Raw genomic sequence first — 70,544 nt, forward strand, 5'->3', positions numbered from 1 at the left:
CGAACTTTGACCACTGATGTCAGCTCAGACCCTCACACACGAGGTCCTTGCCTGACCCCCCCCTTTCCGAGCCTGTAACAGGCCCAGCTTTTCTTTGTTCTCCGAGGTCGGTCTTTCCGCCCGCTGTCTGCTCAGGTATATTAAGTCCTGTGCCTCACTGCCTTCACAGAAGCCTGTCGGGTGGTCTCTGACTCACGTCATTGATTACATCGGTGGCTGGTGCTGGACACTGTGACTGCGGAAGCGAAAACCTCTGTTCAGCAAGACAATCAAATCTGAATGATCGCGGCCCTTGTAACGCCTTCCCCAATAGACATGATCGCGGTTGGATAACGACCCACAGGCCTAGGAGTGGTGGCGGCGGATTCGCGAGGACGGCGCCGGCCGGGGTAGCAGGCAGCACCCACAGTGGGGCCTGGGAACCTGCCGCTAGGGCTCTGGGCGACAGGCGTGGGAACGGCACCAGGGGCAAGAGGCTGGAAGGCAGCGGACCACGGCAGGCGAAGGGGAGCGGCCAAGAGAGGCGCATGCTGCGTCCCCGGAGCTGAGGTGCATCGTTGGAGGCCTGAGGCGTCACTCAATGTGGCGTGTCACTCCCACTACCAGATCCCGACGGCCCACCTAGAGCGAAGATATTCACGGTTGTAAACCGCGCACTTTCCCGTCCGAGATGCGGGTCCTACCACGCTGGCAGGCGGAGGTCTTACGTCAATGACTGACTCCGCCTCCATGGTGAAAGAATTTGGGTGTCTATAGAAAGCCTGTCGCACAACGAGTTAGCAGTACAGGACAGACCTTTGAAAGCGGAAGGAGTGTCTCTCTCAACCTTCTGCGCTCTTTGGTCTTTCCTTTTTGGGCATCTTTCCAGCCTCATAGCGTGGATCCACTCCCTATTTTTGTTCAGGCAGGATCTTGGGCAACCCCAGGCCACGGCGAGGGGCGGGGCGACTCTGGGTGGGGCGGGGTCCTAGATAGGCGGCGTCGCGTCGCGTCGCGCTCGGGGCCCGCGCCGGGTAGCGCTTCTCTGCAGTGCCCGAGGCGGCTCTGATCTCGAGAGCCTTCACTAGCTCCACGGGGACCTCTGTGCACGGATGGACCCGCCCGGACCTGGCGGGAAGCGGCCTGGCAGGCGGCGGCCGCGGCGATACCAGCAGAGCCAGGACAGGGCCGAAGCCGCGGGCCCCTGAGGTGTGCGTAGCCAGTGGGCCCGGCGAGACCATGATGCCGGGCGAGACCCACTCAGCGGCGCCCGGGACGGCTGCGGACCTCGCGCGGTGCCAGGGCTGCGCCTCGCTGCAGCAGGTGCGACGCCTCCCCGGGCGAGGGCGCGGACTACCTAGCGGGGCCCCTTTTCTGCTGCGTTTGGGGACCTTCTGTGGATTCTGTTTAGGCTCAGAACCTAGAGTTCACCCACAGGGGTGCGATCGTGGCGGGGCACGGAGTGAGCGGGACGCCCCCCGCCCCAGGGCAGATTTGGGAGCTGCGATCGTGGCAGAGTGAGATGCCCCCCGTTCCAGGCTCCCAAGGGCTGATTTGGGGGCTGTTGAATGACAGTTGAAGTGCTGAGCGAGGCTGCCTCTGGGAGGCCTTTTGATCGTCTGGCTCATTCAAAGTAAGGCGTTTGTGCCTCGGAGGCATGATCTTCTGTGACACGTGGGTTGTCTGGGTCATTCTTCAAGGTTTGCGGAATGCATTTCAGTTCATATCAGATGTACCGCCTCGAGGTTAATTTTTAAAGAAAATCAAGCAATTTGTCGAGTCATATAACCTGTCAGTTTGATTAATCTGGTAAAGGAGTGCAGAGATTGGAAATTTCAAACATCTGCGTGGGTTGTTTATTCTGTATACTAAATTGCTACAGTATGGCTCAGGTCTTATGGAAATCCTGAAAATAATGCCAGGTATTCATTTCTAGCCACCCTTCTAGCTGCCTGATAATCAGTCTGAATTAACCTCGTACTGTCAGTGTCTAGTGGTAGGATGGAACCCATCTGAGCCATAGCTCCCTCGTGCAATTGTGATACACTGCTTAGAGTTCTAGGCATTCTGGATAATGTGGTGAAGCAGGTGGGTACAGTCTACTCACAAGTAAGGTGCATACGTGTGACAGACTTCACAAGCCTTTACCTATTGGAAAGGAAAATTGTAAAGTGGTAAAGTCTTTTCACTGGGATGGTCAGGTGGGGTGCTGTGGGGGGCAACAGGAAGAGATTAGAACAAAGGAGTAAATAGCTGGAGAGGGGTCCTGGGAGCCGTCTGAGGGGAGCAGTTAACAGGTGGAAAGATGCCTGTGCATCTTTCATAGAGCACTGTCTCATAGGCATGATCATGGTGCAGAGAGGAGATCGTTGAAGATGAGACCAAAAAGTGGATGCAGGCTTGCTAGGCTATGATGAGAAGCGTGCCTTTTCTTTGAAGTGTGGTGTTTATGAATTGATTCCACACATTTTAAATGCTGGGACCAGTAGAGGGAGGAAATGTGCTACTGGCACAAATAGGGCAGTCTTGTTTTTTGTACCAGGGTTCGAACTCACAACCTCACGCTTGCCAGCCAGGTGCTTGCGCCACTGAGCTAAAAACCTGGCCCCTTGGCGCACATAGAAAGGAAACTGAGTCAAATTCCTATGGGTGTGAAGTGGGAGCCTGGTTGGTGTGCTAGAGTAGAGCTCGAAGGCTGGGCTGGCGGAGGCAGACTGAATGTTCCAGGTCTGATGAGGTCAGAGCGGTGGGAGGAGGGCTAACCGAGTTAGGGCTGGAGTTTTCTGAGTGAGCCTATGAGTCATCGGAGGTGTTCGATCAGGCCAGTTGGTGCCACTGCTTTCCAGTCAAGGGTCTGGACTTTCCTCACCAGTGTGGCCACTCACGGTGGTCTCCATCTTGAGAGTAGCCACTGTTCTTCAGTTGTTTAGGCCGGAAACTAGATGCCGTCCTCGGTGCCTCAGTTTCCACTCACAGCATGAAGCCTTCAGCTGGGTCCTTGGCTGTGTCTGCCATGGCTGCCTTCTCTTCCCATCTTCCCGCTTCCACCTTGTGAGGAAACACCTTGATCTGAGACAGCGCGTCAAGTTCCCGAGGAGTTGCCTTCCTTCATGCCGCGCCGCGCCGCGCCACATTCCCACTGTTGTTCTGATGGAAATGAAAGTAGCCCTGTTAATTCCCTCCACCTAACGGTCTGTAAACTTCCGTAGGCAGCAAGTTCATAAAATTAGGCTTTGAGAACTTGTTTACTTGCTCAGCTCTGCCCTTGAGGTATGAAAACAAATATGTAAAAAAATGAGTGTGGCTTAGTTTGCAGACTGCCTTTGGATCAGAATACACCATTGCATTTGGATTCCTCTTGCCTAGCATTGGAATGCCTTTTGGGAGGGGCAGGACTCGAGGACTGGTTAGCTGGGAGCAGTCTCTGTGGGATGTTTATTTAGTTTTCTGAAATGAAGCTAGGAAAGAAAAGATAGGATCCCTGCAGATCATAGAGAACCTTCAGTGGTGCTGACCATGAGGTTCTGGGTTTGTTTCTGCTGTGTTAAAGGGTGGTGGAGTTTTGCACAGTTAACACACCAGAGCTGTACTTGTGAATTGGGAGGGTACAGCTGAGTAAATTAAATTACTTTATTGATGCTAGTGATAATGAAAAGCCTTAATTAATTAACCTTTTTCTGAGTCGAGAATGGAGAAGATAAAGATTCTGCATGTGGGAAGATATTCTCAAGTAGGGAAAATGGCAGGTCCAGAGAGAGATGAAAAACTTGAGAAAGCATGGACATTGTGATGGAGGCAGGAGACCCAGCAGGCCGGGAGGGGAGGGCACGAGAAGTGCGGGCTGGACTTTGCAGTGACAGCGGGATGGGCTTTTCAGCCCTTTGCACATTTGTTTGTGGAGCGCGCTGCCTCTGCCACCTCCTTGCAGACTTCCACAGAAGCAGCAAGGCCTGGGTGCCTGAGCACAGAGTTCACAGTAAGGATTTTATGGGGAAGGGGTGGGATGGAGAGATAAGGGAAGGCTGTTCTGTTACTTAAAAGAAACTTTAAAGCAGCTGGAGATGGCGAGGTAAGACCAGCTGGCTGAGCATGTCCTTTGATGAGCCGAGCTTGGAGTGGTGAGAAAGAAGTGAACAGGGGTGTGTTACAGGGAATCAAGAGTGGAGACCGGGCGGAGGAAGAGCAGCCGCGGTGGGCAGTGGGTGGGTAACGAGTCGCCCTTAGGACTGACATTTGTGCGCTCACTGTTACTACCTCAGCATGAATTCAGCCTTCACATGAGCCCAAAACTCAAGAGGCTGTGTGCGGAGAGAGGATGCCCTGCTCACAGCGTCCCGCGCTGAGTTGGTTTACCAGGAGAGTGTGGGGGGCCTGTGCTAGGGAAGGCGCCCGTGTGAGTGCCAGGACTTCACTCTGTCTAACTGGCCGCGTTACGCTGACGAGTCTGTGTACTGAGTGGAGCAGCCTTTGACTTGCACTAAAAACTTCTCTGTCACGTCTTCCTCCCTTCTTTGCCCGGTAGTATAAGACATGCAGTGGTTGAGCAGGCAGAGATGCAGACGATCTTTTGAACAGTCATTGCTCTGTGAAGAAGCGTACAACCTGACGCTTTTCATCCACCCCTCCATGGTCTCATAGAGCACCTCGGCCTCTTTTCTCACCCTCACTGATTTCTGTGTTTTGTCACCCATCTGTAGCCCCGTGTCCTCGTGTTCAGTGGTCATATAAACCGAACCACCGTGATATGTAAATTAAGCAAGTCTTACGTTGTGTGGCTTTAAGTCAAGCTAGTTAGCTCAAGTAAGTCGTTTTATTTTGGGGGGCCCCTTTTGCTTGCCTTCACTGCAGAACACAGTAACTGTACTCTTGAGAATCCAGGTGGCAGTTTGAAACTGTCCATCCTGTGTGTCTACATTAGATTTGGTCAGTTTGCTGCTTGGCTGCCCTAGGGACAGGTTTCAGTTTATTATTTATAAAAACTTTTGCTGGATTCCCACTGATAGTTGCCACAAGTTTGAACTTTGTTGTTTCTAACTTGAAAAATATTTTCTCTCAGACATGTTTACGGTTGCTCTGTACAGGAATGCTTGTGAAACTGTAATTCCTTCACTGTCCAGTCATTCGTGTGTTTATCAACGGCATGTGGTTTGGCATACAGCCAGTAGAAGAGGCATGGGAGCTCGTTCTAGTTAGGGTTGTAGTCACGAGCAGAAGCAGCCTTCCTGTAAGTGTAATGTAATAAATTTTGGTGGGGGAGATCCCACAGTGCAAGAAGGTCAACTTTGAGGGGCTTGTGTGACCCCTGAAGGTGACAGAAGTGAATCTCAGTTCAAGTCTGGAAAATGACTTGAGAGAAAGGCGGTGGCGAGAGCAGTGATGTAGGCAGGGGACGCAAGTTGTGCAGAGGCTTGGAGGAGGGAGGTGGTGTGTGTTAGAGGAAGCCCAAGGTAGAGAGAGCTGTGTTTCCTAGCAGGAGGAGCACTTTCTGACACCTCCGTGTGAACATCTCTCCCACCCAAGTCCCCTTCAGGTTTCTCTCCTGCCTGAGAACAGTGTCTTCCCCTCCTGCTGGACTCCTGGCAGGACTGTGTGTGTGCTGTTGTCTGTCCTGACCCTTCAGCTGCCATCATTTAGGCCTCATTTATTACTTAGTCTCTGTCATTTCTATGTGCTCGTTGAAAGAGTAGCGCTTTGCATTCCTCAGGGAGCATGGAGCGAAGCCTGAGACGTCTTTGGTGACCACACTGAGGTGGGAACGTGAGACCAGGCCTGCTTTCCATGGTTGGCCAGCAGGGTTCCTGCACTCAGGGTGCAGGTAACTCAGGAGTGCGGTTATTATAGAGAAAGGGGGTAGAGCAAAATGAGGTGTGGAAAGCAGGTCTGAGCTTCCAGGCTGTTAGCGGAGTTGCACACATCGCGATTTCCCCAGCCATGTGCTGTGGCGGCACGTGTGAAGTGTTGTCTTCCGAGGACTTTATTGGGGTGTGTTGTCTAGGCACCCTCTGCCCACCACGTGCCCGAATTCCAGGCTCCTAGCAGGAAGGCCTGTGTTTAACATAAATCTCATTGCAGTTTGGGCTCAGCAGCCCCCTTGTATCACCAGGAATTGGGGAAGGAGCCTTTCAGAAATGTGGGTTTCTGGATGCCAACCGAAGGCTGCCCTGGTCAGCAGGCCTTTCTAAGGGATGAACTAAAGGCTGCTTGTTAACTCTGCTGTGTGCACACTTCGGCTGTGAGGGCCGTGGCCAGCTTGCAGAGATCGGGGTACTCCGGGAGCCCTGTCTTCCAGCCCAGAATGTCAGCAGTTGATCGAGAAACTCTCCTTCATATGTCCCCGAGTTTCTGCAGAAGATTGGTTCCCAGGCCCTCCTGGATACCAGGATCCAGTCTCCCCAGCCCCTCGCAAAATGGCATAGTACGGAATGGCATAAGCTGTGCACGCTCCTTCCTGTATTTAAGGCATGCCTTTTGGAGTGCTTTCAGTACCGAACACAGTATGAATGGTAAGTGAGTAATTGTCATGTCGTGTGGGAAATGATGAGAAAAGAGAGCAGATTCACGGCGCAGTGTTTCCCTAAGTATTTCCTCTCTCTAGTTGGTTGAATCCACAGACTGTGTTGTTTGTTCAAGCAATCTGTTTGTCCTCTTGTCCTCTATATTACTTGCTGCTTTTGCTAATGTGGTTAGGGAACCATTGCAGTAACTCTGCTGGCCATCTTTTATGTCCACCTGCTTTACCCCTAAACCTTGCTTCTCTCCATGCTATCTGGCCAGCCCCCGGCTCCTAGTGTATTTGTAGCTGTATTGATTTCACCTTCTGAAGGGAGGGATCGTGGGCAGGAAGGTTCAGGTGACGTTCAGGAGGGTGTTGGTGTGTGTGTGTGTGTGTGTGAGTGTGTGTGTGTGTGTGTGGGTGTGTTGGTTTGAGACAGGACCTCACCGTACAGTTCAGGTTGGCCTTAAACTCATTGTGTAGCCCAGGCTGGCCTTGAACTCGTGGTCTTCTGAGAGCGCTGACATTCCAGGCATGTACCACAGGCCAACAGGAGGCCACTGGGTAGATAAAATGAAAACAGTCTGTTACAAGCAAAGAGTAACTGGAGAAGAAAAAAGTCTTGAATAAGAGAGTAGGCTGTTCTGGAAATTGTGTCCATAAATTAATTAAGGCTGGAACTTGAGAAAAATCATCCAAAAGACAGAAAACAAAGCAAAAAAAAGTTGGCAGGGGTGGGGTGAGAAAGAGAAAAGGTCTGAGAATGAAGAAGAAATCACTTTTCTGGTAGATTACATAATACTGCTTGACCATCCATAATCTTAAGATGCAGTCTGCATTCTGGACTTGAGAGCTTTTCAGCTTAAGGGTGCTGAACCTGTAAATTCTATAAAAATTCCAAAATCAGAAAAGTTCTCGGATCTGAAACAGTTCTGGTCCCAGTCATGTCTGATAAGGGATGGTCAGTTGCAGAAGGGTCAGAAGTGGAGAGCAGAAATACAGAGGGAAAAGCAGTTCGCAAAGAAGCAGCGCCGCCACATGGCCAGGACGGGAAGAGCGCCTGGACCCTTCCTCCTCCGGGAACCTGGCCTTGGTGCGTTGGCCCTGAAGTGCGGGGAGGTACGAGGGGCAGGCGGATCCTGTGGACCCTTCTCCCGCCTCACCCTGCTAGGCTTGGGCTCCGAGGCTCATTGCTAGGGTCAAACGGTAGTTAACCCTGATTGGAAGAGTGGAGAGGGGCGCTGGTGAGGCTGGTGTACAGAGTACCCCGTATCTGACCAGATCTGAAGCGGCACGCAGCCGGGCCTTGGGAACCGTGTCAGCTGAGCATGGGAATGCAGCAGGTTGCTGTCTTTTCCCCCCTTTATAGTGCTGTTTTGTGATTTTAGGTTTTCATTTTATGAGAGCTCTATGGGAACGTAATTCGGGGAGACAACTGGACATACAGAATCTATAAAGACAGTCTGCAGCCCCAGCACCACCTGGGTCCCCTTTCAAGGACCCATTTTTGGTCGGTTGCACTTTGTGTGTTTAGTAAAGGACTTTCTCTGGCTGGGGAGTAGACTGGTATTGAACCAGGTGTTATCACTTTGAGGCCTCATTGTTCGATTGCTGTCTTTGGAAGGTGAGGATGGAGCCTTTCGGCCCCACGCTGTGCCACACCTGTGCTGTACCCCTCCCCTCCTCCTTGGTGTGCTTCGGATTTCAGCTAGATGAGTGTTTGGGCTTAACACTGGAGCTGCATATTAATTTAGAGCTAAACTCTGGTGTACATTATTTTTCCTCCTGGCATGTTTTTTCGTATCCCTTAGTTAGTAATTATAGTCTTAATCCAGTTTTTATCCTAAAAAAATTGATGCTTTGTGTGAGGGACTAGATTTAACACTTTGTGTGACCGTCCTGTTTAATACTAATAGCATGCCAGCTGTGTAACCTCTGTACGATTCAGTTTTCCCATCTGTGAAACTGGAAATTGTATTGAGGTTTGTGGCCACTCAGTAAAAAGTGGTGGTGGGACAGAAATTTGAAGCAGGTGTTTATGACTCTAAGAGTCTGAGGTCTCTTTGGTTTCTGGCATAGTGTTTGAACTTGTGGAATGACGTCTGCAAGAAAGGTGGGAAAGCTAAAACACAACAGTAAGAGCTTGGAAGAGTGGGAAGGAGAGGCGGTCATTTTTGTAATGCATCTCTCAGCGGCACCCACATCCACATCACGGGCAGCTCTGGGCCAGTGTAATGTAAGTCGGATCTCGCAATGCTCCCATCGCAGCGGGAGTGTGTGTCACCGTGTTCTGGGGAGACTCCCTCCTGCTCTGCTCTCCCCGGGTTCTGTTCACCTCTGTCCTGTCTTGCATCAGCTGTTCTCATGGTTTCCGTCACTCTTTTGGCAGAGCATGTTCTTATCTTGCAGTGCCTCCCTGAGAAAAAATGTCCGCAGGAAGGAGGTTTGTAGAAACGCTGAGGATTTGCAAATGTTTATTGTGTAGAATTTTTATTACTCCTTCAAAAGTTGGGAGACTTTGCTTTCTGGGTGTCTGGTTTACAGTGCTGATATTGAATAATTCCAGATTCTTTGTGTATGACTTGTTTCATTTTATGTTTCTTTGGGGATTTACAGATTTTTTTGCTTTTATCTTTAGTATTCTGAAATTTTGTGTTGATATTTCATGGTTTGGATCCTGTCTTGACTGCATATGGTTGATCTTTTCTTTTTAGTTTGAAAACGAGTTTCAGCTGTAGGACTTTTTCTTGAATATCAGTGTTTCTTTGGTGTCTCTGTCTTTTCCATATTGTCTTTCTGGGACTCTTAATATTGGGTCTGTGGTGTCACTTTCACTGACACCAAAAATGGTTGGGTTTTGTTCTTGCTCATGTCTGTGCCTATTTTCGCATAACTTCTGTCCAATTTCATGTTAAAAGTTTCTGAGTTTGATTCTGCTTTTCTATTCTAATTTAGCTGTAACAACATTACTCATATGTAATTTCCTATCATAAAACCCACACTTTCAATTGCCACGGCCAGTGGTTGTGAGTATATTCATAGGGTTGTGCAGTCATCACCACTCTCTTGACTGTAAAGCATTTTCATCTATCCTTTTAGAAAACTAGGGAGAACCAGCAGGCATAACCCGTCTTCTCCTCTCAGGTCCCCCTTGTGGTGGGCAGCTTGTGACACTCAGCTGAAATCCATCCGTGTGGTGCTGGATGTCGACAGCACCTGAGGATAGTTGCCAACAACGTAAACAGGAGAACTGGAGCATCAGCACACTTCTGCCTCTCCTGTGCTCACTGTTCTCCTTGTAGAGTTTGTCAAACTTCTTTCCTGAGATGAACTCGGCTATTCTCATCATCAGAGGACCTTGGGCCCTTGTTGCTGAGAATGGCTGTGGTTCACTTTGGGGGAGCTCCGGTCCTTACATGTGAGCATCACTTGCTGGCTCCCGAGGAGGAGGTGATGTGCTGTTCAATCTCCTGCAGAGCTTGTCACGTTAGCTTCCTGATATGAAATGTGCTGGTCTTATCATCAGAGGAGCTTGGGACTTCATGCTGTGTACTTTTTGGGGGAGCCCAGGTCCTTCCTTTGAGTGTCACTTCCTGGCTTCAGTGCAGATCCCTCAGTTATATTCTGCTGATGGGAATGTAAAATAGTGCAGCTGCTATCGACACTAGTTTGGCAGTTCCTCAAAATGTTAAACAGCTACCAATGATCAGTCACACTCCTAGGTAAGTACCCAAGAGAACTGAAAACAATATGCCTGCGTCTAAGTTATAAACTCATGTTTATAGCAGCAATATTCACACCAGCCAAGAAGTGAACCTAGTGGCCATCAAGGGATGAATGGATAGATGGGGTGCTACAGAGTCATACAGTATCCTTAGAAAATAGTAAGGAGTGAGTTACCTGTTACACTATGAATGAACTTGTAAGGTACTGTGCCAAATGAAAGATGCACTGGCCATAATAGACAAAGGGACAAAAACATGAGTGTTTACACATTGTGGACTACTTTTCTCTTCTTGGTGAGGCAAAATACCTGATGCCCAAAAGTAGGGCAAGAAAGGTTTATTTAGCTCACCTTTGTGGAGGTTTCAGTCCATAGTCAGCTGGCTCACGGGAAGGTGGCACGGCAGAGGGCAAGGAAGGGTTCGTGGTGGCAGAAGACGGCAAAGGCAACGAGAGCCAGAAGAGGGGCGAGTCTCTTTCCCTCCCTGGTTTTACATCAGGAATGGGGGCTGCTTCAGCATTAGAAAAGCTTTTGTAACTAATGCAAGACTGAGCAAAAGAGGGAAAAACACATTAGTATGTTTCCACTGGCTTGACCCACTGGTGGTACATGCATGACTGGCCCATCTAGTTGCCTGTACCACTGCGAGTAGAAAAGGATCTAATCATTTTTTATTAGTCTTTTTACTAGTAAAGTTAATTTTAAAATCCATAAATGAATAGATTGAGTCTAGTTGCTTGATTTTGAATAATTACTGCCCAAATGTAAACATTAATACTGTTCATACCAATTAAAATTAAAATTATTACAATAATCAACAAATTAAGATATTTCTATTCATGAATAATTTAGCAGTAATTCTCTAAATTTTAACATGGAAATCATGTAAGAACCCTGTTGCTCATGTATATAACATGCATTTACAACTGCCGTACCACAAATTAGCTGTTACAGTTTTTCATACCATGTTAATATTTTCCTTATCTGGTCAATTGCAGTATTGTAATCGGAGACCCCCCGCTGAGGAGTCCTGGATCTCCAGCCCCCCGGCAGTGAGATCCAGGAGTTACAGCTCTGTCGTGAGTGTGTGAAAACTAAATGGCTGCCTAAGCTTCTGTGGGGAAGCAGGCACTTACCCGAGGAGGTCTTTTAGCGAGCTGTGGGTAGAAATGTCCTGACTTGATCAAAGAGTGTCAGCTAAGTGGCTGGCGTACTGTAGAGCAAAGGCAGGCAGCCAGATTCAGACGGGGGTGTGTGTTCCCACTCCTGCTTCCTGCTGTGCTGAGGCTTCGGGGCAGGCAGACCAGGGCAGGCAGTGGCCGGAAGCCTGAGTGCAGGCAGAGGAGCACCGTGGCCGCTGGCGGGTGTCACAGGCCATGCACACGCAGGGAAATCTGCAGGTCAGGGGTCACTGCTAGATTTACTTTGGAAACCCTTTTTTAGCTCTTTGCATGTGTATTCGTAAGTGGCATTATTTTAAAAAGAGCAAATCCAGTATAATCAATAAACAAGATAATAATAATCTTGTATGTCTGTGTAAGAGCCAAGCAGGAAATGTGACAGAAACAGTAACTGGTAGCATTCATGCCAGTGACGGAAACAGATTGTCGTGGAAGAACATCCAGACTGGAGATGCAGAGAAGGGGAGCGGAGAGAACTGGAGCATGAGGGTGGAAACAGGCACGGTGATCGTCAGGTGTTCTGACTTCGTTGTGTGTTACCAGAATGCTTTGAGTCACTAGTACTGTTAGTCTGAATTTTCTTTTTCTGACATTCTTAGCAATACTTTTGTTCCAGACTGGCACAGTGGAAGAAAAATACATGTGTTCAGTGCCGTATAGAATCTAAAGGTTTCATGTTGTAAAACACATGAACAAATTTGTGCTTCAGAGTGCGGCTGGACGACTCTCTGTCCACCTTGCAGCTGTGGAGTGATCACCCTGCATTTTGGCTGCTGATGCTAAACTTACTTCCCGCTGCAGTCTCTGTGGTTAGTTTTGTGTAGGAGAGATTTGCTTTAAAGGCGGGAGTCACAGGAGTCTCTTTGTTGTCTTTTAGATTTTTGATAGTCTTATGGTAGACTATAGATAAATTCCAGAAGAACTGTAGGTATAAATACAGAAAAAGTAAAAGTGCCAAAATAACATGTAAACAAAGGCTTGGGGTCAGAGAGAAGCCCGGGGGCCTGCGTGGTTGGCACACGGTCACGAGTTCGATCACAGAACAAGGGAAGGGAAGAAACAACAGTCTAATACACAGGACGTTCTCAGGTGTGTGACTATTAAAAGGGTGTGTACATGGCGGGGATATGTACGCGCTATGTGTGTGCATGTACACAGATATGTATCCGTGTCTGTCTGTATGTACATTTTATACACTGGAGGTTGGACCCAGGGCCTCCGTCCTGAGCTGGATTCTCAGCTCATTTTTACTTTTTATTTCAAGACAAGATCTCACGGAGTTGCCTACGCTGGCTTCAAACCTGCCACCCTCTGCTCTCAGCTGTGCGAGCTGTGTGCCTGTGTGGGTATAGGTTAATGGTCAGTTGGCAAAAATACGTGTTATATTCATGACATTTGACGAGAGGTTGCTGTCTGTCAGATACTGCAGTTTCGAGGAAAAGTACGACCACACTAGTGAACAAATATACTAGCAGACTTACATTACTGACAGAAGGTTATGAACGTCCAGAAGTGGTTAGGAATGTTTCCCAGTGCCATTAATAAATGTCACTGACGAGGTCTCCTGACCTCTGGTCATTGGCATAGAGCACTGGCGAGGCAGCTCCCAGGACCCGGGGCGGGGGCTCAGAGCTCTGGGTGGTGGCCTGCTGTCCGGGGCAGCGCGGTATGTGTTAGAAGTGCACAGTCTCCCTGTAGTACCTGGGTTGGACTTTCATCCTCAGGGAAGCTGGAGGAGTCTGCTAAAGGAATGTGCAGGGAAGCCCATTCCCTGCTGTTAAGAAGTGGGAAAAGTGCTTAAAATTCAGTAGACAGCTGGTGCATTGATTACATGTGTTTCCCTGTGCTGGGACTGCTCAGAAATGTTACAGGAGTTTTGGCAAGGGCCAGGATTACTAGAGAACCCACACTTTTTGCTTTGTAGATCTTGACATGAGAGTTTTTTGTTTTAGCATGTGTTAGTATAACTGCAAAGAAAACGCATTGTAGTAACAGCGTAAGTGAAAATACGCTACCACGACCAGTTGAGTTATCTAGGAAAGGACGTCTGTGAGATACTCTGTAAAAATTGAACAGTCTGGATGATATTATGTATTTATTGTGAGAAGATTAGTGTGGTTATGTTTAAAACTCTGTAAGGGAGACAGAAAAGGAAAGACTCAGTTAAAGAAAAAATCAGTTTGTTTTTAAGTCTTAGGCACCTTTCAACTGTGTAGTAATAATATGTTTCTTTTCAAGCTGAGAGTAGTAATTTAAAGCCAAAATTTTCGTTGTTCCCTAAAGTATAATGCAGATTCTTATAAGATGAATTTTTTATGTAGTGTTGGCTTCATTTTAATATTTTGGTTTGCTTCACTCTGTTACTTTACTTTTATTTTTCTGTTTGTTAATTTTGGGTACTCTTACCTCCTTTCAGAAATAATGCAGGCTGACAGCTTCTGGTTAATAGTGACCTAAAGTAGTTAATGTGTGTTGTGTGTTGGACGCTGGTTCAGTCCCCGCCACAGAAGCATTCCCATGAAGAGGTTCGGGAAGAACATGGGCTGGAGATGTGGGGTGTGTGTGTGTGTGTGTGTGTGTGTGTATGTGTATGTGTTTACACACATAAATTATAGATTTACAGATTTCTGTTTTTAATATATGAAACCAGATGTTTATATTTTATAATAAACATTACAGAAAACAATTACATGTAAAGTAGTTAAAATATGAATCTGACTGTACTTTTTCTTTCAGAATTTAAATGAATATGTTGAAGCATTAATTACCTTGAAACAGAAAATTATCAATACCGAGTAAGTATTCAGTCGCATGCTTGGCAGACTCGTGTCCATGATGAACTGGTTATGCTGGGAGCCCAGAGTGGGCCTGATTCGTGGTGCTAGCCGTGCTGAGCACCTGGGAGTCTTGTTAGCCGCCTGAACGCTTGATGTGGGGCTCGAAGGTCTTCAGAGTAGAATCTGGGGCCAGTGGGCCATTGCTTTTGCTGTATTTGAATTTTCCTCAAAGCTCTTTTCTGTCTTAAGCATCTTCCTACCTTTACACTAGATGTGAGATTTTCTCACAGTCTTTATAGCCACAATATGAAATTTAATTATTTGTAATGGGCTTATGAATTTATAGGCTACGGTGCTACTTAGATGAGAAAGGTTATCATCCAAAAGCTCACCTATCAGTGCATTGCTTTGAAGAATTTAAGGTGATATATATTAATTCAGCATACATTTGTTGTTGGAAATGTAGGAAAAGAAGCTGCCTTGTTTGATTTGAAATGTGATTTGTAACATCGTGCATTTCCTACATTAAAATATAACCTAATTTTCTTTATTTCAGCAATCTGTTGACAGAATATCAGAAGAAATGTGATGATATCCTTTCACTTTTGAGTTCTGGATTCTTTTGGATTTGGGGATTTACTCACTGGTAGGGCCTGAGAGAGATGTGGAGCGTGTGAGGGAGACTTTCCAAAGCCGCCTGTAGAAGGCAGTGTTTGGGCTCCGGAGGGGGAGCGGGCAGGGCCTCTCCCAGCCACTCACCGCTCCCCGCGCGCGTCAGTGGGGCCGAGTGATGAGCAGGGAGACCTGGCAGCTGGTTTGTTTCTGTCACTGCTTCTCGTTCTCTTACGGTATTGTCAGCTCTTTAAGGACAGGTTTTCTCATTTGTCCTGAGGACGTGATCTCCGGGTGTCTCCTTGAGCTTAGGGACAGCATAACTGGAATGGCAGGAAATACACCGTGGACACCTTGAAAACGTGGGGAAGCGGACTTGCTCGTTTCCTTGTGATTTGTAGAGTACCGGTGTGGCTATCCAGTGTCTGTTAACAGAGACTGCAGTTGCATATTCCCGGCCAGATCTGGGGGACTCGGGAGACTCGCAGGCTTGGTGAGCCGGCACCTGCAGCAGGGCGGCTTGGTTGGATGCTTTCCTGCCCGGGGGACAGGGATGTGGAGCTGATCCGTCTGGATCTTCTGGTGGTACCACTTGCTTTACTTGCAGTCTGTCCCATAAAAATGTAAAATTTCTAAAAAATAAGTGCACGTACCTGGAGAGGTTGGTGGAAGTGTGGCTTTGTGTCCAGCGTCAGGACGCACCTTTTGTCCCAGCAGTCCAGTCCCAAGACCTGAGGCAGACACAGGCCTGCTGCAGCGTCACTGTGGGCAGACCTGGACGTGTGTGTGTGTGTGTGTGTGTGTGATTAGACTCCGTCTTTAATTATTAGACTTAATAATTAGGTTTACTTTTGGTATCTAAACTTTTATATTAAAAGGTAGCAGTCATTTGAATTTTTCTATGATTTTGGAGACTATCAATTCACTTAAATATATGCCCCTGTCATTACGAGGGCATTATTTTTAATTGACTATAAAAGCTGTATGGAAACAATTATGACAGTTACTTTTAGGTAGCTAAATAGGAAAACAATTCCAGTGTGAGATGAGTATTTCATGCCTTTTGAGAGAATGATGTAAACTTTGAGAAGTATACATTTAACCTAGCAAGAAAGTTAGTAGTTTACTCTCCTAAACATTTTAAGTAAACAGTAGCACAGTTATTCTAAAGAGTCGAAACTCTCAGTTATTGTTGAATTGCAGAAGTTCCCATGGTGTGTTATGTGACCTCAGCCACAAGTGTGTGCTGACTGTTTAAGAGTGCACTTGGCATTTGCTGCAAATATATATTGATTATACCTCAGAACTACAGTTGTTTGCCCTACAACTTGAGGTGCCAGTGTCAAAGGTTTAACAGGGCTGTCTTAGATAATTTGGTTCTTTGGTATTAAAGTGGCAGTAGACTTCAGTGTTTTTTTCAAGATGAAAAATTATTTCTTTAAGAACTGCGCAGTAACAATTCAGCATTATTTCAGTTCCTTTTAAATTATACTGCCCATTGTATTGTCTGTTTACCTTGTCTTTCTAAAGGACAGGGAATATTATTTACCAGGGATTTATTTGAACTGTGCGCTGTGGAGACTGCTCGGGTTGAGGATGAATGAAATGCTCTTCTTGGCTCTGAGTAGCAGCAGAAGCTGCAGCCAGCTGCTTGCAAAGGCACCCACCGCGCTCGATGGGAATGTGGGCTCTGGGAGGGGAAGCTGAAGGGAGTTACTGTTCCCGTCTCCACGTGTTTCCCTCGCAGAAAGGGGTTATCAAGCTGTGGAAATTATAGGAATGTTGATTTTTGTAGTTTTCTTGTTCTTTGCTTATTTTCTCATTACTTGTATGTAGTCCAGCATGGGCTCTGTAAGTACGTAAGTAAGTAACTCTTGTCTGCTGGAATTACTCTGGAGACGAAATATGAAGGACCAGAGATTCTGACATACAGAGATGGGGCGTTTTGTATTAGTTTCATATTGCTTTGTCTTTATTCTTATAATCTTAATCACATAATGTATTCCCAGGCCTTTTTGACTAGATATTTTGTCTTTGGTTTATATGACAGAAATAGGAGTAATTCAGTAAATATATTGTCATTGTGTTATAGATGGGGCCGTAAATATTTTCTAGGATTTACAATCTTACCTGTGTGTACATTGAGCATGGAATCTTAAAAGTAATTATACAGTGAATTTTATCTCCAAACAAGTTTCCCAGGATTGAGTTTTCCTTAATAAGCTTCACAGCTGCAGTTTGCAAGAAGGTAAGCCAGCCCACGTGCTCTCACCTGATGAGATAACTTTTGCAGTGCTTGATTTGGTGTGGATTCATCACACCAGATAGTCCAAGATTCTAACAAAGAGGACCAGGACTGACCCTTCACAAAAACTGTTGCCTTGGTGCATGTAATAAAATAAGATTAGGGTTCTCCTAAGTATCAAATCATTCACATGAATTTATTGCTGAGGCCTTAAGTTACCGCCTGTTGTTTGACTCTGCAGTAACTTTCACTGACTGCATTGCTCTTTACACCTTACTGTTCTCCGCTGCTGTTAACCTGTGTGAGTTGGAATGCTTGTAGTTGTCTATCCTGTGTTGTTTTAAGCAATTTAAAATCGACATTCTTAACATTTTAGCATGTTTTATGCTCTGATTGCATTTATCACTTATAAGAAGGCATGATAAACCAAATCAGAAAACTGCGTATCACTTGGTTTGAATAAGTAAGTTCGAGATTGGAAGTGCCCAGAGGTTTGGCGCACAGTTTTTGAACAGCTTCCCTAGCAGGCTGGAAGTGTGTCATACTTGTTTCTGAATTGCTTTGTGATATAGTTTTGTCAAAAGTAATCTAGTATCGAAATCGTGTTAATAATAAATAGAAGGAATGTATTTGAAATGAATTTTTAAAAATTTTGTCCCAAGTTAAGAGTCTCAGATCATGAGAACATGTATCTAATGTTCAGTGTACTTCTGCATAATGTCATCGATGCATTGTCCATTTTCAGAGAAAACAGCACCCTGCATCACCAAGTGGAACAGATGCTTCAAAAAATTTCTCCTCTGCAGAAATGTCAGGAAGAATTGGGATCTTTAAAAGCAGAGCTGGAGGAGAAAAAGGTAACTAAAATCATTTTCTTAGAGAAGTCTATTGTCAGTAGGTTAGGATGGACAGGAGACTTTCCACGTCTTAACAGAGGGATGAACTCTGTTCTTGGACTCTGCTGTCTTAGAGAACTCCAGACTGGTTGACGGAAGTCTTCAGCAGTGATCAGCCCTTCCTTACTGAGTGACATTTGATGCTTTTGAGGGATTAGTAGTGAATTTTTATGGTTTTATGTGTCCTGCATTAATTCTTTCTCACATTTCCCCTTCTGTAAGTGTGATATAATGCACAAAACTTCCGATTTACAGGTAGAGGATCTGTGTGCAGGACCCCGATCGCCCTCTTTGGTTGTGCTGGTGTGTGGCTGCCAGCCCCGTGCTGAGTGAGACCCTTGAGGCCTCTGCTCTGGTGATTCCGCCGCCTCTGCAGACCTGTGTGACCCTGCCGGCTTGAGTGCATCCTGTTGACAAATCTCTTACCTTTTCTGTGATCTCATTCGATCCTTTGCGGTTTCTTATGTTTATGAGAGGTGCACAGAGTGTGTCTGCCAATAGTGTCACATGCCCTTGCATGTGGGCTGTTTCCTGTACTTGATGATAAGTTTGCTTTACCTGAGTGACCCTTTTTACCTTGTAGTGGAGCCCTAGGAAAGACAGCACTAAAACATTAGCCTTTAATAGAGACTATTTTCCTTCAAAATCAAGTTGTTGAGAAGTAATTTGCTTAAAATGCTGTGTTTGCTTTTAATATAAATTGTGTTTTTCTCTTTATAGTAATCTTAAAAGAGTTCACTTTTGCAGCTTTAGTTTAATTCTACTGTCAAGTATATTTCATTAAGAATCTGGTTGTACTCATTACAGTGTTTAGTGAATATTAGTCTGGGTTCCTGCACAATTTAGGTATTCATTTGCTTAATTTCATCATTAAAGTTTGGTAATTTAGCTATTAAGATCAAAACAAGTCCAGCCAGTGACCAGCCAGTTTCATCTGAGCAGTGTCTGTGTTTCTCTTTTAGAACTCCCTAAAGTTGTATCAGGATACTCACCAGGAATACGCCCGGGTAAAGGAAGAATGCTTGAAAAGTGATGCACAGTAAGTAGCTGGGAAATTGCTGTAGAAGTAGAGTCTTCGTGTTTGACACTGGACAGTCCACAGTGCAGAAGTGTTTCTCTTCACTGGCTTTGTTGGCTGTCCTTAGCTGTGCGACCTTGAATTAGTCTGTCCATCTTGATTCCCACCTCTATGAAATGGTACGGAGACCTGCTTTGGGGGTCACAAAGACATCCGTGAAAGGTTTAATGTCTGTTGCACACGTGCATGCTTGCACGTATGTCTGTATAGAAGCATAGCTGTTGGTTCCTTTCTTTGTGCTAACAGTGTAACATGTACCAGATGGGATGGGTATCCTTGTTACAGTTAATTAAAAGGATATTAAATACAATCTAACCATTACTTTGAGGTTTGGTACCATATGTTCATGATACTTAGCAAGCAGATACACTCAAAATGTGAGCACTGCACACTCAGTAGTGTAATGTGGGTGTGTGGCAGGACACTGTTCCTCAGCAAGTTACCTGCTTGTGTAGACTTTCAGGAATCCCCTTGAAAGCGATGGCAGCCTCAGCTGCTGCCTCCCATCATGGGGTGCTGTGCGTGCTCACCCCACATACTGCTGAAAGGTAACGCGAGTGAGCAGATGCTGGGCTCGCCCTTGGGGTCCATTGGCCTTAGCTAGCTTACAGTGGGCTTGGAGACTTTTCACAGCTGGGCCCAGATGTGCTGTGCAGTGGCCCATAGCTTGTTTCTCATGTGCAGAAGACAGGTTTCTATGAATTCATTTCAGAAATGCTGCACATTATTTGGTATATTCCATCATCAGAACAGTGGCTGATAATTTCAGTTGTTAACACGTGACACTAATTTTGACTGCAAGTTTCCGTTACACATCTCTCAGGAATTATGTATGCATCATGAATTTGTCATCTTTTTACGTCACTCTGTTTTGCTGTTTAACTTATCTAATTCTTTTACTAGAAAGAAGAAACTGGAAGCTAAGGTGAAGAAGCTGGAAGGTGAGTTACACCATTGTCACCGGGCTCGTGGGAGCCACTGGCCACTGTGTGAGTCCCCCGGGTCCGTGTGAGTTTGTGAACTGGGACACTGACGTGACTGCAGCTGGCCGGGACTTCCCTGGGGGACTTCAGCCGGATCTGTGAGCGAGGAAGGGCTGCACCTGGTTCATGCCTGTCAGTCCTCCAGCCAGGACATGCAGTGGGCGTGGCCATACCCAAAATAGTGCTGCACTCAGACTAAGAGCAGCAGTTCATGAAATGACTCACTTGGAAACCTGAATCTTGAGGGGCTTTCCCACTTTCTCCCAGTGAAACAGGTGATTACTAGAAAGGGCTGCTGCCTTTAGTGACGAGCAAGGGAAACATTTAGACAGTCACGAGGCACCCACCGAGGGTTGCGATGGACTTCCCGCCACTGGGGCTGCTCCTTTTCTCCCTGGTCTCCCACCCTGCGCTGTCACTTTTGGGGCTTTCGATCTGTGTGAGTGGGCTGAGTGGCAGAAAGGCTGCACGGCAGCCCGCTGGCGCCTCCCGTGCCAACTGGCAGCCCTTTCAGGGACCAGGAAAGGTCATGGCCTTCCTGTTTGCTCTTCCTCCCCGTGTGATGGGCAGATCTGCACACAATACGAGGTGGAAGCACAGGCTCTGCTTGTGCATCCTTGCACGCGCTTTTCCTGCTGGTGTGTCGGGGCTTCTGTAGCTGGCCCACCCAAGCATCACGTGGATGGTGGCTGCTTCAGAGAGAGTGTGTGTTTGCAGGTGCAGGGTATTGAGTTTAAATTTAGTTGCCTTAGCCCATATAGAGTTGTAGCTGCTGGCAGTATCCTGTCACTGATTTCACTGACTATTTTGGTTTTAAATTTGTAAGTGTCTTGGGAATTTCCCTCTGGTTGATTTTTACAGGGACATTAACAGGGGGCAGTGAAGCAGCACTACTGTGCTCTTTCTGAGCCTGGTCATCTTCACTCCTCTGGGGATGAGTGTCTAAGGGGATGCTCCTAGAGACCTGGTGAAGTAGATGCCTGTGAGATATATGCCAACTTTTGCAAATAGACTTCCCAGGAAACAAAATGCTGCCAATGTGTTTCATGTAAAAATGTTTTCTTCATAGATGACTCCGCCTAATAAAGAATATTGAGGAAAGAAATACTCAAGTGTGTTAAATAAGTCGGGAGGGGATCACTGCTATGGTGTTTCAGGAGTTTGCTTTTCTTAGCAATTGGGTATGAGCAGATGTAGGTAAAGTCAGGACTGATCAGATTCTTAATAGCATGTAGACTGGTTGGTGCCTCCAAATCAAACACTGGGGTGAACTGGAAAAGAGCCTAAAGAGTTGATCTCTAATGCAGCTATTTGCAATTAGGATAAGTTAACTTGTTGACAGGAATTCTGAGAAAAATAACAGTATCAATAGCAAACATCAAGAAACTTGTTTTCCACTGGAGATAAAGAGGAGGGTATTAACAAATTCCAGTATGGTATCGCTGGGAAGGAGAAGAGTAGGCCGGCAGGGGGATCTCCCTCCTGCTTCCTGCATTGGACTCTCTCCCCTGGCTCGGTGGCAGCACTGGGGTTGCTGTGCCTCTTGCAGGGGACCCGGAAGGCTTATAGTGGCTTGCAGTGGAAGCAGCATTCCCGCTCAGAGCCTGTGGCATAGGATAGTGAAGAGCAGCAGCTAGCTGATACTTGTGACATTTGTTGCAGAGTTTTAAGAAATAGAAAAACTTACAATAGGTTACATTTTGGGTAGCTCATTAACCATCTTGGTAAAGTTAGTAAGTCATTTCTCTCTTGCTTTATTGCACTTTGAAATGCAGAGGCTGCTGTCAGGCAAACTCAGGACTTCAAGCAACTGAGAAATGAAAAGAAAATACTTGAAAAGGAATTTAAGAAGACCCAGGTACTGGATAAACAGTGCCCACATACGTGGCATCCTGGCTCAGGGTGGGAGTTTCGTGCAGCAGCAGCTGCAGCGAGAGCTGGGCACGAGGCCCTGGTAACTGCTGTCACCGCGTGCGCCTCGTGAGCCTGCGTGCTGTGACCAGGTTCAGGCTGCCCTCACGCATTGTGAACACTGCTGGTGCTCTGTTTCCACAGGAAAGGCTGGACGAGTTTTCTAGACAGAAAAGTGAAAAGGGTGAGTTTTCAGTTAATGCTTGCTTTAAAATTGTTTTGAAATTCATTGTTTTTAAAACTGTTTTTCCCATACATTTTTAGAATTGAGACATATTGGAACACAAATTTCAAGTGATTCGTGTGGAAGCATAGACAAAAGTAAGTGTGCTGCAGCTTTTGTTTCAATTCTCTGTGTTCCCTTCCCAGGTTTGGAGGCCGCACGTTGCTCCACATAGTTATCAAAGTGCCCGCGCTTAGGCCGTGCTTTGCCTTAGGAGTGATGGGTTGTTCAAGGTGTCACTGGACCCACAAGTTTTCTGTGGATAAATTAAAATACTTCATAAACAATTGTGTTTTTATCTCACCCAAGTGTTGATTTTTCTCCAAGTTAAAATTATTAAAACCTTGAATTATCAAAACCAGTTCCACATTGTCTCCTGAGAATTCACCTTTACTCTTTTTTTTCTCATTTTAATTTTTTTAATTCAGAGACCCTGTTCATGTTTTTACTTTTCTGTCTTGAACAGTTCGCAGCTTTCCCTGCCCAGGCGTCCCTAGTGAGAGTGTGACCCGAGCTTTCGGCTGGGCGCTCCCCACAGCGCCCCCGTGTGGCAGTAGGCTGAGCGGCAGCCCTCTCCTCCCCAGCCTGCCATAGTGCACAGTGGAAGGGAGTCATCTGATTTCTGGAGGAGCAGGTGGGCTTCAGGCCTGCACCTTCAGAGCGGGCTCTTGCTGTTCCCTGTCCTTAGGTTGCCTAGAACTCGTTACATGAAATCACTGTGGGTTCGGGTTTACCTGCCCTGACGATGAGGGCAGCGCTGCTTCCTATTGCACATTGCACTTTCCGGAGTAAATGCGTAGATGGAGTCGGCCGTGGACTTGGCAGGTTAATTCTTGGTTCTTAACTGTACCGTTAATGTTTCACTTGTGGGAGAAATTTCGGCACTAGAGTGAATAGTTGACTTCAGTTTTGAAAAAGTCTGTCTCAGTGCCACTTTGTGTTTTTTTCCTTTCAAATTTCAAAAAAAAATGACCCGAATTATAAAAAGAACAGTTCCCCTGTGTACAGATGGTGCCAGCAACAGAGAAAATTAACGAGGAAGACAGGGAAGGTGACAGGGACAGAGCAAATGCAGCTCTCGGTGTAGCAGGCATCCGCCCAGACCTGCCGCGTTCCGAGTCGGCGGGGAGGGAGTGGGCGGAGGTCCAGGACACTGGCGTCCACGGGGTCACGGTGCGTGCCGTGCAGGCTTCAGGAACTGTTTTTGGCTTTTGCCCACAGACTGTGACCCAAGTGTAGTTTTCTAAAGTGTGAGCCACGCCGTGATCGGCAGCCAGGTGCCCTGCGGGTGTCAGGTGGTCACTGGGGCTGCATTGAGGGGCAGCCACGCCCTTCCCTGGAACTCAGGGATGTACATCCTCTTTCAAACTTCTCACAGTTGCACTCGCGCAGCACCACCCCATCTAAACAGGAGGTTCTGTAGGGTTACGAAACTGCACCTCATTCATTATCAAATAACGCAGAGTACAGGCTGAAAGAGAAATCTGGCTACTAAAGATGTTTTTCTTAAACTCTCAGCTAAAAATACTAAAAAGGCAGTGATGAGAAAGGAACCCCACACATGAAGACTACAGAAAACTGTTAAGTTACAGACGAGGTGAGTGTCCGAGAGTGACTTGGAATGTTCAGGGAAAGGCTAAGTGCCTACTCAGGCTGCTGCTGGGGACTGAACCAGCTGGGAGTGGTGAAAACTGAAACTTCGGTGAACTCATTGGATAAGCTGACTATGGAGTGGACAAAGAGAAGATCAATTTAGTAAGCTGCAAGGTTAGAGCTTGAGAAGTTGTAAAAGAGACAAAGGGTATTAGAGAAATTATGAGAATTTGAAGGGTGACTCCACATCTCTGTAGTCATCTTTAGAACTTCTCAGGTGGGAGGATCAGGACTCCTAGGAAGGACTTTTCCTGGCAGAAACAGACAGATGCAGTGTTCACTTTAAAGGGCCCCCGTGGTATGCATGACTTGTGTGTACCTGCTGCCTCTGACGTGTGGGCAGGGAATACCCATCTAACCAAATGAGGCAGAGATTTGAATGCAGTGATGAAGGGTTCTAAGCAGTGCGGACAGTAAAGCAGTAATAGCAGGCAGGAAAACAGCTTTACGCTTAGAAACAAGTTCACATGGATTAAGAGAGAATCTTGAGGCTATTAGAAGTGCAGTTCACTGGGGCTGGGGATTTAGCTCAGCGGCATAAGCGCCTGCCTTGCAAGCAGGGAGTCGTGAGTTCGATCCCTGGTACCGGTAAAAAGGAAAAAGACAAAAAAAAAAAAAAGAACAGTTTACCGAGACGGCACCGCTGCAATGGACCTAAGACTGTGAGGCTGTATCAAGCAAACCAAGCAACACAAACCGGGGGTCCAGAGTAGATGGCCAGGTCTTTCTTTGTCATGAAAGACTTCAGTGTATTTTTCAGAAATGAGAGGAGAAAGTAGACAAAGGATGGGATTAGAAACTTAGTTGCAGGGTTGATGATTTACTTACGATTCTGTGAACCACATACCTTTAAAATAACTTCAAAATTTATGAAAGTTGGATAACATACAACAGAGTGTCTACGACTTAATATGAGACAGGAATAAAAGTCCTCACTCCCACTTGATGTGGGCCCTGAAGCCAGTGGCTGGGCCTTCACAGTGCTGGCGGGGTGGCTGGGAGGGAGGACACCCCGCAGCGCCAGCCCCGCAGACACTGTGAAGCTGCACTGGAGTCTGTCTGAAGTCCCCAGTCTCATACTGAAACACAACAGGCAGCTGAAATGGATCATTTACTAGGAAAACATGCTGAAATCGATTGTGAATAATTGTTGCAAACTTGAATAGAAAATAACCCTGGAGGAATTTTTAAAATGATTCTGACACCATAATTGATCCAGGTGTGTATGGTTGTACCCTTTAAAGACTTCAGTGGAAACCGGGTGGGGGTGCATGCCTGTGATCCCAGCACTTAGAAAGCTGAAACAGGATGATTTCCACAAGTTTGAGGCCAGCCCAGGCCTGCCTGAATTACATAGCAAGACCCTGTCTCAAGTAACAGCAATGCAAACAAGGCTTCAGTGAAAAACTAGTGTGTGTGTGTTTTTTAAAGCTGCATGACATTTTGTCTTGTTAACATTAATATCTGCAGAAACATTTTTATTGTCAGTATAAAAATCAACAAGTTTATTACTTTTCCAAGTTCATAGCACTTTAATCAATGTGATCCGCTTCTGTGTTGCGTGGCTGCGGCACAGGAAGTGGGTGTTTCGGATGTGGAGCGCAGTGCTGCTGTACAGAGCAGACGTGCGATGGTGTTTGTGTGAGGCCAGATCTTCTGGTGCGGTGATACCAGCGACAGAAGCAGCCCCTTAACAAGAAGGGGCGATCAGAATCCCCTGAACTCAGCCAGACAATTCTGTCCCATCTTCTGTGAAGATCCTAAAAGGTTTCTCTGATGCCAAAGAACCTGGACAATGTTATCAGAGTGCACCAAAGGGAACACAAGTTGCCCTGACAACACTACGACTCAGGCAGAGAGCAGGCGGCCAGAGCAAGCTCACCGCACCCCTGCAGCCTTAGGTCTGTCCTGGGAGACGGACTAAGTTCATTATTTTAGAATGAAAAAAGTATGAGTGTTGCGTCCATTCCTTTTAGGCTAGCGTCACCCTGCAGTAAAGTATGACTGACAGGGAACTACAAAACACTCAATAAAATTTTAAGGAACCCCAGTTTTTATTATTTAGAATACAAATCCCAACTTAAGGATTATGTAAGGGTATTACCACTGGTTCAAGAAATACCACGTTCAGCTCAGCTCGGCACCTATTTTAAATTAAATTAAAAAATAGTAACTTGGAGAGCTAATAGGAAAGGAAGAGTTTAGGCTTCAGAAAAGTCTGTGACTTTTGTGTGTCACGCTTTGACAGCACTGACCCATGCAGCCAAAGGAACAGCAAACTAGCATCATCGGGTTAAGGAGCAGAAGGCAGAGCTGTTTGTGATGTGGCCACGCAGGGCACCCGGAAGCCAGGACTGGAGTGTGGCAGACATGCGGCAGAGGGCGTGAGCTTCTGCAGCGGCCTGGGACCTGGGACGGCCCTGTCGGGAGGGTGGCAGAGCCTGACCTGGCCGTGTCACAAGCTCCCCAGAGCAGCATGCAGTGCCCTGTGAAACAGCCCAGAGGCGTTCCAGTCCCTGTGGCAGCTACATACCCGACCTGGCAAACTCAGAGCTCGCAGATGGGGCTCTTTCCTAAATGCACCTGCAACTGTAGCTCATAGTCTCACGACAAACCCTGGAAGAGTTTTCTGTGGAAAAAACAAGCAGTAGTGAAAGTTTATCAGGAGGAAAAGACATGCTGGATAGTGAAATTTTTAAAGAGAGAAGAACTGAGCAAAGATCATGCCCTACCAACATAATTATCAATATTAACATTAAAGAAGTGTTATTCGTGCAGAAACTGACAATGCAATGGCTTGGCAAAGTCCAGAAATACTCTTTAGTGCCTTAAGTTTTGATAGTGGAAACATTTTAAAAGATTAAAGGGAGGTATACAATTCACTTAATGAAATTTTATCTTTGCAACTAAGTTACGCAGCTACACTTGGTTTTTTTCTGCTTTATTGGGGATGGATCACTTTTTTAGGTGGGTCCAGATCAGAAGTAATGAGTGCTTATTGGATTAGGCATAGCTCTGGTTATTAGACTCCTGAAACTTGGAAAACTAACTTCTTTTCTTTTTTTTTAAGGTGCCTTGTTTGCTGCTTTGGGTATACGTAATAAGCAGGGAGCCTGGTCAGGTCATTTAAGCACAGGGGTGTACAGTGTTTGGAAGCAGGCTTTTGGATAGGTTATACCACACTCTAGATGAGCTACTGGGCCACAGAGTGCTGGAAACAGAAGTGGATGTTCCTCACACGGTGATAAACAGGTCGATTTGGATTAGGAGAGGATGCAAATGTCCTCCTGTTCAAAATTATTCGTAACTACCCTCCACATTGGTGCTGTCCCCTTTCTGTGGCCTTCATTTTTGGAGTGATACAGTTTGCCATCTTCAGTAGGACTACCCTATTTTAAAAAATCTGTGATTGATTGGAAATATTTTAGCTTAAAATGTTGACCTTTTCATTAAATACCAATTTTAATAAGTGTTTAAAGGTTAATTGAGAAATTTAGAGGAAGCGAAAACAAGAATTTGAGGTGGATTACAATTTCTCACTATTTAAAGCTACTTTTAGTTGAATTTTACTTGGTGTGAAGTTTTTTATGTATATTTCAGCAGAAGCCATACATACTTATTTTTTTGTGTTTTTGCTTTGGAAAGTGTTTTTAGAATTTGCTTGAAACAGCTTTAAAACCCTAGTATAGTAGTGTCTTGAATTTCACTGGGGCTTGCTTGATTATGTTGGCCTTTGGAATTGATAGTAGTAAGTTAACTCTTCTAGGAATCTAGACCCTTTTGAAAACTGACAAGAATTCCTTGGTTCCAGTGTCTTTAGGGAAGCGGGTGCTGCCCTGTCCGCCCTTGTCTTGTCTGTGTGCGTGTCCTGTCTGTGTCGGTACCTGCACGCTTTGTCTCTGTCCCATCTGCCCTCAGGTGTCTTCATGGGTTTTCCCCGGGTTGGTTCAGAATGGTCAGCTGGTCATGTTTCTGACAGTGTCATCTGACTGAGGGATGCTTCTCTGCTGATCTAATAAAACATGTGGCCCCTGTCCTCTGTATTGTACCTTGTGACTGTGTCTTCCCTCCTCACGTCATAGCACTCTGGGGAAATGTGTTGTCCCTTGCAGAGATAAAGCTGACAAAAGCCTTTAACAACAAACAAATTGGTTCTTCTGACGGTCCCCTTGTTCCCCTGCACCCGGGTTGAAAAGCTGTATTGAGTTTACGTTCAGCTAACACATCGCACACCTTTCTGTCCGTAACTGCGTTGTGCGCTTGGTGGAGGAGAGGAAGCTGCCCGGTTTTCTGAGTCCCCAGTATCCTGCTTACGCGGGGTTGTGTGTGGGCATTGTGCGCTTCGGCCAGGTGGCACCGCCTGACGCTGCCTTCTTTCTCACAGGGAAAGTGAAGCTGCTGCTGAAGGAGCTCTGGCTCTGTGTGAACTCGGCGCGCAGGCTGCCCGGCGACGGCCGCAGACGTGCCCCAGGTGAGGGAGACGCGCTTCGCACGGGCCAGCAGACGTGCTGACCGCAGGGGCTGCAGCCTCTGCCCTTTACTCTCAGGATCCTGAGTCTAAGGGAATGAGCTACGCACTTCTAACTACACAAAAGTGCTTTTCCTTCATGGTGACCTCCAGCTCAGCAAGCACATTGCGCTTTTACTATTTCAATGCAGCGTTGATCAGTACACTCAAAGAAAGCAGGACAGACACTTGAGACCGTCAAGCAGGTGAACGTGGAAGGCAGAAGGATGTGCTTTTTAAAAAATCGTTCAATGAGTTTGATGGCCTACGAGGATTTTGACTAAGTTCTCATACAGCTTGCCAGTTCCCGTGCTCAGAGGTCGTTCCTTGCACTTAGACGTTACGGAGATTGTCGGCTCTGTTGGCATTGGTAGAGCGTTCAGGGTGTTAGATTTGGAAATAGATGTCAGCCACTTCTAAAGGAAAGAAAGTCAACTGACTTCCACAAGACTGAACTATTTCCTAGTTCACTTTTTGTTATTGTACTAATTTCTTGAGGTGCCTGCTGCAGCCTAACATGACGGCACATGCCTATAATCCCTGCACTCTGGGAAGCTGAGGCAGGTAGATTGCAAGTTTGAGCCCAGCCTCGGTAGCTTAGTGACTTAACGTGACCCTATGTTGAAAATCAGAAATGCGGTGGGGGGGGGGTGGAGAGTAGTTCCCCATGAAGACCCCCAGGCTTATTCCCTACTACTATAATGAGTAACTAGGCAAACGAGTAAATACACAGCATGCAGTCAAGCTGGCTGCAGTGCGCCTGCAGCGGCCACGGAGGACCAGCATCTGTGGAACGCTGCAGATGCCTCATTTCTCGAATGTCTCCTGGATTCGGAAGACGGTCCCCTTAATGGCAAGGTGCTAATTCTTACCGAGGCTGCATTCAGACTGGCGAAGAGGCCTATGTGTTGAGGTTCTTTTAATCAGATTCTCGCCCCCTCCCCAGCCTGTGGTCTTGGAGGATGGAAACAGTGCCGGGGGGTGGGGGGTGGGGTGGGAGGCCCTCCCTGGCACCTGCGGCTGCGCCCTCAGTCCTGCAGTGTGGATGTGTCTGCTCCCTGTGGATGTGGGATTGCTCCCTGCATGCATAGCCGGGGGTCTTTTCCGTCTGCTGTGCCAGTCAGTAATTATATCTGAAGCACTTTTATGCTGTTAAAGATGCTATGAGAAAGGCCGCCTGATGTTTTTATTTAAAAACAAGCTTTTAGTGGCAAATTTGTTGCGTATGTTAACTTCCACAAGGTAGAATGGAGATCGTGGCATCTTTGGAATCTTACTACACTGTGAAATGCTTTCCTTTTTTATTTTTAACCCGTCATATGAAGATGTTACAAAATTAGAGCAGAGAATTTACTTTTCCAATTTTTTTAATATTTTCCATTACTGAGGCTCAAAACCAGAACATGTGGTAGTGTTCTCCTGTGAGGTAAAGATAGACCCCTTGTGAATTTCACAAGTTTTCCCCTGATTTCCCCTTTTCTTTCCTGGATCCTGTCCGGAACCTGTGTGGCCTTTCAGAGCCACCTTTTCTTCTTCTCTGACAGTTCCTCAGCTATCCTTAGAGTTACGTCTTTGATGCTTTGGGGAAATCTTGCTTATAGAAAGCCTGTTGTCACAGCTCGTGGGACTTTTTCCCAGTCTGGCCTGAGCCTGTGTTTGTGGGATGGGCACTGCCATGTGACCTTCCTCTGCTCAGAGCACTGCAGGGTAGGTGTTTGGGTCACAAAGTATCGAACTGTCACCCACTGAACACAGCAGCCCCGAGTGGACCTTGCCTGCTGTAGGTAGTGCTTTGATAATTGCCCAGCTATGATTTTTGTATTTCTGTCATTCCTTCTGAAAAGTTATTAGAATTAAGGAAGAGCTGTCCATTCTCCACTGTTTTCTCTTTGATTTACTGGTATTCATTAGTGTATTTGCACAGTTGCTTTTTCTCTGGACTGTAATTCAGTACTGTCCTAAATTGCAGCTAAGCTGTTCAGTTGAGGTGACTGGGGGCTTCTTCAGAGTGGCTCCCACGCCCTTCACACCCTTCATGTTGTTCAGTGTGCTTTGCTTTCTGGCCTTGAAGATACTTCAGTCTCAACTTAGGTCCTCCACCTTAGCCCTAAACTCCACTTCTTCCAGGAGCTCTGGATCCTCCGTGAAGCACGTTCACAACTCCCCAGCAGAAACAGTGGTGGGACCCATTTGTCTTTGCAGATAGTCAGTACCTACTAAAGTTCACCCAGATCAAAGCCCTGAAGGGTTGCGCTCTGGCTTGTGTGCCGCATTATCACCCAGTGTTCACAGACAGTCAGACCGCTCCCCTGCAGTGCTGTTACAGAAGTGGTCACCAGTGAGGTGAACTCAGGTCGATTTCAGGGAGGGCAGTGTCCTACCAGTCATGTGCTCAGAACTGCTCCTGCCCATTCTGCTGGCTAATGGAAACTAGCACCTGCCCGTTGTGTGTCCTGCTAGTGGATGGGCTGTGTCACTCCCCTCCACAATCCTATCCCACTTTTCATAGGAAGTGGTGTCTTTTAAAAAGTATTTTCTACTTCCTTGAACTTATGCCAGCATGTGGAACTGTTAGTATAAGAGTGCTCTTTAAAAGTTTGCCTGGTATTTTAAGTATTTAATCCCTATTTTTCCTCCCAGAAAAACCTGCCAAAGAAGACATCAGATCCAGAGTGTCTGAGGAAGATGACATGCTACCTCTGGCCCCAGGCAGCCCGCCCCGCTCCTCTAATGTGCAGACATGCCTTGCGGCGCTGTCCAGGGAGATGCAGGCTGATTTTGCTGCCTGGAAAAGTGTGGCCAAAGAGCAGCCCAGTGGTGTGAATCACAGTGCCAGCAGAGTCGTCTCTAATGAGGACAGGGATCTGGAGGCTTTACCTCGGAGTCCTGAGGACTGGGATGGGACTGGCTTTGCCCACCATGGTCATCTTTTGGACAGAGATCTCCAGGCTGCCATGGACTTCTTCAGACTTCCCCCTCCTCTTCTGTCTCCAGTGCCCTCGCCCCCTTGCATGTCCTCACCACAGCCGGGCTCCTTACCATCTGCGCTCACCTCTGTGAGTGTGTTCTCTGATGTGAGTTCTGCATGAGCATGTGGTCTGGGTCTCAGGTCTTGCCTTGACCCTCGAGTGTAGATGGGCTCAGGCAAAAAACTTGTCCTTCTAGCCAGTTTCCTCAAGGAGTATGTGAGATGTCAAGGAGGCACTCGTGCCCTTTGGGCCATCAGTGGACTGCAAGTTTTGCACTTTGTACTAAGCTTGTATTTTTATTTGTCTTTATCCCAACCAAATGCTAAGTTTCACTATAGGAAAATCTAAGAGTCTCTTTTTATCAGTGGAGCCTGCCGCATTCAGTGAATGAAAGATACGCTTGAGGCATGAAGTTACATCGATAGGAAAATCCCCACCGTCACATCATTCATGCCTGTTGGCCCCACATAGCCAAGGTCCCCACTTTGACATGATAGATTCATGTTTTGTGATCTGGAAAATTGTAGTAACTTCCTAGAGGACATTAGTGTTGATGAAAAGTACTTGCATACCATTTGGCATAAGGAACAACTATGTGTACTGCTCTGTCAAGGCAAGAGAGAGAAGAGATAGAAGGGAGGGGAGAGGAAGGGAGGGAATATGAACGAGTCTAGACACTGAGCTAGACTCGGGTGTGCAGCGGTGCATTTAGCCGAGCTGCTCCTGGGGAACTGGCAGTAGGTAAGTGACACCCAGTGAATGAAGATGCAGTCAGGCTGTTGAGGAAAGCCAAGAGACAGCAGTGGCCTAGATTGAAGAGAGCAGGGTTGTGGCATCAGTCGTGGGCATCAGTCAGTGTCCCCATGCCTCACATATGGGACACATGGCTATGTCACAGGATGGCCTACGGCAAGGGGTTGAGGGCTGTGGAGGACAGGGTGGGAAGGAGAGAGCCATGCAAGGGGCAGTTGTGATGTGAGGACGTGCCAAAACCTGCCTGGGCATGAGTGACATCTGGCGCGGGAGGGAGGAGGGCTGTGGATCCCAGGCTGTGTTTATTAGGGACCAGAAGGAGTGCAGAAGTAGGAATGCCTGGAATTGGAGACCGTAGAGCCTCGGCCCTGTGTGAGGGTCACAGTCATCACAAGAAAGCAGTGGAACGGGGCAAGGCCTTGGCAAGGGCACGCTAGGAATGGGTGAAGCAGCCTCGTGCCAGGCCTTTCTCTCGGGTGGGGACTGCGAAGTCCTTCCGGGAGCAGACCCTTTTCTTGATGCACTGCCTGACACTGGTGGCTGTTGAGGGGTTGTTGACCAATGCACCTCATCTTCCTTTCAGGAAACCTACTTTGGAGAGTGCACAGATTCCAGTGACAGCGACTCCACTCATCCTGGAAATCCTGCCGACTCTATTTCTGAAGATGATATAACTGAGTCACAAGATTATTTTGGTTTATCCAGAAAAAATAAAGCAAGGGGTGCATGGGAAGAGAAGCCCAGGTCACAAGAAGCCATCCAAGCTGTGAATGAGTGGACAGTGAATACAGTGGCCGCTGGTGGGCTTGCAGCGCTGACTGTGGCCCGGAGCAAGCCTCCAGCCACCTCCCCTGTGGCCCGGGAAGAGCCCTTGGTGGGGCCGTCTGAAATGCAGGCTGAAAGCCCAAGAGCTGCTTCCGGGGAAGTCAGAAGGCCAGGGGGAGTCGGAGAGAGCGCTGAGTGCCTGCAGGCCGACAGGACACACCACACGCCCAGCGGGAGTCTCTGGGGGGAGAGGCTGTCCTGCAGCCTAACGGGAGACAAGGACAAAGCCACTGAGAAGTCAGCCCTTCACAGGACGCCACAGAAGGAGCTTGGCAAGTCCAAAGGAGGATCCCTGCCATTTAGAATGGCGGGATCATGCACATCAGAATTTACCGAGTGGACACGTACTAATGAAGTCGCTTTGGAGGCAGGACGGGTGACCGGACCTGGCTGTCTGCAGAGAGTATCTGGAGCAATGACAGAGGGCACTGGAGATATGCAAGGGTCCACTTCAGAAGAACTGCCCGAACCCGAACCCGAAGAGGACTGTGGTGGCACAGGTGGTGCGGTGGGTCAGGCAGGGCTGGGTGTTAGAGCCGGTGTTTCCTCCTCTTCTCCCATGGCACCAGGGTATGTCTGCAGTACTCCGCAGGCTGCACAGTTAGGAAGCATCGCTGCTGTGGAGACTCCAGCCAAAGGAATCCCTCCTAAGCTGCACCGTTTAGAACAAAACTTACAAACTAAAACTTCAAACACACTACTTCGATCTGAGCCACCAGAACATTCTATACAAGAAAACAACCTGGAGAGCAGCTTGCGTTCTTTGAGTCCTGAGTTGGGAGTACGGGATATGAATGACCAGAAGAGCAGGGAGATAGAAGGCACAAAAATTATAAAAGGTTTGACCAAAATGTACTCTTTTCCTCTGTCAGTATTCAGGAAGGCAACAAAAGACGGACTCTGCGAGACTCAAGATCCAGGAATGGAGCTCACACTACAGAGGTCAGATTGGGCTTCACTAGCGGGTCCTCAGGCTGCCGTGGTCAGGAGTGGCTGTGGTTTTGTGAAGAGCACTTCGTGGCACCATAGTGATTTCCTAAGAAGTGCTGGTGAGAGCCCGAGAGTGAGCTCAGCACATGAACGGGAGAGTGGCTGTCAGTTTGATATGGCAGCACCAGCTCTCCAAAACAGAGGGTCAGGGGCCATGCCTCAGCGTCCTGGAGAAAGTGCCAGGCCTGTGGGACTCACAGCTGCTGCCGCACTGCTGCCCAACCAGGTGTCCGTCATCACAAAGCAGACAAGGCCCCCACAGACCCCAAGTGCGCACCCGGAGCACTGGTCACCAAACAGGAAGGCGCCGCACATAGCCGCTGGGAATCAGGCTAGCAGAAGGGAGACACCAGCAGCAGCAGAGCCCGGCGGCGAGGGGGAGGACACCGTCAGGAGCACGGAGGAAGTGGCTGCCCGGAGGAGCGCGGCACCGCGGCCTCCTTCCGCTTGGAGACATTTGGATCCTCCGACTGATTCTATACTGGCAGGAAGTTCGGCCTGTTCTGGGGACAGTGAGGTAGCTTTCTCTTCTGGAAACAGGCGTCCCTGTAGCCTGGAGGTTTCCAGGGGTGCTGCCACGCAGGATGAGGCGCAGATGCCAGAGCCGTCTCCTCCCTTCCCGGGTGAGGACGCACGTGGGGCTGAGCTGGCTGTGTCGGGAGGCTGCCCTGTGCGAGAAGTGCCCCGTGGGGACCCCGAGGCCCTGGCCGGCACCCTCAACCCGCCCAGCACCTCCCAGGAGGCGTCTGGAACGCCTGGTGCGGCTTTACCGGTACACTTTGTCACCCCGAGCGTCACCTTTTCATCGCCGTTGTGCAGCACAGCCGAGGCCCGACACCTGTCACAGAGCGGGCCCCTGGCTTCCGCCTTCTGCTGTGCAGCGATCCGGGAGGCCAGGGACAAGGACAGTGAGGTGGAAGGGAGCGAGAGCGATGTGGAGGCTGACGGGCTGGGCAGGGGACCACGGGATGCAACGGGTAACACCCAGAAGGCTTTGGGGAGCAGTGAGGCTGGGGGGCCCGAGACAGGAGCTTCTCTAGAGCTGGGCGACTTGACCTCTGCGCTGCAGGAGTTCAACCTCAGCCCTTCCCCGGACATCGACAGGCTTTCCGCCTCCGGGGTTCTCATGTTTTTCGAGAATTGTCAGTTAAGGGACTATAGTTCAGGGGACTCGATTTCAGAATGTTCTAGCAAGGGAACCCTAAATAAAGAAGTCGACAAAGAGTTAAAGGCACGTGACATATCAGGAGAGAGGCCTGAGGAGCAGCCCTGCGAAGAGGAGGCACCGGGGAGCCCGGGGGAGTGGGTGGAAGGGGAAGAGGACTGTTCTCTGAGGGCGCCCAGCCCGCTGGCGCAGTGCTCCTTGGAAATGCAGGCTGAGGTGCTCTCCAGCATTGGACAGGAGCTTGAGATAGGCCGCGGGGACTTTCAAGGCAACGATCCTGGCAGGTTACTCCTCTTAAAAATATATAACAGCCTGACAGTGGAAGATCTGAAAGACGTTCTACCTCTGGAAGTGGCCCCCCATCCCCCAGAACCACCCCTGCCCACCGCCACCCCAGACGTGCAGGGCAGCCACCTTGCGATAGGTAGGTCTCTCCCTGAGCACACTGGGAGTGGACCCGAGGACAGTCCCCAGGCCACTAAGCCTGCCGCCCCCGAGGAGGGTCGGGCAGCACCGCCCACCTGGTGCGCTGGCTCTGCCGCTGAGGCCATACCCCAGCACAGCCCCGGCTGTGAGGGCGCAGTGCGCAGGGCTCATAGAGAAGGCGCCATGGTGCAGGGGCAGGGGGCACTGGACGCTCCTTTTGCTTCCTTGGAATCTCCAGAGCGGGCCCCAGGAACCAGTGTCCCCGGACCCGCATCACAGGAGCCCCCGGGCAGTGGCTCCCCTGTGGGTGCCCAGGGCGCTGTCTCCAGCAGTGGGCAGAGCAGCAATTTCGATAAGAGCCGCCTGCGGAACAGGCCTGTTAAGCCCAGCATCTGGGTGAGCTCTCAAATATACGATCAGCCCTTCGAGCCTGCAAACATCACCTCCGATCACACGTATTATAACTCGAAACTGGAGCCGTCTGGGAAGAATAAGATCCGAGTGAAGATTCCCGGCAAAGATCTGCCTGGCAAACCCGCTAAGACTGCAGCGCCAGCTAGAGGCGACCCTCCTCCGTCGGGAGTGGGGGACTGTGGAAGCCTGAGGACCCTCCGGGGACAGGCGCAGCCAGTTGTGGCCAAAGCCGACACATCCACCCCCACAGACTGCACCCTGGATGCACTCAGCAGGATCCGGCAGGAGGTGGGGCCTCCCCTGCCGCCACTGCTCGCACCACTGGTTGCCACACCACCACGGACCACGCAGCCAGTGTCGCCCCTGAGGTCGCTCCCCAGCCCGGGCTCCCCAGGCTCCCCGGCCTCCCCCGCAGAGCCGCCCGCACTGTCTCCCTGGCCAGAGGAGCCCTCGCCTCCTCCCTCGGCCGCCTGGGCTGCGGGGAGGAGCGTGTCCTCGCCCCTGCAGTTCTGCGCAGCCACCCCGAAGCACGCGCTGCCAGTGCCAGGCAGGCTGCCGCCCTGTGCACCCAGTGTGCCCACTGCCACCGCTGCCTGCCCCCCGGAGAACTCGGTGAAGATCCTGGACACCATGTACCCCGAGTTATCCGCCCGGGCGCGCACCCTCAGCATCCTCAAGGGTAACCTGCAGCTGTCGCGGGGCTCTTCCACGGACGGGAAGACCTTGCCAGGGCCCATGAGCGCGCTGATAGGGCTCAAAGCCATCACGTCCTCGTCCACCGCCTTTGTCAAAGCAGGGGGTGACACTAACCAGGACAGGCCGAGAGACTCGGGGCAGGATTCGGGGGCGAAGAGAACACTGGCAGCTTCCACTCTGAGGGGAGCGAAGAGACTGCGCCTGGACAGTGAGTCCCCGGAACCAGAAGTGATGGAGGCTGCCTCCAGACACGGCCCCAAGAGTTCCCTGGGAAAACCCCCCCATCCCGAAGCTGAGCCCATAGAGCAGGAAGGCAGCGGGGCCACAACCACCAGTCCAGGGTCCCAGGTCCCTTCGAAGCCCAAAGAAACGGTGGAGTCACACAATGAAGCCATCGCTCAGGCACTGAAGAAGATTGCAGAGTCTTCTTTCGACCTGTTACCTGTCATTCGAAGTCACGTGCATGTTGGAAACATCTCTAAGAAGCCTGTAATGAGGGACCAGGAGAAGGAAGTCGTCTATGAATTTAGCACAACAAAGAAGGTATGTAGCTGCTTTCCTCCGAGTGTGTCGGGGATCCATGGGCTCTGGCAGGGCCCTCTACTGTCTACAAGGTGCACAAAAGTTTCATTGCAAGGTTGAGCGTCACCCGGTAGACAGCAGGGCACATGCACGCTGTTAGCCAGCTTTACACACTCTGCAATTTGAGACAAAATGTCTGATAGTTTGTACACATTGAAGGGGTTAACATTTTAAACGGGAGGACCATCTGTCAGAGGTGTAGTGGGACACACGTTTTGCAGGGAGAGTTTTTAGGACGGTTCCCCAGCAGTGGGTGACCCAGGTGAAACTGGAGGAGGAGGACCGCGATTGTGCAGGTTTCCAGCACAGCTGGTGAGGTTTCTGGAGCTTCCTATTTCAAGATCTTCATGGCTCCTCCGTCTATGATCCCTCTGACAATGTTATCCGCACATGCCTGGAGTCCAGCAGCATGAACATTTTGTTGTTTTTTAATTTTTACTTAAAGAGAAAAAAGACAACAGAAAAAAGGGTAGAAGTAATATAAAATTTCAAAAATATAAACATCAAGAAATCACTAGTTGAAAGATTACATATTGTCATCTTAGAAATAGTTGTTCAAGTTACAGAATTAAAGCATACATAGTGGGTATTCAAACAATGAGACTGCAAGAAGTTCTGTTCAGTGTTCCAACAAAAACTTAGTATTATGGTTATGTAAGACTTAAACTTACATGCAGTTATATCCTTTAGAGCACTTTCTTTTCCTCTCTTTTTTACAATAATTACACATTTTGGGTTTTATTACTCCTACAGTTCTTAATACTTTTTTTTGAAGATAATAAAACCAAATGAGACAAAACAAAATAGTCAAAACAAAAGAATGGACATAGTACATGATTTAAAAACAAAATACAAGGTGATCAATGTTGGTTACCATAAAGCCTCTTGCTGTCTTCAAAAGAATTGCCCCTATCATCAGGCATAATAAAATTGAACAAACAGTACAGAACAAAACCAATAAAGACAAAACACTGCAGACATTACAAGACTTTAAAAGAATATAATAGTCAAACCAGAATGGGTGTCATAGTGAATCTTACTGTCTTAAAAGTACTTGCCTGTACCCTGAGATGCTATACTATCAAACAAAACAGAATGGAAAAAAATCAGTCAAAACAAGACACTGAAAGCAATACAGGGCTTCAGATCAAGTTCATAGGAAATTAAACATGGTTACCTTAATATATCCTGCTAGCTGTCCATGCCATCAAGTCTAATACAAGAAGACAAACTGGAACAGAATAAAACCAGACTAAAGAGAACAATGAAAAGAGTATGGGTTTCAAATCATAATACAATTGCCTTCCCTTTTTAGATAATTCCTCTCCTTTCACTTTCACAGGGTGCACTGTACAATTTGTATCCCAATAACTCCTTTAGTTTTTAGGTTAGGGAAGGAACGGCTGTTCACCTAAGTGATTCTGAACCTTTTTTTAGCCCTGAGCATGATCTCAAATTGTATCCATTTGCCTACAAGAGCTTCAAGGTTTTCTTTCTTTGTAGCTGATAGTTTTCCATTGTATAAAAGTATCATGGCTTTCTAGCCCATCTGTAGCTGATGCTCAAGCTACACCCACTCTTCTGGTTCCCTGTCACGCAGGGACAGGGATGTTTTCTCATCTTTGACTTTCAGTCTATAACCCCTCTTTGGGGTTAATTGTATTTCTTATATAGCGCATCTTGATGGACCCTATCTCCTGATCCACTCTGCCTGTGTTTCTTTTTATTGGTCAGTCGAGGCTATCCATGCCAGTGACTGGCCCACCTTCTCTGCCTCATCTCTGCCATGCTATGCTTCTGTCATTGTTTGTCTACTTTTCCCCTTCATTCCACTGTCTGCTCTGTTCAGTGAACCCCCTCTGCCACTGTTCCTGAAACCATGGTCTTTTTTTTCTCTCTACAATGTCCTTCAGTATATTTTATAGGGTTGAATTGGTGGTCATGATCTCCCCTAGTTCCTCTTTGTCATGGAAACATCTTGTTTCTCCATTAATTTTGAGAGATGGTTTTGCAGGGTACATTAATCTGGGTTAGAGGTTGTTTTCTTTCAGGACTTTAAATCCTTCACTCCAAGCTCTTGATTTGATGGTTTGTGTCAAGAAGTCTGTCATGATTCTGATGGGTTTTCCTTTATAGGTGATCTGTTTCTTGTCTCCGACAGCTTTTAATATTCTGTTCTTGTGTTGAATTCTGGGATGTTGATTATTATATGTCTAGGAGTACATCTATTTTGGTTATAGTTGGCTGGAGTTCTGTATGCCTCATATATTGGAATATCATGTCCTTTTCCTACGCTTGGGAAGTTCTCTTTGATTATGGTGAATACCCTTTGTATTTCATTTGTATTTACACCTGCTTCTTCACTCACATTTTTTATTCTTAAGTTATAGGTCCTCTTGTCATTTAGCCTTTGTCTTGTTACTTTCTGGTTCCTTGTTATGTTTAAAAGATTTTTCCTTTCATGATTGCAAGCTGCAAACCTATCTTCAAGGTTTCTTTCAAGCAGTTTTGCCATCTTTCAATGGAGTTTTTAATTTCCTGGTAATCTCTTTGGATCTGTTTCATGTATTCTAAATTTTTTATATTCTTCATTGAAGGTTTCCCTCTTTCTATGCTCCTCTATTCTTTCATCTGTGTCTTCTTTAGAGGTGCTTAGCAATTCTTTTATGTTTCTCGTACCTTCTTTTACCTGTAATAATATTTCTGTTCTAAGTTCTTTTATAGCTTCATGAAGTTGTTTCTTTGTTTTGGTTGCTGCTGCTTCAGAAACTGCAGGTGTGGGACTCCCGATCTCTTCTGTGCTCACATCTGGACCAGTACTGCTTGGGTTGGAGGCCAGAGACTGCCTTTTGCTTCTTCCTCTTGTCATGTTTCTGATTTCTTCTGGACAAGTGGGTATTGGGGTCCCCAGCACTCCCTGTGTTGGTTATAATTACTCTGAAGTGTGTTGGCCAGGTATTTCTGCTGTTTGCTGCTTTTCCCAGTGTACTGATGGCTACTGGAGTGTAAGCAGGGCGGGACAGGCCAACTCCTCCCTTCTGAGCTAGTTAACCGCTGAGAATCTTCACCACATTAGTGTGGGCCAGGTGGGTGGGTTGTTAGGGAAAGCTTTAGGGAAACCTAGGTCGTAACTATTGGCCTGTGCGGAGAGGCAGGGCTCAGTCCAAGGAGTTTCCACCAGTCTGCTCTGAGCTAGAAGTGGCAGAATGAAGCCGGCTGCAGTTCTGTCTCCAGGCTTATGGTACCCAGCTCCAAAATGGCACCCAGTCAGTCTCCCACTGCCACAGGAGAATTGAGTCCCATACACTCACCACCAGCCAGTGCAGTTCTGTGGTCTGCTGCTCCCTTACACCACCATGTCTCCCTGCCAAGGCCTTTGGGCTTGCTGGCCACCAGCCTCATTGTGTCCATGTGTCTCTGGGTTCCAACAGTGCTTCTGGCGCGATTGTTTTGGCTCTGGTGTTAGCGCCACCAGCTACCTCCTTGTTCTGTTTAAGTTTTTCTTTCTTTTCTTTTTTTTTTTTTTTTTTATTCTCTCATTGGGCTTCAGTTTTCACTTTAGTTTCTTCCTGGGATGAGAGGAATTCTTTCTTTGCTGTGTTCTCTAGAATGCTGTATTCCAGCATCTGCACTTTGTCTCAGAGAGGCTGTTTACTCTGCTGCTTACTGTTCCACCATCTTCCCAGACCTCCCTGTTGGTTTTTGATTAGGGTGGTAGATCGATTCACAAGCTTGGTTCTCTTCATGATTCTGGTTGCAAACCAAACTGGACCAGAATAAAGTCTAAATTAAGAACTAAATCAAATCTTCTCATAAGATCATCATTGAACCCAACCATTGAATTTGACTTGGTTCTTGTCCAGCTCATTTTGCAACCAGAATGATAGAAAAAGTCAAGTTTATGAACTGAGACACCACTCTACTTTCTTGGAAAACCCCAAAAGTTTTTTTGGTTTTTTGAATGAATGAGTATCCAATTGCTGTTTAGTGATGCTCTTCCTGAAGAAGGAAAGAGTTATCCAGTGTTCTCACATCTGAGCAGCACAGGCGTAAACAGGAGAATGGCAGTAGGGTTAGAGGACGGAGGCTCAACACATTCAGATTGTTTTGGCAAAACCCAGGAAATGGGCACTTAGCAAGAGGTGGGAGTGCCCGTAGGCAGCTAGATCTCTTAACCTGCCCGGTGGCCTCTCTGGACTGACCACCCACAACAAGGGGATGGACCCAGAAGTGTGTACCCCTGCCAGCGCTGGCATTTTATCAGGCTTAGCATTGTGGTCCATCTTCCAATACTGTGTGATTACATTTTGCTAATAATTATTGGTTGTGTGACTTGGTATTTATTAGGTGGGCTAAAGGGAATCATGACTGTCGTTTGCTTTTTTGTTTTTTTCCAATCCAGCGTTTAGCAGAGTGTTTGCTTCACTCCATTCTCTCAGAGCTCAAGACTCAGAAGGTGTCTGAGGACCACAGTTACATGCACGCGCTCTGCAGAGTGTACGTGGGTGTTTGTCGGCAGCTGGGAGACTTGGCAAGAGCCCGCTTGTTTTGCTACAGTCTCCTAAAGGAGGGTATGTGTAGACCAATTCTTGTATTGAGAATAATACCGTTGTATTTCTTATCTAGTAATCGGGGAATTGTTTGTGGGTTTACTGTTGTGTATGTTTGAAAATAGTTGTTATGTTTTGCGCATGTATTAGAGGACATAAATAGTGAGCCTGGCTTTGAGTAGCATAAATGTAAATGGCTAAGTAAGTTTACTCAGCACCTACCTTTCCGGTGGAACATAAATGCTGAGGTGTATCTCGTGACTATGCAGTTCATTCCCATGTTACTGGCAGCTGACAGGAAGTACAGGAAGGCCTTTAGGTGACAAGCCGGACTGCTGTGCTCTGCACTGGACAGGGCAGCTCTGGGCCAGCACTCACCAGCTCGTGAGCACAAGCGCTCAGGGAGGAACTGGAGTTAGGTGTGAGCGTTACTTGTGACCATCCTTTCCCTACTGTTGCTTCGGTCTCTACTAGGATCAAAGCAGGACTCTGTTGCCTCAGATCGTCATGCCCCTAAATCAGGAAGCGATATTCCCGTGCAACTTAATATGATGCCAGGTCTAAGTTGCCCACTTGTAGGTTTTTACTCTTCTAGTGGAAAGGAGAGCAACACTGTCCTTCCAGAGTGTACTACCCAGTGGAAGATAGAGACAGCAGACAGGAGTAACAACACAGTGAGGGACTCGCGCTGTGGGCTCAGATGGGAGAGCTTGGTGGAGCACATGTGTGCTGGAGCTGGTCCTGTGCAGGTCAGGGAAGCAGAAAGAAGCCCATCAGGGCAGACCGTGGTGAAAATGGGCTTGTTCCATGGCCTTCCCTGGCAGTTGCCACGAGTCAGGAGCTGCAGGGACTGAGGGCCACAGTGGCGTCGTGGAGACGGGCAGGCCTTGGTGTTAGTGGGCTGTGGGCTCTGCCAGTTGCTTTCCTGTGCTCCCTGCAGGCTCCCTCTCTCCCAGGTCCCACAGCTGCATCAGGGCTCATTCTCCTGCCCACACTCAGGAGCTGTGCGACCTGCTCTGGACCCGTTCTCCTTGCTCTGCATCCAGGGCCCATTGCACTCCTTACAGTGTCTTCTCTGGTGTGATTGTGGTCTCTCTCTCCCACTGGAGTGCACGTTGGGAGAGGGCGGGAGTTTATCTTGTCCCCAGCATGTCTCCACTCCAGAAGGACTCACGACTGACAACCAAGACCTGTATCTGTTATGAATTTATGTAGTCTGAGGAGTCCAGAATCTTTCCTTGTCAAAATAACTTCTGATTTTAGCAAGTCAAAGTAGGCACTGAGTATACACTTTGATTTCCCCATTCTTTTAAGACACCTGACAATGTTAAAATATAATAGAGAAAGTTACAATGATGCGCTTTTGTGACAAATAGGGCCAAAAGTTTTCATTGACTGGCATAGTCATGTATTAGAAGAAACATTTTAATAAGATTAACACGTGTATTTATTTATTTGGTACTGAGGATTGAATCCATGACCTTGCGCTTGCCAGGAGGGCATTTGTGCCACTGAGCTATATGCCCAGCCTTAGCACGTTTATTAAGTAATGCAGAAATTCCACTCAGGTACATCGCCCAACCCAAGTAGACGATTCCTTACATAGGCTGTTACGCACAGGTGTCCACAGCACCGTGGTTGATATTAGCCCATAGCTAAAACCAAATGTGCATCAGCAAGTGAGTGAGAAGGAAATCGTGATCTGTCAAGCAGGTGAAGGCTGTTGACCGGTACACTGGCAGGTCCAGTTAGCGTGCCAGCGCCCAAAGGCCGTGAGTGAGTCTCAGATTGGGGCGAGTGGGGAGGGCAGGCAGAGTGGAACGCGCCCTGCACCCATCATGGGTGGGTGCGTGCGTGACAGGAGCCCTGACCCAGGTGACAGTCGTCAGGCCCGGCTTCGAGGGAGGGGGGTGTAGGGTGATGGTGTGGGCTGTGGCAGTGGGGGGAGGATGGTTTCCTGGATTTACGTGTTCATGAAAATTCATCGATCTCTCTGCAGTGTAGGTGATTTTGTGAATAGGTAAGCCGGATTGTAGAAGAAAGTATTTACAAGATGAGTGAAGAATCCGTATATTAAAACCTCAGGTCCTCTATCCTGAAAGGCAAGTGAGTGCATAAACATGTCCAGGAAGGCATAACTCACCCAGAAGAATTTGGGGCTACAGAAACTTAGAGAAAGAATTTTGTCCACTTTTTATATGTCTGAGAGTTTTTTTCTTTTTTTTCATATAGTTGTGTGTTTTTACTGTTTAAAATTGAGCTAAATAAAGTGTGACAAAGGAGAGAAAAAGAAGAAAAGAACGTGAAATATTGGTGAGACCAGAGCCAGTGGGCACTCATGGCCAGCGTGTTCGGCTGCAGGAGGCCGTGTGAGGCACCAGGGAAAGGAGTTGTATTTGTTTAAGGTTTTTAAATCCGTTCACTTGGTCAGACTCAAATGTTTCTTGTATTGCTTTCTTTCTTGTAGATTTTCCAGAGTCTGAGAAACTGACTTTGTTTATCGCGAACATGTGGCATGATGTGTTTGCTTCCCCGTCAGTGATTAGCAAAGCCATGCAGCTGGTTGCCAGGCAGCGTGCCAGAGGGGAGGTTCTGAGCTGTCTGAAAGCCTTTCTCAGCTGGGAAAAGGTGAGCATGTTTCCATGTTTCTTCTCCTCTGTCCCTGTTTGTAGACCCCTAAATGCTATCACTTGGTTTTGTGTTTAGTTTGGCTTAGTTCAGAAGTGTTCAGAGATACTCGTCATCCTATTAGATCCTTTAAAGTATCATTCCCACCTAAGCTTATGCATTAAGTATTCATGAGCCATTATTCATGAGTATTCATGAAGAATTATAAACCATGGACCATATTAATTTCTGAGGGTATGTTTTATCTACTAATGATGACTAATGAAATGCATACCCATGAGTATGTGAATAAAGGGCTTGGAGTGGATCCATAAGTCATTTGATCTGCGGTAGATACTTTGGTGAAAAAGTGGATACCTGTATTTCTTCGTGGTAAGCCTTTTCTGAATCTAGTGTGCTGTGTTTTTCCTTTTGGTTGACAGAACTAGTGTTTGTTCTGAGTCGTTTGTTCTCATGTGGCAAATTCACTCTTTTGTCTTGGGTTGCTGACCTGTGAAAGCAGGCAGTGTGATCAGAGTGCATGGTGAATGTGTAAGTGTAGAGCTTGCCCTTCCCCTCAGAATGCTTCCCTTCCCTGCAGACACGCGTGCCTCATTGGCACGCTGCATCTTGCGGTGTTTCTGGAAGTCCCTTGCTGAGGGTCTCCAGGTGAGTTACTCCTACAGGGAAGGCTGCTGCGGGCGCCATCAGGGCAGAAGTGGCACACAGCCATCGCAGTGTGTCCTTGTCCACGCTAGTCCTCAGATACGGGACCACGCAGAGTTAGAGGGAAACATTCAGCCAGCTCTGGACAGCCAGGCAGCCTTGCCCGGCTCCGAAGGGGCTTCCGGGGCCGCTTCAGAAGGCGTCGAGAACCAGGAGAGAAGTCTGTCCAGAGTGAGGAGACATTTTGAGGGCAGTTAATGGCAACATGTCTTTAATTGTAGTAAATTTTAAAGTTGGGCTGGAGATTTAGCTCAGCGGCATAAGAGCCTGCCTTGTAAGCACATGGTCAAGAGTTCAAACCCTGGTCCAAAAGTAATAATAATAATTTTAAAAATGTACATATTCACATTTTTTAGTCCCACCTCATAGTATTTGGATTGATGTTCTTTTATTCATTATTTTTGTCTCATGAGGATCCAATTAATAAGCGGTAAAACTTACTCTACTTGAGGTTGATTTTCCATTTTTTTCCTTTTCTTTTGATGAGCATGTATTATTTTAATTTTTTTAAAAAAGTCTTTATCAGGGATAAACTAAGCATCACCACACCTGCCTGGCAAGTGCCGGGTCCTGAGTTTGATTCCCAGTACCAAATAAATAAAATTTTAAAATCCTCATGGTTTCTGTATGTAGTGGAATTTTGGGTAAATATTTGTTAGGCTTTTGTTTTGTTTATAGACAGAAAAGGAAAGACTGTCTGTTGGTCCAGAGTTAGGTGAATTTGAAAAAACAAGTCTGCGGTCACCTGTTCTGCAGCCTGTCGAGCCACACCCGAGTGCCTCTGGAGGGCGCTGCTCTGGATTCCCGCTGCTCCTTCAGAGGCCAGGAGCCTTTCTGGCCTGGGGTTCTGGGGGCTTCCTCAGTGAGGAGCACTCACCTCCCATGCATCAAGCCCTGGGTTTGATTCCCGCCATGGGCTGGGTCATAGTGGTACACACAGCCATACACGGCCCCTCAGAGGAGATAGCTCTTATCCAAAATAATTGCAACCAGCAAGCTTCAAATTTCAGTGTTTTTTGTTTTTAGAGATGCCTGTATAGACTTTCTGTGCTGAGCATCCCTAGACTGCAAAGCGCAGATTTCTCTGAATTGAAAACTTTGAGCGTCACATACTCAGGTTTCAGGGCTCCTTTCAGACTGGAGGTGTTCCAAATTGCCCTGCAGTGTGGGAAGGAACCCTCCCTGCCCCGGGCTTCTGCAGTGGAGTTGATGCCGTGTGCAAACAGCCTCTGCTTGTAGGAAACACTCCCTGACTTGACTTGCTAGCCACGTGTAAGCCTCTTTTAAAAGCTTTAAACTCATGAATCTTGTTCTCACTATAATCAGTTGTTATAGAAGTGTCTTCACTTTGACCAGTGATTAATCTTATATTGATTTTTATTTAAAAAGTTAACATCTAAATGATTGGTCTTATTTATAAACTTCAATAACTTACCTTTGGTTTTAAGGTAATCATGAACTTAAGATACGTACCACACAACACATCAAACTCGATCTTCAATCTAATTATCAAAATCTTTCTGAGAAGCAGTGTTTGAATGTAAAAATCTAATTGAGATTGGAACATAAGTTGTATTAAATATGTAGACATTGTTCGAATTCTCCTAAACATTTGTAATTAGTGTCATAATTCTAATGTGAAGTACTATAAATCATAATTATAACGTAAGCAGCAAATTCTCAGCACTTCTTCATAGCATAAATGAAATACATGTACAGTAATACCTTGGTTCACGAATGCTTCCGTCCGTGAACCCCACTTCAGGTTGACAAACACAGCCACTGTCATCTTCCCTGCTTGAACACAACTGAATGTGGCCGTCTTCCCCAGAATCGTGGAATGAATTAAGTTCGTGAACCAAGGTACCCCATACATTATCACGTGTTCACAGACACTGTAATATATATCCGTATGTATAATACAAAGAGTGAACAAGTAAGGATTGAATTCTCTTCATGTCTAAGTGTGTTTCTGCATCTTCTGAGTGTGCAAAGTTACTGACTTCCCTGAGGGGGCGAGTATTTGCCTTTTTGGTTGAGTTTGGCTTGTCAGTTATGTCTGGACTGTGATTTGTTTTTGGGTTATATGATAGCTTGAAAGCTTTGAGAACCTATCCGGTTACTTATGGGCAAGCTACAGATGAACATGTTGAGGCCTTCAAACAATAAAGCTGATTTCCGAGCTCAGGCCTTGTCCTGTATTGAGGATATAAGTCTCTTACATATGTTTTACTTTTACCCTGGAATTCACTCACAGTACTAGTGGAAACGAGAGCCAGCACAACCGCTTCGGATGTGGGTGATTCTTATAAAGCTAAGCATACTTTAGCCAAGGGTCCAGCAGTCCCACGCCTAGATGTTTATTAAGATAAGTTTACATGCCAAGACTCATATGTCAGTATTCCTAGAAACATTCAAAAGCAGGAAACTGCAAGATGCCTGATGCCTGTCAGCAGGCCAGGTGATTGTTCAGTAGTTACACGCCCCCATGGCAGTTTACCACAGCAGTGAGAAAGAGTACTTACAGCGTGCGGGCAGCGGATGGATGAGTACACACAAATGGGAGAGAAGCTGGGCGTAGTTGTCCAGGAAGGGCTGATTCAATTTTATGAATTTCTGGGAAGGACAGACAGATGTCCAGTGTCAGAAAGATTTATAGGATTTAATTTTTTTTTTTTTTTTTTTTTTTTTTTTTTTTGTCTTTTTCTTTTTTATCGGTACCGGGGATCGAACTCACAACTGCCTGCTTGTGAGGCAGGTGCTTATGCCGCTGAGCTAAATACCCAGCCCCTGGATTTAATTTTTTTATTAGTGTAACTATACTTGTCTGATTTGAGTTGATACAGATTTACCTTCCTGTGGGGATCACAGCTAAGCACTTTTGTACTGCAGTGAATTCAGCATCCTGCCTGTAGATTTTTACCTGTGCTAGCAACTGTCTTCTGTAATCATTTTACCATCAATAGTATGACTGGGGTAAACACAGCTTCTCACTCCAAATGTAACCACTTCAGAAAGTTATGTTGTAAGATTAAAGGCAACTCATCTGGTGCTAACTGTAATCTATCTCTCTCTCTCTCTCTCTCTCTCTCTCTCTCTCTCTTTCTCTCTCTCTCTCTCTTTCTTTCTCTCTCTCTCTCTTTCTTTTTTTCTTTTGGTACTGAGGATCGAACTCATGACCTCACCCGTGCCAGGCAGGTGCTGTGCTACTGAGCTATATCCCTGGTCCACTTACTATAATCTTTGAGATTACTTGTGTAAGATGTTCTAGACTTGAGACTCTGAATTGTGTTTTTTAATGTATTTATTGTTTCATTCTCTAGAATGCTCCTGTAGATGTTGGCATCATGGTTTCTAAGCTGCTTTTGACCATACAGTTATGTCCAAAAACAGAATTCCAGCCCAGTGAGAAATACGGGGAGGACCTGAGTGATAACACTTGGGAATGCATCTTTGCCATCGATCTGCTCTGCTCCCATCAGAAGTGGGTCTGGACACACGATAACATCATAAGGTTGGCTGTTTTGCTGACTCCCAGCTCAGCTATTGCATTGTAACTGTAAGCCTGTGGATGTGGAGGTGCAGATTCCCAGCCTTTCCTTTGCTTGAGTTTCTGTAGTGTTTCTTGTTACTTTCCGTTGTGCTCTGTTACTGTCGCTTCCCAGTGGAAATGGCTCGCAGGGAGGCTCCCTAGCATGTCCTCAGCATCAGCAAATCCATGTGGAATGGAATGTAGTCTTTATCTTAGAGTGCAAGTACCCTGAAAACCCACAGGCGCAGAAGCATTCAGAAGTACGGAATGATAGCTGCTCACCCAAGAGAGAGTTAGGCCTGGTGTTCCAGGCACACACTGTGTCCCTGTCCTTCTGGCCCTGCCCCTGCCACCTGCAAGAGACCGGAGCACACTGTCACACAGACACTGCTCACAGGCCTTCACTCTCCCGTTGAGCCCTAGCTGAGAGAGACTGGCATGAGGGAGTGTTCTGGAAGCATTCACCCATGTTCTCAGAACCCTGACGACTGCTTTCTGTGGGAACGACACTTGAGAGGACTGTCTGCAAAGGGTGCTCTTCCCCAGCACTGGATGTCTGCGTGGCACACCGCAGGCACTGAGCTGTAGTCCACCTGTAGAGTGGAGTTTAGCTGCATCGCTATAAATAGACCTTTATGTGCGGACACAGAAGAGCATTTCACAGTTACTGAGGAAGTGGCCAAGCCTGTGAGTGCCTGTGTGAAGAGGGGCAGCTTACGGACGCCTCCCACCCACCCCGTAGGAGTCCAGGAGGCAGGCCCTTCTGTCCCTCGCTGAGCAGGGCCAGAGCCAGCAGCTGCCAGCATGCTCCGCCCACAGTCCACCGTCCTCCCGCCAGTGTGAGAGGGAGGCTGTCAGGATGTCCCCTCTTCCCCCGGCTGGCACGCGCTACACTGTGCTGTTTGCATACCTACAGGGAGGCCGTGCTGGAAGAGGCCGAGATGACAAGTGGGAGTTTCCTGGGTCGGCTCATGGGAAGCAGCTTGTGTTTCACTTTTGTGTGCTTCTCTCTTTTCTAGAGTTCCTTACAAACACCAAGCAAGATCGCAGGGCCCTTTGTCAGAAAGAGCGCGGAGGGCGGAGCTGGCGCTGCTTCCCGCTCTTTAACCCCGGAGCGTGCTTTGATTTGTGATGTCCGCCTCCCTCCGGCTCAGCTCTGGGTGCACCTGGCTTTGTTTGTCTGAGAACCTCCCTGTTTTCTGGAACTCAGGCTGCCTTCGCACCTGGGAAATCCAGAGTTTATCATTAGTGCTGGTGGCTGTAGGACACCGTAAAAAGTGTTAGAACAAAATCAAGATTCAAGCCTGGCTGTAGCCCCTTTTAAGCCAGCGTGGGCACAGACATCCTGAGTGGGCAAGAAGGGAGCTTCCAGTGTTGTCTGTTCCCATGTAGGGGACACGGGCAGCTTCTCGGCGCGCCCTATGTTCAGTCACGGTCCAAGGGCTCGTCGGCTCGGTTGTTCGAGTACTGATGCCCACGGGCCTTCCATGTTTGCTTTACAGTAAGGAGCTGTGGCCCGTGATGGATAAGTGGATAAAGTACAGGAAAGGACACACGAACGTGGCGTACACTCCTGACGTCATCATCGCATCCATCCTGAGGCTGATTGGTGAGTTGCTTTGCTTCTGCTGTGATACTTGGCGGAGGAATCAGCTCTTCAGCTGGCGGAGCAGGTGCCGTGTGCGCCACCCTCCTCCCTCCTGCCCAGTCCTTGTGTACTAGATTGTGTCCACCCTCGTCAGAGATTAAGACCTGTCACTTCGGCACGTTGTACTCAGTACTGTGCACATCAGAGCATGTGAATTGCTAGGAATAGTCTCATTTGGTAATCAGGATATCTTTCCAGATGTTCATACTCCCCAGTTAAAATCACCTTTCAGAAAAGCTTTGAATGAGCCGGAGGCGGTGGCACAAGCCTGTATAATCCCAGCACTCAGGAGGCTGAGGCAGGAGAATTGCTACAATTTTGAGGCCAACCTCAACTACCATAGCAAGACCCTGTCTCCAAAAAAAAGAAATAAAAAAGAGCTGGGGATGTATCTCATTGCAGAGGCCCTGGGTTCAATGCCTAGTACTCAAAAAAAAAAAAAAAAAACCTACAAAAATACTTTGGATGAGTCGTAGTTTCTCCTTATTCTCAGATCTAAGGAAGACCTCAGTGGTGTGTAGTAACGGGAGTAGTAATTTGTTTTTTGAGATGGGCACCCTGCTAGCTGGCCCAGGTGCAGGTAATAAGGTTACTTGTGGTGTGAACTCTTAAGCCTTATCAGTGAGCCTTCGTACTGTTTGATTGAAGTCCCCTAGTCCAGCGTGCATGGGAAGGGATCCGTTTGCCTACTGCGGAATTTTAGCCTACATTGTTAGTTGAAAATAGATGACTCAGAGGCATCTTCAGATGGCAGCAATCTGAGAGCAGCCCGATTCACCTCCCGTCTCCTCACAGATGAGACTGTCGTGATGGAAGGCTGTCAGGCTCGTGGCATCAGCCGGTGGAAGTTGTCCTGAACTCTGCCTTTGCTTAAAAGCTCAAGTGTTTGTTGGCTTTGCCTGCAGTGGTGACTTCCCTGAAGTCATGCTCACACGCTTCCCTGCCGAGATTGTGTCTGCACTGTGCAGATGCCCACGTGCTCACCCGCCTGCTTTTCCACACGCAGGCTGTGCACACGGGTGTGCGGGGAGGTTACGTGCCCATCTGAGCTGACTGGTGAGAGTCCCCGGTTGGGCACTCCTGGCTGCTTCTCCCCTGTGCTCGGGGGACGGGGCCTTTGAGCTGTGCACAGCGGGTTCTGAAGAACAGCCTCATCGTGAGACGCTGGTGACCTCCATGCAGATCTGCAGTCCCTGCTGGGGGGCCGGGGAGTGGATCTCACACTGGCACCCTGGGGCAGCACTTTCCGAGGAGCCCTGCCACGTTGTGTCAGGAGCATTTCCCACCTGACTGCCGAGAAAGCCTATCCAATTGTGTGTGAATGAGAGAAGAGACTGTTGAGTGTTTTGTTTCCTTCCGGAAGGCAAACTGCTTTTTAAGTCTTGATGTTTCACGTTGAACCTGCTTTCACCTCATAGGTGCCCATTTTAACTTGAGGATTTTAAGATTTAACATTACAAGAAGGAAAACAGAAACGTAAAATTTTTATGAAAAGTTAATCAATATTTCGCCAAAGTCCATGTGCACTTTGTTTTGTTTCCTCTAGGTCGCCTGGGCCAGTTGGGTTTAAAGGAAGGATTTCCAACTACTGTGAAAAATATCAGTTCGGTTATTGGTATGTTCATACAGCACGCTCAGGATGAAGGTAAACTTGCTTATGAAATGGCTTTCGCTGACTGTTTATGTCAACATAGTTCTGCGGGGCTCGGTTCTGTGCTTGTCTCCCTATCTGTACACAGGGGACATCGCCTGTGTGCGTGGGCGTGTGTGTGTGTGTGTGTGTGCGCGCGCGCGCGCATGTGTAGTCTGGCTGTTTTGAGTGGCCTGCTTACTCACCTACGCAGCGCTGGTGGGCAGTGCCTCCCTGAGGAGGAGAGGACTTTCTCCTGCCATGAGCCACTTTCTCTGTGCTGTTGGCTTAGCCTGACCCCATGGGGCCTTCTGCTGGAGCTGTGTCCTGCCTGTCCCAGCTCATAGGAAGTAACACTGCCTGGCGGGACACACAGCACTCCTGTGTGTGTATGTTGGGGTGCAATGGGGAGCCTGGAAGGGAGCCTTAGGAGCAGATCTGTGTGGTGGGGTTTCGTTCACCGTGTGCGTCCTGCACAGTGTCTGATCCTGTGTCTTTCTTTCTTGTGTGAAAGCTTAGCTCGGAGTACTGCTTAGTGATGAATCCAGTTTCTATTTTGAGTATTTGCAGGCAGGAATAACATGGTTAATAGCTCCTGATGAGAATCCCTGCACGGCACCCAAGAGGATCTTGACTTTGTGGGCCTCTGCCTTCAGCTTGCAGGGAGAGGCTTGCTGTTCTGAGCTCACCGAGAGCAATTAGAAGCTGCTTTCCTCCCTCTGGGATCCCTTCTGGGCTTCAGAGTCACTGCCCATGCTCCTCTGCGGAAACAGTGTCTTCCCCAGTCTGGGCCCACGTGTCCAGATGTGAGAGGGCCAGCACGAGCAGGCTCACTGTGCTGCGGGTCCAGCAGGACCCTGTGTGAAGGGGAGGAGCCTCACCAGGGCAGTTGTGGGCTAGGGAGCACAGGCTACTACTCGCCTGCACTGAGGCCAGGGGAAGGTGGTCACCAGGTGCAGTGTAGGGAAGGGCTCTCCCGGCCCCGTCGGTCGAGGTCTGCTTCACTCCGGACAGAGCTCTGTGCTTATTGCCAGGTTTGGGTTTCCTGCCCCTGCAGTCTGCTTACTGCTGAGAATAAGAGCTTCTCCCCAGTGGTGTTCCTCCTGTGCCCGCTCTCCGCATCGGCCTCTGCGCTCACAAGCTGTGGGAGCAGTTGGAGCACGTCCGTTGTGCTGATGTGCTCAGCACTAGCACGGGAACGGGGTTCTTGGCTCCTGTGGTTTCCTTTAAACACAAAGGGAGCTTCCCACCTTCAGCAGTCCACGCTCTGAAGTGCTCTAAAATTGGAACCTTTCTTAGCACTGACATGACCCCACAGAGTGGAAATTTTCATACCATGGAACTTTTCCATGGACAAAATGATTACAGATGCATAAAATCGCCTTTCGTTTACTGGGATAAGTGTGCACGCACCTTGTGTGTTTAGAGCTGAGTCGCATCCCCAGGATACCTCATGTGGATGCTAAGTATTCCAGAACCCAAAAGAAAGCTGAAACCTCGGGTCCCACACGTGGACAAGGGCCAGTCATCAGTGCCCTGTGGGGCAGTGCAGCACTCACAGAAAGCCAAAATGTGGCTGATAAGAAACTGAGTTTACCTACACCTCAGTTGAACAACTCCCAAATGAACTCCTGCTGACATAGAACCGTAACGATGCAGCATAACAGTTCTGCCGGAACCACACAGGGGTTGAGATGTCACTGTGTGGCACAGGATTGGGTGCTCCCTGTCGGGTTTCACTGGGGCCCTGTCCAGAGCTCATCTCCACCTCCTGCTCTCATTTTGCTGCTTATGGTGGTGTCGCGAGCTCTCAGACCTCAGTGTGGGCCCGACATAGGTCCAGGGCTGCCTGGGCAGAGGCCCTGTGGCCAGATCCTGCCCCCAGGAGCTGTGAGACCAGCAGTGTCCACTGTTTCTTTCTCACTGTGATGGGTCTCGAATGTATTGTTTTTATTGTGGAATTTTTCTTTTACATTTAATTTTTGTTTCTGACCAGAAATGTTCTCTGTGTAGTATATTGCTATAAATTATAACGTTAACCCTTTAAACAAAAGGTGTTTTCTCTTTGCAGATATCCCGTGGGGCATCCAGCTGGCGGCTGTGTATGCTCTGTGTGACTTGAGCCCCAGCAACCCAGAGGAGATCCTGAAGATCCTGGAGGCCTGGCGGAGAGAGACCTCCCACTGTGTTCCCTCTGCCATCGCCAGCTGCCTGGAGGAAGTTGGCGCCCTGAGGACGGGGGACCTCAGGTGAGCAGCTCTGCTGCAGCGTGACAAGTGCCTTGACACATCCCAACGCCAGTGGGCCAGCGGCTCCCAGACGAGGACAGGCGCGCGCACCAGTCCACGTGGTCCCTGCACTCCCTGCGCTCCCCGGGCCCAGAGAGGAGGAGCGGGCCGGTGTGCAGCTGCGCTGCTCCGAACCATTGCATTTCACTTCTGGCTGTTGTGATCATGTGACATGCAGATGTATTCTTGTGTCTTGGATGAAAACTTGAACTTAGCCCTTTTTTTGCTGCAGAAAGTGTCCTTTTAGTGGCTTTTTAAAACTAAGTGGCATTTTATAATGAACTTAACAATATGAGACCATGATTTGGTTCCTGAGCTATTTTTAGGTGAAATGCTCAAATGAGTGGCTAGGAAAAAATAAATTGGCTACAAAGAGAAATGGTGGAATCTTCCACTAAGTTGGAAGTGGGCTACAAAAATTTTCCTACAGATTAGTGCATAACCTACCAGGGTAAAACCCTGAGAGCCATTAGCAGAAACTCATTGAGTGCTTTTTCCTCATATCGCTAAAGTTCCTTAAAATATTTAACCATCATTCAGGAACGAAAGCCAGGCCGCAGACACTGCCTTGTGGACCTCTGGTCAGCATCACATCTCCGGGCCACTCGGGGAGGGAGCAGGCAGGCGAGGCTGTGTGCCGTGTACATAAGGACAGTACTATGATGTGTCTCACATTGGATGATATTCCACTTCGGAATTTTAGTATTTGTACATAGAAATGGGTTTAATAACTCACCGTGATTCTGATTTGTCTTATATTCATGATTTCTTAAACTCTTGTATGTGTTTTTATAATAAAAAATAAAAGTAAGCCATGCACACTGTTGTGTTGAGAAAAGCCTGACCCGTGGTGTGTTATTCTGTACCAAGGCAAAGAAATGCTGACCAGGGAGAGAGCTCTGCTTTCTGGTGACACCAGCATGGCTGGACTCCTCTTTAAACAGAGGCTTCCCATGACACCACCAGCAGGGATAGGTGGGAAAAGGTCCCTCGCTATTGGATTTGATGTTTAATCAGAATTACTGCCCCTTAGAAATGACATCTGACAGCCACTTAGCTGTTCTCTTGTGTAGTTCAAACTCAGGCATGCCTGAACGGCCCTCTGCTAGCATCCACCCCCACCGCACATGTCTAGGGACAGTAGCATCCCCCCAAAGCAATCACCCCTCATGCAGTGCCATGCAGAGGAGCAGGAGGACACTGCCTCCCCACTGTCCAAGAGGCCCCCTGAGGACTGAGCGCTGCAAGGACCTGGAGGAAGGCAGGGCAAGCCCTAGAACTCAAACTTGGGCAGGTGAAGGTGTCCCTGGGAGGAGCAGACCCAAGTGCCCAGTGTGTCCCTGAGATCTTGCAAGGCAGAAGCCTGCTGGCCCCGCAGGAGAGGATGGCTGAGCCCACCTCATTCCTGAAGAGTAGGACCCAGGACTCTGGGACATTTGAGCAGAGGGGGCCGTACGACTGTGTTTCACTGGGGTGTTGGCAGTGAGGGGTAATGCAGAGAGCCTGCTGGGACCTGCCCTGTGGTGCCTCCTGAACTGAGCTCTTGGGCATGGGGACAGGCAGGCGCATAGGTTTGGTGGTGCCAAGCTTGCCCTTGGCCACTGTCTTATTTTTCTGACTACTGAGACAAAATACCAAATGGCCAAAGTTAAGGAAGGAAAGGTTTAGCTAAACCTAAAGCTAAAGCTCAAGGTTCTTGGAGGCTTTAGTCCATAGTCAGCTGGCTCGGAGGGAGGGTGGCACAGGCAAAAGGCGAGTTCAAGGCAGCAGAAGAGAACAAAAGCAACATGAGCCAAAAGGAGAGGAGCAAGCCTCTCTTCCTCCTTTGTGTTACGTGTAGGCTACTTACCCTAGGATGGATATAACACTTACCCCAACCCCAGCACTAGACAGTGAGCCAATCACAAACTCTAGATTCAGCTGCCCCAGAAAAACCTGTCCCCTGTGACCACAGGAGGCTTTGGGGGGACATCCAGACATAAACTATAACATTCTGCCCTACCCGCCTCCCAGGCACATACATATCCTTTATGCAAAAGTCATTTAGTCCCACCTCCAAGAGTTGCCAAAGTCCTAACATTTTTGGCATTGCAGAAAAGTCCAAAGTCTCCAAGTCTCCAAGATGTAAGGCAAATTTAGCTGTGAGCTCCTGTAAAATGAGAAGAAAGCTAAACACATCCAACATTCCATGGAACAAGAGAGACATTTCTATTCCAAACGTAACAAATGGGGATACAAAGGAATGGGGCCAAAGCAAGTCCAAAATGCAGCGTCTGAGGCAACCTGTGGCACATGGTGAGATTCAATGGGCTTGCATGGCTCACCACTACAGCACATTTGGTGATCGTAGCTCCCGGGGCTTCTCTCAGGCCTGCTCTGCTCCCCCATTGTAGGTTTCCTTACATGATCCACACTTCTGGCTTTTTCAAACTTCTGGGGTCTCCACTGCACCTTTGGCTTCACACCCACAGCTTCGCACACTGTCTTCTCAGGCACCCTGCCTGGCCTCCCAGGCCTTCTTCTGAAATCCAGGTGGAAGCCTTTTTCATCCCACAACTCCTGCATTCTGTATGCACCTAAAACTAGTGCCATAGATGGTGCAAGGTCCACGGCCAGCTGGAGCAGTAGCCAGGATTCCTTCTCTCTTGACTGTAGGGGTTGAGTGTCTGCATTGCTGGGCACTCTGAATCCAAATCTGAGGAACAAATGCCCTAAGCCACTGCTGTTCTGCCACATGATGCCCTGCAACTTTCTTTTCAAAGCAGGCTTTCACTTCCGCAGTGTTTTGGAAGAGAATAAAACCAAATGAGACAAAACAAAATAGTCAAAATAAAAAAAGGATGGACACAGTACATGACTTACCAGCAAAATACAAGGTGATCAACAATGGTTACCATAATGCCTCTTGCTATGTTCAAAAGAATTGCCCATATCATCAGGCACAATAGAACTGAACAAACAGTACAGAACAAAACCAATAAAACACAAAACATTGCAGACATTACAGTACTTCAAACGAAGGTAACAGTCAAACCAGAATGGGTGTCATAGTGAATCTTACTGTCTTAAAAGTACTTGCCTGTACCCTGAGATGCGATCCTATCAAACAAAACAGAATGGAAAAAAATCAGTCAAAACAAGACACTGAAAGCAATACAGGGCTTCAGATCAAGTTCATAGGAAATTAAACATGGTTACCTTAATATATCCTGCTATCTTTGGAATAGCTGTCCATGCCATCAAGTCTAATACAAGAAGACAAACTGGAACAGAATAAAACCAGACTAAAGAGAACAATGAAAAGAGTATGGGTTTCAAATCATAATACAATTGCCTTCCCTTTTTAGATAATTCCTCCCTTTCACTTTCACAGGGTGCACTGTACAATTTGTATCCCAATAACTCCTTTAGTTTTTAGGTTAGGGAAGGAACGGCTGTTCACCTAAGTGATTCTGAACCTTTTTTTAGCCCTGAGCATGATCTCAAATTGTATCCATTTGCCTACAAGAGCTTCAAGGTTTTCTTTCTTTGTAGCTGATAGTTTTCCATTGTATAAAAGGATCATGGCTTTCTAGCCCATCTGCAGCTGATGCTCAAGCTACCCCCACCCTTCTGGTTCCCTGTCACACAGAGCATTGTTTTCTCATCTTTGACTTTCAGTCTATAACCCCTCTTTGGGGTTAATTATATTTCTTATATAGCGCATCTTGATGGACCCTATCTCCTGATCCACTCTGCCTGTGTTTCTTTTTATTGGTCAGTCGAGGCTATCCATGCCAGTGACTGGCCCACCTTCTCTGCCTCATCTCTGCCATGCTATGCTTCTGTCATTGTTTGTCTACTTTCCCCTTCATTCCACTGTCTGCTCTGTTCAGTGAACCCCCTCTGCCACTGTTCCTGAAACCATGGTCTTTTTTTTCTCTCTACAATGTCCTTCAGTATATTTTATAGGGTTGAATTGGTGGTCATGATCTCCCCCAGTTCCTCTTTGTCATGGAAACATCTTGTTTCTCCATTAATTTTGAGAGATGGTTTTGCAGGGTACATTAATCTGGGTTAGAGGTTGTTTTCTTTCAGGACTTTAAATCCTTCACTCCAAGCTCTTGATTTGATGGTTTGTGTCAAGAAGTCTGTCATGATTCTGATGGGTTTTCCTTTATAGGTGATCTGTTTCTTGTCTCCGACAGCTTTTAATATTCTGTTCTTGTGTTGAATTCTGGGATGTTGATTATTATATGTCTAGGAGTACATCTATTTTGGTTATAGTTGGCTGGAGTTCTGTATGCCTCATATATTGGAATATCATGTCCTTTTCCTATGCTTGGGAAGTTCTCTTTAATTATTTCTGTGAATACCCTTTGTATTTCATTTGTATTTACACCTGCTTCTTCACTCACATTTTTTTATTCTTAAGTTATAGGTCCTCTTGTCATTTAGCCTTTGTCTTGTTACTTTCTGGTTCCTTGTTATGTTTAAAAGATTTTTCCTTTCATGATTGCAAGCTGCAAACCTATCTTCAAGGTTTCTTTCAAGCAGTTTTGCCATCTTTCAATGGAGTTTTTAATTTCCTGGTAATCTCTTTGGATCTGTTTCATGTATTCTAAATTTTTTATATTCTTCATTGAAGGTTTCCCTCTTTCTATGCTCCTCTATTCTTTCATCTGTGTCTTCTTTAGAGGTGCTTAGCAATTCTTTTATGTTTCTCGTACCTTCTTTTACCTGTAATAATATTTCTGTTCTAAGTTCTTTTATAGCTTCATGAAGTTGTTTCTTTGTTTTGGTTGCTGCTGCTTCAGAAACTGCAGGTGTGGGACTCCCGATCTCTTCTGTGCTCACATCTGGACCAGTACTGCTTGGGTTGGAGGCCAGAGACTGCCTTTTGCTTCTTCCTCTTGTCATGTTTCTGATTTCTTCTGGACAAGTGGGTATTGGGGTCCCCAGCACTTCCTGTGTTGGTTATAATTACTCTGAGGTGTGTTGGCTGGGGATTGCTGCTGTTTGCTGATTTTTCCAATCTACTGGTAGCTACTGGAGTGTGAGGAGGAGTGGTACAGGCTGGCTCCTCTCTTCCCAGCTAGTTGAGTATGCACCACCTTAGTGTGTGCTGGGCAGGAGGGGTTGCTTAGGCATAGCTTTAAGAAACCCTCAGCCGTGGCTATTGGACTGTGCACAGGGGCCAAGCAGTTCTCACCAGTCTGCTTCAAGCTAGGCGTGGCTGGATGAAGCCGGCTGCAGTTCTGGCTCTGGGCTTATCCTACCCGACTCCAAAATGGTGCCAAGCGAATCGCCCACTCCCACAGGAGGACTGAATCCTTTACTCTCACTACAATCTGGTGCAATTCTCTGGTCCGCCACTCCCCTCCATCACCGCGTCTCCCCGCCGAGGCCTTCAAGCTTGCCGCCACCAGCTTCACTGTGTCCATGCATCTTCGGGTTCCAGCAGTGCTTCTCGCCCAGTGAGACCGCCTCTGGTGAAAGTGCTGCCAGCTACCACATTCTGTTTAAGTTTTTCTTTTTTTATATTCTCTCTTTGGGCTTCAATTCTTTCTTTTGTTTCTTCCTGGGTTGAGCGGACCCACTTTTTTCCTCCTTGTCTTCTCCAGAATGCTTTATTCCAGCATCTGGGCTGTTTCTCTCAGAGAGGCTATTTACTCTGCTGCTTACTGTCCTGCCGTCTTCCCAGACCACTTTTGCAGTTTTGAAGCTGCAAAAGATGGAGACATGCTGCTGCTCGTGATGCCCTCGGGTCATATTTTTTCTGCTTTTTTTTTAAGTGAAAAAAATAAAAATGATAATACAGAATTTCAGAACAAATAATAGATAAACAATTGTTAATATATTTGTATTGTTGTCTTCAAAGTAGTTGTTCCAGTTACATATTGGCAAGCCATCTTTTTATATTCTCTTCCTTCTAAGCAATTGAGATCTCCTCAGCTCTGTGTTTGCAGACCAGTTTTATTAGAGTTTCGATTCTAGCCAAACACAACATTTTAAATCATTCTGTTGGGCTCTCTGCTCTTGATTCTCAACAAAAGGTGGCTAAAAGCCGCTAACATTAGCCATGGAACCACCTCAATATTCAACTGCCTTGAAATTTCTTTTATAAGATTAATTACTCCACTGCCCTTAATCTCAGTCACAGGTCTCTGGACATGAGTTAAATACAGACCAACTTTCTGCCACAATGTAATACACATCCTCTGGAGTCCAACAGCCAATGCAGTCCTTCTTCCCAGCAAAAGCCTTCCTAGACTGATCTTTACTGGTTTTCTGGTCTTGTGAGGTCTGACCAGAATCTCCCTGAGGAACAGCCTAACGGGTTCCAGCTCTGCTCTTTCAAGTGACGTCTCTGACCCTGTTCTCAAAGGCTTTGAACCACATGATTGTGTGAAGTCATAGCAAGGAGCCCAGTTCTCTAGAACCAAATTCTGTGTTACTTTTCTCTTACTGCTGAGACAAAATACCCAGTGGCCAAAGTTAAGGGTGGAAATGTTTATTTTTCACAGTTTGTGAAGGAGGTTTCAGTCCACAGTCACCTGGCTCCAAGGCTGGGTGGCATGGCAGAGGGACAACAGTTCTCAGCAATGGAAGACAGCACAACAAATTGGAGTAAAAGGGGAGGATCTAGCCTTTCCTTCCCTTAGGTTGTAAGTAGGCTGCCTGCCCTAGGGCAGGTATAGCACTCACAATCCCCAGTGCCAGCACTGGACAGTGAACCAATCACAAACTAGATTCATCTGCCTCTGGAAAGCCTACCCCCATGACCACATGAGGCCTTGAGGGGACACCCAGACACAAACCTCTATTATTTGTTCTGAAATTCTGTATTATCGTTTTTATTTTTTTCACTAAAAAAAAAAAGCAGAAAAAATATGACCTGAGGGCATCACGAGCAGCAGCATGTCTCCATCCTTTGCAGCTTCAGCGATGGCAGCTGAAAGGAAGGCTGGAGTGTCAGGGAGCCCCTGTAGGGACAATTCTCTGGAATGATCAGGCCAGGAGGGGAAGGTGCTAGCATGTGGGAGCTACTTGATGTTTTGTGTGTGTATCCCACCTAGGAGAAGGTAACTACGTAGGCCGTCCTGTGACGCATATTGCTGTGGAGCGGATGGAGGAGAGAGGCAGGTCAGAGGGTGGTAGTTTGGAGGCTATGCAGGTTATGCCAGGTTCTCAGCAGCTCAGCGACCAACCTGGGGGAGCAGGCATGGCCGGGTGGGGCTGACCCTAGTGAGCATTTCCCCTGATGCTGGGCTTGCTGTGCCTGGCAGTGGGGAAGTTAAAGGGACAAGTGTCTTGATGGGTAGTGGCATTTGCCACACTTCTCACCTCCACTGCCATGGTTTACGTGTCAGCTTCAGCTCCATGGTTCGGTGGAGGCCATGTGACCTCCTGCAGAGCTAAAGTTTGAGGGTGTTCATTTCTGGCACCAAAGTGCGACATGTCGGAGGATTTTATCACTTGAAGCAAAAGTGAGTGAACACTTGCACCTGCAGTCAGTAGGGCTGGAGGCTAGGGTTGGGGTCTGTGGAGCTCACATAGACCCATCTGCCTGGCATCTGGGCATAAGGATCACAGTCCAGAATGTCCAGGGAGCTGCTGGCCTGCTGGCCTGACTGTAACTGCCTCTGAACTTCAGTACCCGTGCTCCTTTCTGGACCCCTGGATTTGCACTCCAGGTATGAGTCAGCCAGTGAAGCTGGCTGGCTGCACACTAGCTACACAGTGCACTTTGTCACGTTTCTTGGTGTGTGTGTGTGTGTGTGTGTGTGTGTGTGTGTGTGTGTGTTAACTAGGATATACCAGGCATGGTGTTGAACACCTGTAAATCCCAGCACTCGGGAGGCTAAGTCAGGAGGATCACCATGAGTTACATATATATATAATAGTTTAGCAAATGTAAAACACCTGTAAACAGGAAGTGCACTTGGAACTGGGTTTCCAAGTGGCCATCAGAGGGCGCTGCAGACAATACAGCAGGCCTCTTGGCTGCCGCTGCCAGGCTGGCTATGGACAGCTACACTCACACCTTCCACCAGGAGGCTCTGTTCTCTGTTCGGTTCCAAGGCCTATTAAATGGTTGCGTGTGCGTGTACGTGTGTGAAAGATAACGCATGAAATTAATGTTATTTGACAGTTCTGAGAAGAAAAAGCAGCAGCAAGTCCTCTGCCTGTGTGGTACAGTTCTCTTCTGGTGGTTTTAAATGAGACTAAAGCAAAATGCTTTGATCAAAAACAAAGTGTCCAGGGGCTCCTGACAGTGTCACTGATCATGGGTGGCAGGGCTGCTACTTTCACGAAATTAATTAGCGCAGGAACAGCTAACTAAGCCGTCTATGCACAGCGACTGTACTCATTCCTGGTTGAACCATGTCGCTGACACACAGTCTCGTGGAGAACCATGTCCAGAAGGATTTGTGGTGTGCATAGAGCTTGCAAATGAATCCACTCTACCTGTCTCATTAGAATTGAAGAAGCAGCAAAGGTTTCCGTGAGGCTCGCTCTAGAAACAGCGCAGTTCCCGAAGCCCGATGGGGCCAGAGGCTGTGAACAGCTTCCTGCACTGTGTCCTTCTGTTTGCCTCCCGACAGCAGTGCAGCCTGCATGATTGCAGAGCATGCTGGGAGCTGCCTTTCCTGCCTCTCTAGATGGAATGTTACGGAATGCCCACTTTATCCAGTGCCATTTCCATCTTACTGTCCTGGGATAGTTTTGTGAGCTGAGCTGAGCTGTCACTGTTCAGCAGTCGATGTGTTTAGCACGGTTAAGTAAGTTCAGATAATGTAGGCAAAGACAGAATCAGGAGGGAAGAGCCAGGGAGAGACAGTATTGCTCGGTTTTATGACAGTGCACACGCCCACCTGCTTTAGGACTCTGTTCTCCTGAAGGACATGAGAACTTTGCGTATTCTCAGTTCAGGTCGCCTCTGTGCGCCTGCTCAGGGTGACAGTTCACACTGGGAGCTCAGATTTTTCTGCTGACAACAGGCAGGGTCCCTGGACAGCGGGCAAAGGCAGGAAAGGCCTGCTGGGCTCCTCCTATGCCAGAGTTTTACAGTATAGGGCTGATTAGAAATGCCACACGGGCACTATTTCTATTCACCTCATCTCAGTGATCTTTTGAGTTAGGGATTAGTCAGGTGGCTACACCCACTGGAACTGAGACTCTGGGGTCCTTGGGGAGCCCTGTTCTTAAGTAGCCCCTGGTACTGCTGCCCACCAGCCCTGCTCCTGCATACCTGCTCCTCCTGTCTCCAGAAAGTCATATATCTGGTCTGAAGGTGGCTTCTGTTGTCCCCTGTTGATCCATTTTAGAGGAAATTTGGAAGAAAGACAGGCATATCCTTCCACCATCTTGAACTGAGTCCAACTGCCAGCTCTCTTTGTCCCATTTGTCTCTAGTGGCTGCTTGAGATCACCTCATTCTGAAGCCCAAGTATGCAAAGCTGCCAAACTCAAATAGGACAATGAAAGGAGGAGGAGTCAAAATCCGTGCTGAATGTCTTCATTACGTTTCATTAATTTCTTCATTACAGTACCCAACACCTAAAGTCAAAGGGGGAAAGGTTTGTTTCAGCTTGCAGTCTGTAGAGGTTACAGTTCCTGGTTGGCTGGTCCAGAGGCAGGGCAGCATGGCAGCGGGGCATCTCAGAGCAGAAACAGTGCATGGCGGGGCAGGCAGGAGGCAGCACCAGTAAAGCAGCAGCCACCTTTCCTTTATCCTGTGCAGGCTGCCAGCCTTTAGGTTGGTGCTAACCAGAACTACGCTAGTTCCAATCAGCAGGTGAATTTATAGCACACACCCTTAGTCCCAGTATCACATGCCCAAGATCCAGCCAGCTCCCAGAACACACCTATGATGATATGAGGGTTTGGGGGGACATCTAGATACAAGCCATAACAGTGAATGTTTACATTTTTAAATTTTTATTATAATGAAAGACACTGCCTTGAATCCCTTCAGCATGCATGCCTCACTTTGACCACACTTATCCTGTCATTCTTGCCATTTTCTAGTGCAGTTCCGAAAGTCCTTTTCTGTGAGTATCTTTACCAAGTGCAATCAAAAATATGGTGAACACTGCTGCTGAAGGCCATCGCAGAAAACCTTTTAAAAACAGGATACTTACTGACTGGACCTGGCACCATGTGACTTCTGCTCTTCCCTAAAGTCCAAATGACCATGAAAGACAAACGTTTTGAATCCATTCAGGACATCAAGGCAGCCACAACAGAGCAGCTAAAGATACTCAAGGTAAAGGACTTGCAGAGCTGCTTCAGCAAGTGGCAGGTGTGATGGGGTGGAGAGCGTTAGAGACCTCACAGTACATGCACACCTGTGTTTAGGCTGACGCAGTTCACAATAGCAAACTCTTGGAAGCAGCCTGTATGTCATCTCTCAGCAAATGAATGGTGAAGACAATGTGGCATTTACACACTTGGAACTACTGCTCTGCCATAAAGAAGCATAAATGTGCATCCTGGGTGGGGAAATGGGCACATCTGGAGGCCATGTCGGGTGAAACGAATCAGAGACACGAGTTTAAATATCACAGGAGCAGGGAGCATTATAAATAAAAACAAAATAAAAGATTACTCCTAGGAAGCGAGAATGATCATTTTCAAAAGGGCAGGTGGCCAAAAAATGGAGGTGGGCAAGGAAGGGTAGGATGGGGAAGGGGAGGCAAAAGACTTAGGAGGTGTTAGGTGTCATGTCGGTGCTCGGCTCCCTGTGATGAATGTGATCATTGTGTCTGCTAACACGGGCTAATAAAATACAAAGGGAAACATGAGAAGCGAGTGTGTTCAAAGTGAGGGGGTGTATTTTGAGGGGAGCAGGTTTGATGGCCATATGTCTTTTACTGTAATGCATTTTTAAAACTAAAGTGTGGGGTGTTTCCCAGCACCTCTGCAGTCAGAAGTGCCCCTTGAAGGCGTCCTTTCTGCATGTTAATCTGCATCATTATCTGTTTGTTTTGACAGTTTCACTCGCCATGCGACACTTGGCTGCTGTCTAATCAGAGTTGGATGCAGGCAGCAGGCAAGCACCTTCCAGGTCCCTTGCCTTGGCCCTGCTCAGCAGGGGAGGGCTGGTCCCCTTCTCAGGCTTCCCCTGGGGGTACAGGGTTGGGCCTCGCAGGGGCTGAGGGGAAGCCCCAAGTTTTTGTGGGGAGCCCAAGCAAGGAAATCAGGCCTGGAGACCCTTCTCCTGCCCTAACCTTAGCATCTGGGGAGCCAGGGCCTTCCAGGAGACACCGGCCTGCCCTTCTTCAGACAGGAAGTGGGCAACGCCCTGACGGAAGGCCAGAGCCCCGGTGCCCAGGCTGGGCTGTCAGGGAGGCTGTGTGGCAGGCAGGGTGCTGGGGGCCAGCTGTGCACTCCGCACTTCCCAGCCCTCTCTGTTCTCTGGCCTGGGACCTGCCGTCATGTGGGTAAGGAAAACCCCACCTCGGCACAGCACATAATCGGGAGCTCAGGTTATGATGAGAATCACAGTCACATTCACAAATACTAGCGACCTAGTGACCGCGTCCGACCTGCAGACCCGGGCCTGCGCATGCTTCGCAGGACATCCCGCGTGCGTGCCCCGTGAGGAAGCCCCGTGAGGCCTTAAGCATGCACAGACGCGCACCTAGAGTTGCCGGTGCGCGCCCAGCTCGTGCTCAAAGGCCCACACAGTCACTCTTCCCTTCGAAAGCAAGCGGAAGCCAGACATGTGGCCCTGGCGCGCCGTCCCATTGTGTGCCACCCTGGCCTTCAGGAAGGAAAGCTGCGGCTTCCAGTCTGAGCAGGTGCCCCACCACCCTGGACTTCTGGTCGTGCATTTGTGTCCCCAGGCCCATCCCTTATTTGTGTGTTGAAAATCTGTGTATCAGATCCGCAGTGGAGCAGAAAATAGAATTTTAAAGCATTCCCTTCTGACCTTTCCTATTTGGTATTTTTAAAGAGACTGAAATTCAACCCTCACCACACTGGTAAGCATCCAGAATCATATCTGAAATGCATCTTTCTATTTGAACCCTATCAGTTTGTTGATGAGGAAATACATTTTCTGGATTCTGATACAGTCTTGTGTACTAATTTCTAAATAGAGGCAGTGGCATTGGAAATAAAAACAGAAGCAAAATAAATATAATTCCTGATCGCATCTGTCATTTCCCCCCAACTTTCTTTATCTGTATATTCCTTTTAAAAATACATTTTATAAACAAGCAAACCGGGCATGGCAGCACGCGCCCGTAATCTCCTCACTTCTATAAGCTGAGACAGGAAGACTGCAGGTTTGAGACCAGCCTGGAAAGCTTAGGGACTTAGCAAGAGCATGCCTTAAAAAACTGACAATAGACAGAGGTAAGGGACTGTGCGTGGCGCTGAAGCCAGTGCCCCAAACCTCACGTTTCTTTTCACTCAAATCCGTGCTGTGGCCGGGATATGGGAAAGGCGAGGCACAGAGGAAAGTCGCAGGGCCTCCGGGAGGACGTCCCGGGCCGCCGTGTGCAGCAGCAGGGGGCGCTGTGTGCCCGTGCAGTCTGAGGGTGGAGAGGTCCCTAGGCCCCAGGCAAACACATTCACAAAGGAAAAGAGGCGGAGGGCTTGGTTCAGGCCCCTCCCTGCGGTCCTGTTCCCCACCACACTCACTGAGGGGTTTGTGGTACTGGGGGTTGAATGCAGGACTTTCCCGCTGAGCTGCGCCCCCAGCTCTTTGTCATGTCTGAGTCAGGTCTGGCTGAGGCCTCAGGCTGCTCAGGCTGGACTTGAACTCACCGCCCGGTGTACTGGCCTGACTCGGAGCAAAGGGCCTGTCTGTGGCTCCCTGCACTCCCGCACTCCTGAGTCCTTGGTGCAGCAGTGATGGAAAACAAGACAAGTAAACCACAAACAATTCTTTGGTTAGTCTTCCAAAGATGGGGTTCTGTTCAGAAAGTCCTCCCCTGTGTCTCCAGGAGTTTAGCTCATCTGTCTGCCAGCAGGTAAGGTTTTCCTATTTAGATCTCGGTTCCTTTTTTATTTCACTTTAGCCTGTGGTGAGATGGATGGGTCTAGGTTTACTCTTCTGCATGTGAATGGGCAGTTTTCATCAAAAACACTCTCCTTCAGCATGTAGTTTTGGCCCCTTTGTCAAAAGTCAGATGGCCAAGTGTGTCCGGGTGACCTGCAGCCTCTGTTCTGGTCCACTGCTGTGCATGCCCGTTTTGTGTCAGTACAGGGATTAATTTCTGAAGGCCCTCAAACAGAGCAGGTCCTTCCCACAGGCCCTGTTGGGATCTAGCATGATGAAGACTGGGACAGACCAAAGGCTGAAGGGCCCCAGAGCTCAAGCCACCTCCTGCAGGACCACGGAGCACGGAAACTGAGCTGCACTGGTCTGAGGCACCCTGAATTTTGAGCTTCTGGGGCTGGGCGTGTGGAGCACACCTGAGATCCTCCTCCTCACCCCCAAATTCCCAACTTCCTATTGACCATTGCTGCAGGTGAGTAGGAGGCTGAGGGGTGAACCACCCCCTCCCAAGGCTCCAGACAGCAAGATCTCCCCATAGGAGTCACACTGCCAGGGCTGCCCTGGAGGACAAAGGGAATCCTGCAGCCCCATGCAGAGGACCAGTCCCTTGCGAGCAGGAGGAGTGAGATCACGCATGGTGATTTGCACACCATGGAGTAACTGAGAAGTCACACAAGTGCTCAGAACCCACGCACTGCAGAGTAGACAATCCTTAAGCCCATGTGCAAAGTATTTGAAGCTAGTAAGTGAATTAAACCGAAACACACCTCTCCAAAGGTCAGGCTCTGCCTAACTGCAGAATGTGCCCTGATCAGCCATGCTGAACAGCGGCCTGAAGCAGACTCTGTGTTCTGGTATCGCGTGGCACAGAAAGGAAGCAGTAGAAGGTTGGATGTTGGGATCGCTGGACCGGGCTTTGTGGAAACAGACACATCTGAAAGGCTCCCTGGGAACAGTGCGCAGTGCATACAAGGACATGGTGAGTTTTAGCACAGACCTGAAAACCATAAAAAGCTGAGTAGGAAACTAGAAATGAGAAATATTATATCAGAAATAAATCCTTAACCAGGTATAATGATTACATGACTCTACAGAGGAAATGATCAGGGAACTTGCAGTAAGTTAATAGGAAGCAGTGAAAACTAAATACAAGGAGAAGACCAGCAGCAGGCAAAACATGCAATCAAACCAAAGCTCAAAAGAGAAAAGCATCTTCTTCCGTGAGACAGAATGAAGTGCTTCCACACACGTATACGGGGTCAGGAGGAGGGAGGAAGAGCAAAGACCAGTGAGATGTTTGCGGAGAGCGGTCTAAAATGGAGACATCAGGCTACAAATTCAGAGCGCTCAGAAAATACAAATCAGGCGGCACAGACACACCATAGTTAAGTGGAAACTGGAAAGCAGATATTAGGCTGAGCCAGGAGAAGAATACGATATGTGGAGCAGCACAAATGTGAGTATAATCCTGACTTCTCCGCAGACCTAGTAGTGGCCATTCGGACACCGAAGACAACAAGAAGTCATTTTCAAAGCACTGACAGAACACTGGAGAGTACATATGCAAACACATGTGTGTGCACACACAACTGTCAACCCAGATCTGTTACTTACAAAAATTGCCTTGAAAAATGGAGAAAAGCCAACCTTCAACTGTTAGCTACTGTTTACTTTGAAGCTATCAGTGAATTGAAACCAAAACACACAAAGCAAATTCCTAGAAAGACATGAAATGAAAAAGACATATAAGACCACAATATTAGGTGATCGTCAGTAGTTACTATGCTTTCTCTTGTTATTTTCAAGAGAATTGTCCACATCATCAGGCATTATATAGTTAAGCATAAAATTACATAGCTATATTTATAAAAACACATCTTTGAAGACATTGTAGGACTTGAAAGCAGTTAATAATCAGAACTGGAATGGATATCTTTTACATCTTGTCATCTTCAGAATAGTTGTCTCTACTGTTAGACTTGATACTATCAAGCATACCAAATTTGAATAAAATCAGTCAGGACAAAATAGCGGTCTAACAAACCAGCTTCAAATAAGATCAGTCATAGTAAGACAGTGTAAGTAATATGGGGTTTCAGTTTAAGTTAATAGGAAATTAAGGATAGTTACCATGGCATAACCTGCTATTTTTGGGTTAGCTGTCTGTGCCCTCAAATCTCATATGAGTAGACAGACCGGAACAAAATATAATCAAACTAAACAGAGCAGCAAGACTACTGTGGCTTTTAAATTCTGATACACTATTAACAATGTCCTCTGCCTTCCTTTTTTAGGCAGTTCCTCACCTTTCCCCTTCTCAGGACGCTTTGTATATTTTGGGTCACACCAGCTCCTGTAGTTTTTAGAACTAATCAAATCATTACAGGATGATGAAAGCTTTTTAGGTCTTCTAGACCTGATTTTTGGGGAAGTCAATAATGACTACCATAATGTCTCTCATTCTCTTCGAAGTAGCTGTCTTTATCTTTATGTATGCTGAAATTGAACATAGGAGACTAGACTAATATCACTCTGAACAGTGAATAATAGTATTGCTAGATTTTATATCATAATGCTACAGAATTAGCATTGGGTTTCTTAGTGTCTCTCTTCAGAGTATCTGTTCATTACAGCGTGTATTATATAATCTGTTCCCGTAAATAGTTAGAAATTCTTCCCATGTGTGAATCTCTACATGTATATCTATTCTTCCTGTGTGTTAGGAAAAAACATATCAAAACAAGACAACAAAACAAATTGGGGACAACTATTTGGAAGAAAACCAGAGACAATAAGATAGACAGTGAAGATCTCCAGTGGACTTGCTTTGAGATCTGCGTTTCTTTAAATTGTTTCCTTATGAAATGTTTTGTTCTGTTTTGACATGTTTAATCTTACCCTCTTTAAGATAAAAAACAAGTGTGTAGGACTGATAACCATATTACTAAGTTTTTGTTGGATCACTGAGCAGAACTGTTTGCAGTGTCATTATTTGAATATCACTTTGTATGCTTTAATTTTGTAATTTGAACAACTATTTCTAAGATGACAACATGTAACTTATTAGCTAGTGATTTCTTACTGTTTATTTTTCTGAAATTCTGTATTATTTTTACCCTTTTTTTCTGTTTTTTTCTCTTTAGAAAGAAAGAAAGAAAGAAAGAAAGAAAGAAAGGAAGAAAGGAAGAAAGAAAGAAAGAAAGAAACCAAATACACTTTCCCCAAAGCTGGGAAGACACAGTGATAAGAAGTGAGCACGAATGATCAGTTACCTGAGGTCGTGGGTGGACAGGGAGTGTAAATGAAGGAAGGGGCACACGGGATCCCTGTGGTGACAGGGCGGTGTCTTAGCCCACCACTGCCAGTGTCCTGGTGCTGGTGTCCACTATGACTCTGCAGATGTCATCTCGGAAGGCCACCTAGTGAAGGCTGCTGTGGCTCACAGCTGCACGTTCGATTGTTTCAAAGGAAAAAAGTTGATTTAA

The 70,544-nt window shown here is 47.5% G+C and overlaps 1 protein-coding gene across 6 annotated transcripts; it reads left to right on the forward strand.

Annotated features, from left to right (window-relative positions):
* The first annotated feature begins 966 nt into the window (after positions 1 to 966).
* Positions 967 to 54,901, forward strand: Ice1 (interactor of little elongation complex ELL subunit 1). 6 transcript variants are annotated; one of them, XM_063257941.1, is made up of 20 exons: positions 3,992 to 8,454; positions 8,552 to 8,708; positions 14,114 to 14,172; positions 14,711 to 14,745; positions 16,996 to 17,014; positions 17,757 to 17,868; positions 18,870 to 18,946; positions 19,889 to 19,926; positions 21,744 to 21,826; positions 22,024 to 22,063; positions 22,144 to 22,200; positions 28,140 to 28,226; positions 30,903 to 31,336; positions 32,568 to 37,043; positions 41,485 to 41,653; positions 44,100 to 44,260; positions 48,289 to 48,479; positions 50,000 to 50,106; positions 51,692 to 51,790; positions 53,847 to 54,901. In XM_063257941.1, exons 2-20 carry the CDS (start codon positions 8,568 to 8,570, stop codon positions 54,026 to 54,028), a joined length of 6,567 nt encoding a protein of 2,188 aa, XP_063114011.1. In that variant the 5' UTR covers positions 3,992 to 8,454; positions 8,552 to 8,567; the 3' UTR covers positions 54,029 to 54,901. The 6 variants fall into 6 exon arrangements, 5 of the variants coding, with proteins under 5 accessions (XP_063114013.1, XP_063114014.1, XP_063114015.1 ...); XM_063257943.1 differs by lacking the exons at positions 3,992 to 8,454; positions 8,552 to 8,708 and adding an exon at positions 967 to 1,302; XM_063257944.1 differs by lacking the exons at positions 3,992 to 8,454; positions 8,552 to 8,708 and adding an exon at positions 967 to 1,302 and having other exon boundaries at positions 30,903 to 31,318.
* The last annotated feature ends 15,643 nt before the right edge of the window (positions 54,902 to 70,544 follow it).

The sequence above is a fragment of the Cavia porcellus genome, unplaced genomic scaffold (assembly GCF_034190915.1).
Source record: "Cavia porcellus strain 051 isolate PalLab524CR breed Dunkin Hartley unplaced genomic scaffold, mCavPor4.1 scaffold_11, whole genome shotgun sequence".
Lineage (NCBI taxonomy): Eukaryota > Metazoa > Chordata > Mammalia > Rodentia > Caviidae > Cavia > Cavia porcellus.

Coding starts and splice junctions, on each gene's coding strand:
- Ice1 (XM_063257941.1), top strand. CDS start 8,568: ATGACGTCTGCAAGAAAGGTGGGAAAGCTAAAACACAACAGTAAGAGC. Junction 18,947..19,888: donor TGCTTGAAAAGTGATGCACA/GTAAGTAGCTGG, acceptor TTCTTTTACTAG/AAAGAAGAAACTGGAAGCTA. Junction 28,227..30,902: donor CGGCCGCAGACGTGCCCCAG/GTGAGGGAGACG, acceptor TTTTCCTCCCAG/AAAAACCTGCCAAAGAAGAC.